We start from the raw sequence: 60948 nt of genomic DNA on the forward strand, positions 1-60948 counted from the left end.
TTGATTGGTCCAGCTCAGCCTAGAACTCCATTTCTTGTCTTAGCCGACCCTCAACCAAGAATATTATTGGTTTTTTTCCGACGAAATTAGATTTTTTTAATATAAGCAATTTTAAAAACACATTTTTCATATATTGGCTCCAGTATTTAAAAAAAAATCTTAAAATATAAATATATGATGTTGAGGAATAAAACATATACCTTTCTAATCTTTATACAAGTGTGACCTGGACTTTTTTTTTTTTTTTAGTTTAACGTGGGTGTCCGGGCCAGTTTACGCGCACCTCGACTAATCTCACGAGCCCTGAAGTTAACGACCATGTAAACCTCCAGTGGCCATCATATGAGCAACCATAGGGCTCGAACCTGAGACCATAGAGAGAGCAAACCTCTTGATCCCAAACTCTTACCACTGGACCACTATCTAAATAGTTAGTGTGACTTGGACTTTAAAAAACGACATTGAAGTCTTTATGAGAATTTTATAATGGTAAAATCTTCTCTTACATGGAAACCATAAATATTACAATGTATAAAGTAATTTTTTTTTATTTTTCATTGATAAGAAATATATCTGAATTAGTTTAAACACTAATTAATACATTTTCGGACAATCCACGACATACATCTCAAATTAATTTTATGTATCTAGAGCTAGTTTATTTTTTTGTTTTAAAAGTTATTTTAAAAAAATTTATATTTTTTAATTTTTGCTATAAATTAGATTTTTTTATGTTTTTTAATTATTTTGATGTTATAATACCAAAAATAATTTTAATATATTTTTAAATAAAGAAATATTTAAAAAAACAATAATTATCGCCCTCTCGTTGATTTAATGTTAACACGGTAGTTGCTGAGAAACAAGAAATGATAACATGGTAAGCAAAGTTAATGAGTATTGTGAAAATTCTAAAGCAGCATCTTCTTGTTCTGTACTTCTTTCCTTCTCGCGTGTGTGTTCTGTCAAGTGATTGAGGCCAGGCTGGCATCTTTGCCATGATTGAGGTGGCTCCCACTCCTTCCCTACCCTGCCAGCCCACATGTTGTCTCGAATTCAATGTCCCCTGCCCCTCCTCTCCTTGCTCGTTTAGTCGTTTTATTCCCTTTACCCCCACTTCACCTATGGATTGTTTATTTTTTAAAAAAAATAGGACAACTGCAAGAAAATTTTGAGAGAATACAATCATTTGAAATATTTTTTTATAGAAAAATAGCATAGTTTAATATAATTAATATTTGAAATCATGATTTCAGAGGTAACAGCTTTTCTAAATCGTCACGGTTTTAATATAAATCAATATTCAGAATAGCAATTATGATAGGTATATAATTTCTTTTTTTTCTTCATAGCCATCACTCCTGCAAAAACAAAAACCCTAAGAACCGAATAATCTAGAACAAAACCAGCCTCCAATCACCCAAAACAGCTCCTATTTTTTTTTTTTGTTGCAAAACACCGGCTCAAGCTTTTGTTGACATTCTCCCCGCCACTACAACCGGTGGAACCGCCACCTAGACATCAAAAAATCAAGGAAAAACAGTTGCATTGTCTCTTAGTTTTATGGGTTTCATTAATGGATTGATAAATTTTGAGTTTTGATTTATGATTATTTGTGTTGTGTTTGATAATTAAGTATTTTGTTGATATTGTGATAATTTTGAGTTTTGAATGTTGCAATTATGTCTTTTTAATACAATTGATGTTATTTATGAAATCAATTAAGTTTGAATTAGAGAAATTAGGGTTTAAATTGATTGTTGGATTACTTGCCATATTTAATAATATTGTTTGAATTAAGATAAATTTTGTTTTAATTGATGCAATTATATAGACTTTTAATTAATTGATGTTATTAATAAAGTTATGGTGAAATCATAGCAACTAGAGTCATTTTGTTCAAGATATATTTTCATTGATGTTATTGAGGTCAAAATAATAGCAATTAGTGTTTGTGTTGAACTGTGAGATAATTTTTTTATTTTTTTATGAAATGGGTATTTTTATTTTGCAGAACATGTTTTCAAACTTCTTTATGTTGTGTCATTATGGTAATACTATTGTTTCTGATACGAATAATAGTATCACTTATATTGATAAAAATATTGTGTTCTTGAATACTACTAGAGGCGTGTCATTGGAAGATACCAAAAAAATTATACGTGGAAGACTTGGGTTGAATTATAATGATGTTGAAATAGTTATCACTTAGAGGTGTCTTGTTGGGGAACATCAGTATTTTCCGATACCGATTGCATGTAATGTGGATTCTAAAATATAATAGAATTGTTCGTTCAAAGTGGAATGAACATGATGAAGTTGTATGTGAGTAGTTGACCTAAATTTAAAAGCTCATAAAATATGGAACATGTAGATACTAATGTATTTATACTCATATTTGCTCAACCATTTAGACAATTATCATATTTAGCTGGTATTGGTACGTCTAGGACATTGAAACATAGGGTTATAGGGATTTGTGATAAAAATAAGGTTAAAACTACATATTGTGATCAACATAGGTATAACTCCTCCAACCTAGTGATAATAAAAATGAGGGTATCATGGGTATAGTTGAAATATCAGATGATGATGATGGTGATAAATGAGGCCTCCTATTCTAAAATTCGATCATGATATTGAAGTTGATGACATGGTTTGTAATGATTGGTTTGTTTATTGTAGAAAATCAACTGGTAGTGGATATTTGGTAGATGAAAAAATTTTCAGAGCTAAAGATCATTTTTTAGGACTAATGCTTATTTTGTTACATGAAAAGGGGATGCATATGACTACATTGCAAGTGGGGAATTATGGCCTCATGTTGTTCAGCTGGAATTGGATACCAACATGCTTAGATCCACAGATCATAGTGCAGTACTTTTCAATGTTAATGATGATACTTTTTAGGTTCACACCCTTTATAAACTAGGTGTCAAAAAAAAGTTAGAAGAATAGTTAAGTTGGCAGATGAAATAGGCATATGTGATAAATGACAGAGTTATCATTGACTTTATTCACATGTTCTTGCATATTATGCAGAAAGACATCTTGATATTACCTAAAATGTTGACCAACATTATAGTGTTTAGATGTATAGGAACACATATAAGACTCCATTCCATCCTTTACACGATGAATGAGAGTGGAATGAATATAATGGTCCTCGGGTATACCCAAACCCTTCAAGATGGAAAACTGGTTGGAGTCGACAAAAATCAACTCAATTGCATAATGAGATACTTAATTACAGTCAAACAGAGCATAACAAAAAAAACTTGTGAATACAGAAAATCTATGTTAGAAGATACTTAATTACATGTCTATTTATTATTGTTTGTAATGTAATTTTTTATAATATTTATTTTTTAATTTTGAAATATATTTTGTATTTTATAGGTACACTTGGTTAGGATACCACATATGCGAGGTATTTCGTCTTTATCTACATGTAGAGTTTCTCAGTACATTGATCCTGGTCTGGTTAATCATTCTGTTTTACAGTTGCAAGAGTTACATATGTTGACCTTTGGGTCACATATTAATACTTATATATTTTGATGATAATAATTGACTTAGGGTTGTGGTATTTGAAAAAAAAATTGAATTCAGTTTGATTAACTATTTGGATGTTGATTTTGTCGAGTGTAAGGTTTATAGAAAATGTACTAGTGAAATATGTTATTTTCTAGGATCATCACTAGTCTGAGTAAGTAAGAAACAAACTCAGTTTCCCTATCTATAACCAAAGTAGAATATATAGCAATTGGTAGTTGATGTGCATAAAACTTATAGATGAAACAAACCTTATAAGACTTTAGACTTAATTTTGATCATATACCTATTAAGTGTGATAACACTAGCACAATAAGTCTATCTAAAAATCCTTTAAAACACTCACATACAAAACATATTGAAGTGATACATCATTTTCTAAGAGGTCATATGATGAAAGGTGATATTGTACTTGAGTTTGTAAGAATAGAACATCAACTAGCCGATATTTTTACAAAGCCTTTAGGTAAGGATTGCTTCTACGAAATGAGGAATTTTTGTTTTATTTATGCTAATGACAATTGAGGTTTTATCTTTGTGTGTATACATTATTGGAAATAAATTGGACATATTTTAGTGATAAAATGTATACCCTTTAGCATGAAAAATATGTTTTGCTGCAAAATTCACTAGTAGTGCAGCTCTGGGATGAACCGATCAACCAGTTCATCATACCAATTTAATCGGCCGACCAGTTGAAATAGAGAAACATAGTATTTGCTACTGTGTAAACAATAATGTTGGGGGTTTCAGTTAGGTTCAGTTTTTAAGTCTATAAGTTGGATTAAAAAAAGGTATATTTGGACTCATAAAACATATTTAAAAGAGAAAATACAGAAAAATTTGAATTATGTGTGAATTGTTTGACCGATTCATATAATTAAATTAATTGGTCGACCGGTTGAGACATAGCACAAATAAATAGATTAGTTACTAGCCAAAAAATTTCAGATTTTGACCCCTCTATCTCTTTGATTTTTAGACTTAATTTTTACATGAAAATGACCATTTTTAAGTGCATAAGAAGGATTAAAAGAGAAAATTAGGAAATTTCAAGATTGAGGTTAAATCGATCGACCAATTTAACTAACTCAATGCCACTGGTCGACCAGTTACTTGACAATATAAATGTAAGCCCCAGATAAAATAAAATTTTATAGGACAGTGAAATAAATGTTAAGATAAGTAGCTATCTTGAATGATTACCTTAATAAAAATAAATGAATAAAAATAAAAATAAATAAAATTTCAAAAATAGCTGAAAAATAGAAAATACAGAAACATGAATAAAGACCAAATGGAAATGGATTATTATGAAATAAATTTATTAGGATGTAAATTAATAAAAATAAAAAATAACTCGGGTAAAAAGGTGGTCTAACCTATATCGATACTCGGGAATTTTACGCCAAAAACATGAAAATTTACTATTGAGGGACATGACTGGAATTAATTAAATTGTTACAATTTATAAGTTATTAACAAGGGAGGTGCTCGGCCATAAGAAAGAAAGAAAGGGAAAAGGGAAAAAACAAGAGAAAAACATTAGAAATCAAGAGAAAAACAAGAAAAAGTGAGAGAGAGCTTTGAAACTTGTAAGATTGAAAGACTTGGAATATTAAATTAAGGAAGAATCAAGTGAAGGAAGATATAAGAAAGGAGAGGAGGGCCGACCATATTAGGAGGAGAAGAGAAGTTAGGAGAACTTAGATTGGTAAGCATGAAAAATTAAGATTCTTACTTGAATGAAGTGTTTTTGAGTTTATTTGAGTAAGTTATCAAACAATGACAATTAAATTTGATTTAATTTATTATATTATTGACTCTTTAAATTAGGGTTCTTATGAGTAGTAAACTATTCGAAAAGAATACTTAGTAATTATAATTATGCATGTTTAAAAGATGGATGCATGTTAAAGTAATAATTAGTTCAATATGAATCCTTTGAGTCTTTATTTGTATGTAGTTAATGTTTTATTTTAAGAGAATATAATTGCTATGTTTTATTTGTTGATGATGTAAGGTTGAGAAAGCACAATGAAGTATTGCTATGTGAAATATTGTATGATGAGATGGGATATGATCCAAGATGGTTGGATCAAAGTGGAAGATTGAGTATTGTGATTGAATGAAGTCTAGTCAATAACTTGGTAACATCAAAAAACAAAGGAAACTCTGCCGAATTTTCTGTAGGAAATTAGATTTATATAATAGTTATTACTTTGATGATATAACTTTGAGAGTGATACATCAAAGGTGAGATATGTTAGACAATAACCGTAAGACAGTAACGGTTCAAGACTTAGACAATAACAATTCAAATTTTGGTAGTCTTCATATGAATACCATATATATATATAAACTTTACTCTGTTTTCCAGTTGCATGAGATTGTTATTTTATCTCGGTTGAGGGGATGTTACAATAATACTCATGTTATTTTCTAGCAGTGATATAATCCTTAAAATTAAATAACCCTAACCCTAAACTGAAACCCCACTCTCAAATCATTTAAATTCCACCAAACCAAGCTCAATTGGAGTTAATTTCTTGAAGATTCAAGCTAGATGACATATAAGAAACATACTAGAGATGCGGAATAAAAGAGAAAACAGGTAAATGATCCTAATTTTCCTCAAATTGATAATGTAGAGAAGTTTATAAATCCGTTTACAAATCGATCTATTATAGTTGAAAGGGGTTTAGAAAGCATGTTAAGTGATTTTAGGATTGATACAATTTTTAACATGATCATATTAATTATCTTATTTTAGTAACACCATACTTTTAAATATTGTCAGGAATTCATGATGTTAACAACAAATCAAGTTCCTTTCATAGCACAGGTGTCGGTTATACCATACAGCAGGCTATGAAAGTGCCAAGTATTTGTTGTACCAAGGGTTTTACAACACAAATCTAGATTAATCATTTAACAAGCAAGGTATTAAGAATTAATAAGATAAAAAGATAAGACATGTTAATAACAAACTTTCTTGGATATAAACATTGAAGTCCATGTTGAGTTTATATTATACATATTCTAACAACATTAGTGAAACCTTTTCACCTTGACATAATAAACTTAGCTAAACATTGTGAATAAGAGAAACATAAATACACTAGATAAGAACATAGTTATGATGAAAAGCATAAACAAGAGATTAATGAAGCAAAACTTAAACATTACAAAAATACAAAGAAAGAAAGCAAGAATATGATCTTGATCTGAAAACCAAGATGTCTAAATGTATGGCAAATGCCTCCTTTTATAGGCTCAAATTCGGAACTATTGATTTGATGACAAATTATTAAGTGGGTGGTCACCTCTTGACTTGGTGACAACTATTATCTTCTTGTCTGAACAAAACATCATTGCTAACATCATAATTTGAACATATAGTCTTCATGAAAGTTTTGGCCATTTGTCTCAACTTTCCAATTTGGACTTTTAGAACTCGAGATATGGGTTGAATACTGAACAGTGTCTGGGCTGCAAGAAAGATTCTGACTTCTTTTTTGTTGCTACAATTTGAACTTGAAAACGACCGTTTTGAATCTTGGACTCTCATGAAAGTTTTAGGCCTATGTCTTAGCTTTCCATCCATATAAACCAGACCTAAATCCATGTTCTACAGCTCCAGTTATGATCCAATAACCGAATGATGTTCCAGTTTGAATTGAACCAACATCTTTTCTTTAAGTTTAGCCCTCTCTTTGTCTTTTCACTTTCAATAGTTAAACACATCAATCAATCCTTTAAATTGTGATATATGCCTGCATTCAAAATGAGCATTTACCATAAATTAAAGATATCTTATGTTATCAAACTTGTTATTATAAAACATGCTTAAGTTATGGAATTTAATGATACTTTAAGTGCAATATGATGATATAAAACCTTAATAAAAATGCACTTTTATGTACTAATCAATAAACTTATTGAATTTGACTGTGAGACTCTCGATAATATTTTGGGTATAAGTAATGAAGGACCTAGAGTATTTGAGGTTAAAATTATACCCACAACAGTTGATTTTATGTATGATGAAGTCATAGCACAACATCCTAGTCAATTGGACTTTGCACTAGGTGTTAAGATTAAGAGCTAGGGTTTGCTCTTACTACCTAGGCTTATTCACCGAATCATTGCACATAATATATTGCTAAAAAAAGGGCATTATGATAAAGTAACATTTATGGATATGTGCTTGACTAAATGTATGATTGAAGGTCATCAAATTAACTTGCCTTACATCATGATGAAAAGTTTGATCATGGCACATGATCAAAAACAAAAATCTTTTCCCTATGGTCAGTATCTCACCATAAGTTTTTAGTACATTGAGATTTTACTCACTAATACAGACAGGAACCTGTAATCAAAGGTAATGGAAATAGACTCTAGAACCCTTAATAAAATGGAATATATATTAACTAACGACAATGTTTGGGTTCCTAAAGACTAGGTTGGTGCTTATGCTGAAGAAGAGTATGATAAGGGGGAATATAGAATGTCAGTGGTGATAATAAGTTTGCTGATAAGTTTAAGATGTCACCTACAACTTTCTCATATGAAAATGCTGGTACTTGTTCAAGAAGATCTAGGATGGAAGATCGCATAACCCATATTAAGACGAATATGAGCTATCTTTGATATTCACACATATATCATAGCTAATTAAGAGTATATGGTCAACAACTTAATAGGATATCAAGATTGTGATGTCAAATATACTCTCTCAATATCCACTACCCTAGGCGATTGTACCAAAAGCATTTTCATATTTTCATGACTTTATCTTTTTTTTCTGTTTTTGTATTTTCTTGCCCTGATTGTAATGGATATTACATTTTGAACATTATGACATGTTTTTATATTTTATTTCTCTATTGCTTATGGTTTATCCTTCCTTCCCTATTACTTTTCGTTGATGACAAAGGGGGAGAGAATTGTAGATTTTGTGATAATAAATATAAACCATGATTATATGATTAAGGGGGATAAATATATATATTGTTAATTGTTAAAGTCTTCAAGGGACTATATTACAAAATATAAGGGGAGATTCATCTTTTTATATCCATATGTGTACATTAATTATCATCATAAAAAAGGAAGAGATTGTTGATCTTTGGGTCACATATTAATATTTATATATTTTGATGATAACAATTAAATGAAAATAAATTAACGATATGCTTGGTTGAAATTAAGTTTAAATAGGTTTATACAAAGATTGTTAATAAGCATAAAGAATTAAATAAAGAAATAAGTCAGATAAGTCTAAGATACAAAGCAAGTGAAGACTTAGTTTTTAAGAATTCATTTTAGTGCTTATTATGCAAATCTTTATATCTTACTTGATAGTACAAATTAAAATGAATTCACACACTTCACATTGCATGCATTATATGACTGATATACATTTAGTCGATTCAATATTCACCGGGCTTAAAATTGAATTTTAAGTTAAACCAGTTGACTGTTTGGCTATACCAAGTGAATTGGTCGCCTGCTTGTTCATTAGGGATGAACAACTGGGAATCTGTAGGAACCGGTCAACCGATTGTCATGATCAATTTGAACCGGTCAATCGTTTTAGCTGTTAGTGAAACATTAACGGCTATAAAACAGCTAGTTTTTGCTTTACACACACACACACACACACACACTCACAGAGGTTATCTTAAGAGCAAAAACAACTTCAAATCATCAATACTAAATCATACTCGTATTTGTGCATTAAAACCTTCATATTCTTGCATAATAGTATAAATTTTCACATTCACTACTCTTAAACACTTTCATACATTCTAAGTGTTATTGAGTGAGCTATAGAGACATAAGCTTCAATTGTATTATCTACTCTTTGAGTGAGTGTTATTACATTTCAAACAAATTTAATCCTTTAAGAGTTTAAATGAAAAACTTATAGTCATTGGTGAGGTACATCACTAAGGTGAAAAGTCTTGAAGATGATATTTCTTTAAATGGTGAAAAAGGCTTGGTGAGGATTCATCAAGGACATTGTAATCTTTGGCTTAAATTAGTAAAGAACACAATACTCAGGACCGGTTTGGTGTTGGAGGTGTGGATGTAGGCTTGCCGAACTATGTTAAAAACTAAGTATGCAATTTCTATCCCTATACTCTTTACTTTAAGCACTTTAATTATATTGTTGGTTAATTATGTTAATTATGTTTAACTGAGTTAGTTGTTATATTTGTTATTATTATTGAAACACCTATTTCACTCCCTTAGGTGTTATTGTTGTCTTAATCCTAGAACATCAACATAGAGCAGAGGCTATATGGAATGGGAATGTATGTTAATTTTCATATAATAAAAATGATTAATTATTATGCTAATTATCCTAAAATTCATGTTAATAAATTAAAAAAATTATTTTATTATGCAAGATTTGGGTAGATGTACTCTAAATTCCATAAGTTGATGTCGCTTTCAGATCCTATGATCTCATACATCATACAAATGAGTTTTTTATTACATTACATGTCTTTAGCACATAAATATAGATCATAAATTGCTCGCAGCACTTATTGATTGATGGAGACGGAAGACTCACACATTCAATTTTCGTGCAGGGGAGATGACACCTACTTTACACAACGTTGTTATTTTAATTGGCTTGCCTATAGACGAGCACCCACTTACTACTGTGAGTATCCCAAATACGGTCACTTTATGCAAGCTTGCATTCAAATGAGTACCCCCTCCTGAAATGTTCAAGGGGAGCTATATACATGAGATGGCTTTGAAAAACCTTTTTCTGAATTACCTGATGATTATGATGACAAGATAATATGATGGTTTTTTAATGCATACTAATAGTTTAATTAACATATTTATTTGTCTATGTTTAATTTGAATTTGATGTTTTATTATGCAGATACACTAAAGCGTACATACTTCATATGTTTGACAATATATTTTTAACGGATCTTAGTGGGATGTATGTACTCTTGTTCTACCTACCACTGCTGGAGGATTTGGAACGCATTCCATTATATAGTTGAGGTTCAAACATCCTTGTATGTTTGTATATGCATTTTTGTCAAGCTAGCTTGGAAAAAACAAAGCAAGTTGGAGGATATTTATTGCTTTTGCAGGTAAAATAAATGTAATAAGTTTTTTTTTTAATTTTCGTATAATGTTTTGTATGTTTAAGTTGGTTATTAATTGTTGTATGTTTTTTGTACATAAAGTTATGGTCATGAGAGCATTTATATTTGGGGTGGCCACGAATTGAGTCTAAACCTATTATGTTTGTTTAGGTTTTGGAGGTTGAGCTACAATTTTCATTATAATACATGTAATATGTTATTAATAATGCAAATTATATTATTTAGATTAAAAATATTTTTCATAGAAACCTTATTTAATAAGTTTCATTGTTTATTTATTAACAGATGATATGGGAATAAATATTTATAAAATAATTCAACCAATGCTTTGTCATTTTATCATAGCGAGTTAGAAAGACAACAAGCAAATTAGGTATTTTATAATAAATTACAATGTTGATGTTAAAATTGAAGTTAAAAAATGATGAGATAAATTTTTTTATGTTGAAAAATATTGAGAAGTAATATTGAAAAATAATTACTTTCTTGAGTCGAATTGAGATTTTTTTTATATTGAATAAATATTGGGAAATAACTGCATAAGTTGATATTGGTAAATGATAAGAAACAATTGTTTGCGTTGATATTGGTAAATGATGAGAAATAATTTCTTGCATTGATGTTGAGATTTTTTAATATTGGAAAATGTTGAGAAATAATTGCATAGGTTGATGTTGGTAAATGATGAGAAATATTGTTTACATTAATGTTGGTAAATGATGAGAAATAATTGTTTGCGTTGATGTTTAAATTTTTTTATATTGAAAAATATTGAGAAATAATTGCATTGGTTGATGTTGGTAAATGAAGTGAAATAATTGTTTGCGTTGATGTTGGTAAATGATGATAAATAATTGTTTATGTTGATGTTATTTTTTTTTACTTTAAATAAATGTTGGGAAATAATTGCATAGGCTAATGTTGGTAGATGATGAGAAATAATTGTTTGTATTGATGGTAGTAAATAATTACATTGTTGATGTTTCAATAAGTTGTGTGGAATTCTTATTTAGAAAATGATATATCAGTTGCTCTGGTTATATGCACATTGGCCATGAACTTATGGATATCAGTTGTCCCCCTTATATTTCTTGAGCTTGTTGATATGCATTGTCCGGACTATGTAATGCGACAATTTAGCTTTAAGTAACACATCCTTTCTAACATAAATACAAGCGATCAATTCTGTTACATTAGTTATCCAGGTAGGCACGCTGATTATAATTGAATGATCCATCATCTCCAATATATATCGATGTGGGATGCATGAAGAAATTTTATTTTTAGAGAGGTGCATCCTGTAATTTACAAAAGAGAAATACATGGGCTAATACCCAAGTATAAAACATTGAATCATTACATCAAACCCAGTGCAGGTTCCTCTATGGCAGGAGATGGAGTATGAGCCACATGCATATTGAATTCAAAATGCTATAAGTATTTGTTACTATTTATATGCTTTGACAAAACCGTTGCATTTTATTCATGCAGTAATAATGTCTATTTGCTTCATATTAGGTTGGATAATTATTACATAATAGTCGACATGCTACGATTAATCTTCATGATCTCGATGATGATGATGATGATAGACTTGCTTATTATTATGCATTTTATTGGTTCAAGACATGTCATACTACACTTGACCTATTAGGAGAAACAATGAGCCTAGATAATGTTGTCTCAAAAGATGATACCACACAGACAGGTGGAAGTCGTGTTATTGATGAAGTTGACCTATCCGCTCGTCATTGCAGAAGACATAGATAAACTTGGATGTATTATTATATCGAGTATATTTATGTTGTGTAATTTTTTTAGTTATGAGTTATTTTTACTTTTATTACTTTTGTAATATTGTTTTAGCTAATTATCATGTTGATTTTAATGTTATCATACATATTATGCATTTTCATACTTATTTTAGATAAGCATGATTTAAAATAATTAATTAATAGGTGAACACGTGAACAAGTTGTTTAAAATCTCAAATCATCCCTTTACAAGTTAAAAAATGCAAATTATTATGTGTCGTTATTGTCATTATCAATTATTTTTATAATTAATAAATAAAAATAATTTTTAAAAATATTACACATTAATTTGAGATTATAGCTAACAAAAAAAAATGATGTTAAAATATCTCACTCTTAATTACGGGTTTGAGGTTTGGTAATTTATGATTTTATTTGGGTTTCGGTTGTGGTGGATTAAGTTTTGTTTTATATAAAATTTGGGGTTGTATTTAAGCTAAAATTATATTGTGATAACACAACCGCTATTCACATTAGCGCATTTTTATTGAAGAACCACTATTGTCATTAGTGGTTGTTTAATACATACATTAATAACAGTAACGGTTGTTTAAGACAACTGTTATTTCTATTAGTGATTTATTAATAAAACAACAATTCTTATTAGTGGTTGAGTAAAGTATATTATTTCCACGATACTTTTATATCTTGTGCTATATCTTGAAATCTTTTACCAAACTCTGTTAGTTTGGTAAAAGACCCCTTCACCTATAGTTTCACTCACTTCCCATACCCAATGTATCAATCAAAATATGTTTGCTCTCGAAATCCCAAACTTTATATGGCCTGATAGGTCAGATATAGAGACTCGTTGACTTGAATCATGGATTGATTTTTTTTAATTGGTTATGTAGTTTGTTGCGATGTCATGATCACACAAATTAATTACCATTGCTTAAATAAACAAGATAGTATAGAGCAAGTAAGGGGTCAATCCCACAAGAAAGGTTTAGTTAGGTTTTTTATACTAAATGATATGAAATTAAGGAGGTAGGGTTTGAAGTTATCTAGGCTATGCTATAGTAAACAGAATAAAACAATCAAGCTAAATTAAATAAATCAGAAAATTATCAAGAGAAAAAACCTTGGTCTCAAGTAAACGTCCACCTACGGAAATCAGAACTAATTATTAAAACGATATATCAACTTATACTCTGAATATTAATCTTTTCTTAACATTAGTTATTAGTTAGTTAATCAATCTGCAGTGTAACTAACTATAACCGTTAAAAAACCACAATGTCTGCACTAGTAATGTAATTCAACGGCGGCCTTAAGAACTAAATAAGTTGATTAATCTAGGCAACACAACTAACTGCAATACATGTTTGATTTGATCAAATATTTTTCCTAAGATTAATAATATAAATCCGCCACAATTATTAAACTCAGTTGTTTCACAAGTTTATATATCACAACTCCAGTTTTGATAACAAACTTAGCAATAGATTGATTAGAATAACAACTTTGAGTCCACTATAGCAATCAAACTAAACAATCATAGGAAATAAACATAGAAAAACAAACATACTCATCATATAAACTGAAAAGAAAAGGTAAAATAGATCTCACAGTTATTGAAATCCGAAAGTTTATGTGTCCTTGGAACCAAGAAAAAGAACTTAACCTTGCATGTCTGTTGAAAAACTAATCAAGAGAAAAGATGAATACATGATTTCAGGTATAGGAGAAAATGGTGAAGTTTTTCTTCTCTTTCTGGCTGCCCTCTCCTTCCTCTCTCTCTTTCTTTTTATTTAATAGTCAACCATAATCCCTACTTCCTTAAAAATATAGTCCTTTCCTAAGTAGACAATTTATATTTAAGTAATGCAATAACTATTTTTCTAAAAAGAAGAAGAAATAGTCTTGCATAAAATCTTCAAACTTTGACTTTAGACTTATAGGAGTTAGATTTCCCAAATAGAGACTTGGATGTCGATTTGGATGCTTGGGAAGTAACTTAGACTTGTTTCTTCACAAAACCTGTATGCTGGCAGAATCTATAAGTTGTCTAAGAAAAATCATATCTCTCACATATGAGCTGTTTTTCTACTGAAATTTGGTAGTCTGATAGGTCTTCAAGTCAAGAATCCAAAAACATTGAGTTTGCATCAAATGAACTTCTCTAACTCAAGATATTCAAGTCGGAATGGTCAAAGGTCAGCATTGGTAAAATACGAGATTTGTCTTTGAAGGCTGCGATTTTCATTCTCTTTCTCTTTTTATTTTTCTTGCCATATATGTATAGAAAGTTATGTATGTTATCTTTCTAATGCCACTATAATCACTTCATTTCAACCTCTAGAGCTCAAGCTCTGCACAAAATATCGATCAGAGGTTAAATCTGCCAAAGTTCGACATGGGTTGGAACATGGTCTGAATTATCTCCAATTTACTTCTTTTAAAATCTTACATCCAAAAGTGCCTTCAAAACATAAAACAAACGAATATCAAGATATTTTATATATATAACATAAACAAATATTAGGCAAATATGGATAAAACTATCAAATAATATGGTTGCATCATAGTTTAACTTGGGAAAACCCATTCGATGTGACAATGACTTAGTTATTCGGTCAAGACCTAGATAAGATCCAGTCAAAATGTTTTTCAAACAAAATTGTTTTGGACAAAAATTAAAACTAAAATCATTGACTTAGGTCAACATGGATCAAACTAGGTTTCAAAACTTTACTCTAAATAGATTGATTACCCAACATTACCAAAATAGTTGTTCATGAAATTTAAAAACAAAAAGGAAAACCAATGTTAGGATTAGTGATGGCGTGACCATTTTAGATAATAATTTCACGCCCTTAAATTTTGTGTGGTATTTTCTTCGGAAGGGGGCAAATTAAGGGATGAGATGGGTGGGGTATAAAATGGAGAAGGGGAATTGTTTTTGAAATTTACACTCATTTTGTTTTTGTTTTTAACTAATCATTCATTTTTCATCTTTTTTCCAAAACAAAGCATTGAATCCATCTATTTATATTGTTTATTATTTTTATTATGAGTTTTATTTTAAAACTTATTGATTTTTAACACTATATATTAAACATTTTAAAAAATTCATCATATAATCAGTTTTTTCACTCTTAATATTTCACCGCTTAACATTTAACCTCCAGTTTTTAACTCCAAACTAAACATAATCTTAGGAAGATAATAAGAGATCGTGAGAATATTGCAAAAAAAATACATTTGGTTCAAGATATTTAAATAATTTACCACTTCTTGTAAGGAAAAAAAAATTAACGGATGCTTTTGTATAAAGAAATATCATATATTTCATATCCAGAGGGATTCTTATTGTCTTTGTTCATGAATTGAACTAATTGAATATTTATGTGTTATGTTTTAATATTAAAGTGTGTATTTGACATTGTGGTGCATGGTGCGTTTCAAAATAACTTTTCGCTTGAAAATATATCAAAATAGTTTTTTTAGATTTTTTTATTTTTGACATCAGCATATCAAAACCATTATAAATTATTAAAAAATCATCACTTTGATTTTTTTTAGCCAACTTTTTTTTTCAAAAACATCTAAAAGCAAAAGCAGATATAGCACCAAACACCCTTTATACCTTCTATGATCTAGCCTTAAACAAGTGTTATCCACTCTAAATGTGTGTTCATAAGAAGTTATTTTACTATGGTTTTTCAAAATATTTAAATCCTAAATGATAATATAAGAAATATACTCATTTATTAATCAAATCACGAGTTTTTTAATATTATTATTTTATTAACGAAACACTAAACATGTGGCTAAATCATTTTAGTCGCACCCACAAAACACTATGTATTTAATAGTGTTTTGTTTTTGTGTTTTATTTAGTTTTTCTTTTCAATCTTACTTTTAACCAATCCAATTTTCTTTTCTTTTTTTAGTTTTTTTTTCAATCTTATTTTTCAAATATTAGGTTGTCTTGGGCATTGCGCATTGTATTTTGTTTTTTTTTTTTGTTATATATCAATCTCATGGATTTAGTTTTTTTTTTCTCGATTTCAATCTTCAACATTAGATCTATTGGAAATAAGGTTTTGTGTTTTTTTTTATTGCTTTATGTTAATTTATCTCAATATCATGGCCTTGGTCGTAAGTTTAACAGAATAACTCATGTTGACTAATGTAATCTTTTTTTTGGGCTGCTTTTTCTAATTGATTTTTTTTTCGATTTCATTCTTCAACATTAGGTTGGTTGGAAATTAGACTTTGTAATTTTTAAGAATTTTCTTTCTATGAAGTTATCCTGATCTCATGACTTTGGTCGTTGGATTGGCATATTGACCCAGGTTGACTTTGTTCCCTTTTTTTTGTCATTTTTAATTGAATATTTTTTAATTGGCTTCATGATTTTTCTCAATTTTCTTTCTATATGGTTATCCTGTCTCATTACTCAGTCGTGGGTTTGACAGGTTAACCCGATTTATTTTCTGGATTTTTTTTAATTGAATATATTTTAAATTTAACCCTTCAACAACTCAATCTTTTTTTTATTTAGTTTTTTCTTCAATTTTATCATTTAACATTATGTTGTTTGGAAACTAAGCTTTATATTTTTTTTTCAATTTGCTTTTTGTGAAGTTATTTCAGTCTCATATATTTAATTGTTTTCTCGATTTCAAACTTCAACACTAGATCTATTAGAAATGGAACTTTGTAATTTTATTTTTTTTGGTTTTTATGACGTTATCATAGTTTTATGACTTAGCCCGGGTTGACTTAGTTTTTTTTATCTTTTTTTTAATTATTTTTTTATTTCATTCTTCAACAATGCATTGGTTGGAAATTGAGTTTCATAATTGTTTTGTCAATTTGCTTTCATCGGGGTTATCCATGATCCAAGTTATTATTTTGGCATTTTAACCCGAGTGTTTTGTTTTCTTTTTATTTTTTAATTTTTATTTTATTTTGTCCTTCAACATTAGGTTGATTAGGAAGCAGCCTTCATAGTTTATTTTTATTTGTTTTCTATAAGGTTATCATGGTCTCATGACCAGGGTCAAAGATTGAACATGTTAACTTGAGTCGATCCAATATATGGTCGTCTCAATATTTAAAAACAAATGGCATCCAATATATTGTCTTATCAATATTTGTTTTTAAATATATTGTCCAATATGCATTATATTTTGAGCTCATGATTATTATTTTTATTAGAAAACACGTTAGCAATACTGTTATATATTTTTTTACATTAAAAAAAATAATTTGACCAGCAACACAACATGGAACAATAATCTAGTGTTTTACTGTGCTATGTGTCCACTATAATATGAAAGTATCAGCACTAAAATAATGGACTCCACGATAAAGCAATTTTTTTATTGAAAGTAGGAGATACCTTGATTTATGATAAAAGAAAAGCATTTTTTTAATATTGTATATAGTATGAATAGAAAGAAAATTAGCTAGTTGTCTCGTGTTTTGCTGCAAGATAGAGTAATATTTTTTCCAGTAACAGGAAAAAATGTGCAAGCATCTTTAGTGAATCAGTTGTAGACTCATAACATATAAAAGTGAATCATTCAAAACCCGAAATGACTAAAAACAAAATCATAAGGTGATGCTTATGAAGATTTTTAAAAAAAATAAGCAATGTTATTTTTTTTAACTAAAGAACCGGGCAATTCATGGGAAATCTCTTTGACATTGTTGTTAAACTCAGTCAAACAAGTCAATGTTGAAACCTCCAGCTTCAATTCCTCACCTAAACTGAGCATCAAAGTAAACTGTATGGGAGTTGCCACAACTTGACTCAATCAATTTGGCGAGTACAAAGGTAACCTAAATGATTGATGAAAATGGAGTTTGGCTTTAATAAAATTCCAAGATGATATTTTTTTTCTCAATGTTGCGATGTCGACATATTAGATAAGCACTAGTCAAATCGGGTTAACCACAAAATTCAAAACTTGGGTCATGGAGATAATTACAATGTGCTGAACTAGTTGACGAGATGTCACTTTCTTTTTTTCTTCTCTTTCTTCTCTCCTCGTTTGGGACTTATGGAGGATCAAATGGGTTGACATCAGGGACTAAATTGAAGAGTCAATAGAGAATCAAAGACTAAATTAAAAAAAAAAAGAGCTTGAATCATGTGGAATAAAATTCAAAGCTCAATAGAAGAATTATTTTAGAATCAAAGACTAAATTAAACAAATGAGACAAAAAAAAAAGGTTTGGCATGTATAGGACATGCACCAGTGTGTGAGAGGTGTCACCGAGGTTTAGGCATAATGTGTGACATCATACAACCTTCTTTGATGTCGTTGAAATCATCATGTCATTGTTGTTTTTCAAGGTGGTGCTTGTCGGATATAGATATACAGTATGTCTCTGACTAAGTTAAGCATATTGGATTGATTCGGGTCAATTAGGGATAACATATCAATCCGCATACTAAGACATGAGATCATGATAACCTCAAAGAAAACAAATCAAAATAAATTATGAAACTCAATTTTCAATAAATTCAATGTTGAAAGATGAAACTAAAAAAAATCAATTAAAAAAAGATCCAAAAAAATAACTCATGTTAACCCGGATTAACTTACCAAACCCACGACCTGAGTCATGGAAAAAAGATAACCTAATAGAAAGCAAAATTAAAAAAAATATGAAGCTCATTTTTTAATCAACAAAGTATTGAAAGACAAAATAGAGAAAAAAAAATTGATTAAAAAAGGATACAAAAAGCTGCTCGGGTCAACCAGGGTTAGCCCGCCAAACCTATGACTCGAGTCATGCGATGGGAATAACCTCATAGAAAGCATACCAAAACAAATCACAAAGCCTAATTCTCAATCAACTCAATGTTGAAGAATGAAATTGAGAAAAAAAAAATCAATTAGAAAAGAAGGGAAAAAACATGAGTCAACCTTTTAAACATGTGGTCTGGATCATGAATCTAAGATAATCTCATAAAAAGTAATTTGAGAAAAAATATAAAGTCTAATCCGCAATAAATTTAATATTGAATGATGAAATTGAAATAAATATATATAAATTAGAAAAACAAACACTATTCTAATGAATAGTGTTATGTAAAAATGAGTACAGTAAAAACCTCTCCTTATTTAGTTTTATTTTAATTGTAATAATTTACCACTTATGAAGCCGGTTCACAGAAATTATATGAAACTTTTGGTTAAATTATGAGACCGAACTAATTTGTTTGTTTCATTCGACTAATAAAAAAATGTATCCAAAACAAAACATTATCTAAAACACTAATTCTCCTAGGGGTTTTACTATGTCATAAGATATAAAACACTATTCATTACAATAGTATCATGACTTTTTTGTCCTTTGGTTATTTTATCTCTTGCCTTGGCTTCGAGGGTAGGATAGTTTTTTTACCATGACATAAATGTCTTTTGAGGATTGTGCGAGGTTATTTTGGTAATTAGATTTTTAAATGCATAGTAAAATTACTAATGTAACCCTTTAATAAAATAATCCAATGTTTTTTACACAAGGGTGTTTTTGTGTTTTCAAATTTTATAGAATAGTTGAATTACTACATTACCCTTACAAGTTGATTTTTTAGCCCTGGCTTCAGGGGCTTAGGTGTAATTTCACAATGATTTGTTTGTTAATATTGTTTAGTCTTAAGAGAATTTTTGGTTTTTTCACCCAAAAAAATGAAAAAGCTACTGACGTATGCCTCGCACGCGTCAACTGTTATGTCATCTTCTAGCAGTGTGTGCGACTGGCTCTGGCAATTGTAACAATGATTCTGTCGCATCATTTGATTCATCTTGATGTCCTTTTTTTTATGGGTGGCACGTGTATGGTGGTTCATCGTGGTTTGGCCCCAAAATTACTTTTATTTTCTTTCTTTCTTTTCCTTCTCTTTCTTCCTTGAATTGTGGGTTGACTATGCAAAAATCCATATCAGCCATTCAATTTATTTTTTCTTTTGATTTAGTCTCTCTTCTCTTATTTTTCAATTGTTTTATTTGCATTGATTGTTTCTAATTGGATTTTATTTTTTATTCCATCCTTGATCATTTGATTTTTTTTAATTTGTTTTCAAACTTGATCCTCATTTTTTTAATTTTTATTTGTTTTGTTTTGAATCATTTTCTTGATTGATTTGTTTATTTTCAGTTCCATCCCTACGCATTTATTTTCATTTAATTTTTGTTTCCTTGGGTTTTTCCTATCAAATTTTATCATTATTTTTTTTGTTGCTTTTGTAGGTTTTCTCATTAATATTTTTCTATCGATCTCATCTTTCAAAATCAAATTGATTAATTTCTTGATTGAATTTGCGTAAAAAACATTCACGAGATGCGACTTTTAGAGATTAGACCAGGTTTATGAGGTTTGCCTTATTTTTTCTCTTTTTCTAAATTGTTGTCTTAATTTTTTTATTTTTTTAACTTTTTTTTTGTTATTTTTCTCTGTTTAATTCTATTGGGTTAGCCCTCAACAATTGTTTTCTATTTCACCCTCGTCATTTTTAATTTATAAATAATATATCATATTAAAAATGATTTTGAATTCCCCCCTGATTTTTTAATCTTTCAAGTTTGGTCCTAATTTTTTTAATTGAAATTTGTTTTTGTTTGCGATATTTTTTTTTGGATTTCATTCTCATTGGGTTTTTCCTGTCAAATTTTAGCCCCACATTTTTTTTTTGTTGTTTTTTTTCTTTTTAAAGCTTTTTTATTAATAGGTTTTTTAACAATCTCATCCTTCAAGATTAAATTGGATGACATTTAAACTTCTTAATTGAATTGGGTTCATAACTTAACAAGTTGTAATATGATTGAACTAGGTTTAAGAGGTTCTCGTAGATTTGCTTGGTTTTTTTTTTTTTTAAGCTGATGTTTTCTGTATTTTTTTTTGTTGAAGGTTGACTCTCCTTTTCTTGTCCAGGTTTTCCTTCTATTAGATTAGTATTAGGTTGTTTAATAATTCAAATAAATTTGAGTGTAGTTTTTTATTTATTTTTTGATTTATTTACCATTGTTGATTTTTTATATATATTTAAATTGTCAATTTAACTAATAAGCTCGAATTTTTTTTAATCTATTATTTTATTATATTAAAAAAATCTAGAACTCGCTATTACTGCAAACACAGCTGCTAAAAATTGGCACGCAATCAATCACACTCTCTCTAAATAAAGAAAACCCGTTTCAAACATAATTGTCGGCGAGAGACGTTATTAATCATATTCACATCACAGGTTAATTACGCTATTAATTATTAATTACCACTATATTTCCTTTTATTACTTCTTCTTCTTTTTGCATGGTAATTAAGCTGTCATTTCCTAACTTACCAAGAACAGTTAAACTTGTACATAATTTTTAGCATATATTTATTCATTGAATAAAATATTATTTAAATTTCAAATTTAAATCGATATCAAACAAAAATATCATTTAGTTAAGATTATTAATTTATTAAATATTACTGGGTTTTAATTTATTTATTTTGTAATGTAATGCTGTAACCGATAATAAATAAAGAAAATGTTCTCGTTGTCATTTATATATAATTAATGCTTATAATACACAAGCTTACACCAAGCTGCCCCTGTTTTTGTGGTGCTTCTTCTCCCACTACCTCCCCTTTCTTTCTTTCTTCTACATTAGCTAAGCCATACTTTGTTTTGTTGCCTCTCCTTTTGGTCAATACTGTTGAAGAAGAAGAAGAAGAAGAGGAAGAAGAAGAAAAGTTGTGAGCTCTCCATGAAGATGCCAGTAAGTACGTTTCTTTTATATTTCTGTTTTTATTCCTTTTCTCCTCCTTCAAATCTGGAAAGTTTGGAGTTTTGATTGGTTTTGGTGTTATATCTATGATCTGTTGAAGTATATCTTTGATTGCCTTTGTGGGATTTTCATGTTTTGCTGTATAATATGTACTAGTCCATCACGGCAATGGTTATGGCAGTCAATTCAGTTCATTTTTACTATATTTTGATATATTGACATGCTGTGCTTCTCTCTTTTCTAAAACTATGATGATGAAGTTCCATTTTTGCTTGAACTGACGCTTTTGATTTTGAATATTATTAGCGCGATGGACTTTCTTTTTTCTTTTTTCCATTTCTCCTCTTTCAGTTTGTGAATCATGGCTGCAAAATTTTTGTCTTGAATTGCTGTTTTTTTTGTGTTATAGTTCTTTTGAACAGTGTTGTTTTCATTGGATTCTTGACTCTCTCTCTTTTTTTTTTTTTTTTTTGCTTTCTTCTTTTGATTGGTTGATTTGTTTACTGCATTGCTTTCCTTTCTCTTGGAATAGCCAAACCATACTTCAACTTCCACATTATAAGGAGGCTAATTTGTTTTACTAGCAAACACACTATCCTTAATTTTATTTTATTCTGCTTGAAAATTGCTTTCTGTTTTGATCAATTATGATCTCATATGTTTCATTGATTCAGTTGTCAAATAAAATCTAATAATTCCTTGCTATACTTCATCATAATATAATTTTCCAATATTTTTTGGGGTGTAAAGCATGTTCTTAGTTTTTGAGAAGTTTTTACATTATATAGGAATTCTCTTGATCTCTATGAGGCATCTTTTGTGATAAAATGGACAGCTTGGTTTTTGCCTTTCTGTGTTCTTATTCTTTTGTTGGAGTTTTGAGCGTTGTACAACTCACTGGATTCTAAGAATCCAAGAATAGAGGTTGGAGTCTGTTTGTTCTCGTCTTAATGTATTTTCTATGGAATTTATGATTGTTTTGAATTTCATTTATCTCTTGCTTAATGTTGACTGTTGCAAAAAATGAATCTTTGTTTTAGGAATCTGTTTTGAGAATTGCATTTTCGCATTTTCAGGTGGCAGTACTCTTGCTACTGGCACTGAGCATTGCCATTAGAATTGATGCAGAAGAGAGCAGCGAAGTGTGTGGTTTCAAACCAAGTTTAAAACCAAGACCACATAGTGTCTCCATCTTGGAGTTTGGTGCGGTTGGAGATGGGAAAACATTGAATACTCTTGCTTTTCAGAATGCCATTTTCTATCTCAAGTCATTTACAGACAAGGGTGGCGCTCAGCTTTATGTCCCACCTGGAAAATGGCTTACTGGAAGTTTCAGTCTTACCAGCCATCTCACACTATTCGTGGAAAAAGGTGCTGTCATTCTTGGATCTCAGGTACTTTTTCACGGCTTGCTTGCTCTTATTCCTTTCCCCTTTTTGCTTTGTTTGTTCTATGTCCAGAGAAGATAGATGCAGAAGAAACTTCTAAGAAAGCAAAATTAGTGTGGTTCATTATTATTTTCAACCCTTGGATTTCTGACAGATGCTTTCCTTGCTTATTAGGATCCATCCCATTGGGATCTTGTTGATCCCTTACCCTCATATGGTCGTGGGATTGAACTTCCTGGAAAAAGATATCAAAGTTTAATAAATGGAGATATGCTACACGATGTGGTAGTAACTGGTAAATGCACTGGCGTTTTCATTTCTCTCTTTCAATTACTGACCGCTTGGTCTCAATTGTTGCTCACCTGACATTTATTTACTGGTCTAGGTGACAATGGAACCATTGATGGTCAGGGTTCAGTTTGGTGGGATTGGTTCGAGTCCCATTCCTTGAACTACAGCCGCCCTCATCTTGTGGAATTTACATCGTCTGATTACGTAGTAGTTTCAAATCTTACCTTCTTGAATGCTCCTGCATATAGCATTCATCCAGTGTATTGCAGGTAATTTCTCTTAAGACCATGGTGATTGCTAATTGAATAAAGAACTTATGAATTGATGGAGTTGACTTGATTCTTGTGTGGAATTGTCTCTGATGCAGTAATGTGGTTGTTCAAAATATTTCAGTCTCTGCTCCTGGAGAATCCCCTAACACCATCGGCATAGTTCCAGGTTTATTGAGCATTCTGTGTTTGTTTAGTTAACATGTTTTCCATAATTGTCCTCAGCACAAAAACATATATATCCCTTCATCTTCCTTATCCCTTCAAAATTTACGTTGCATAATTTTCTCCTGCCGAGAATGCTTTGTTAATATAATGTGTGAAAATGCTGGATACGGTTGAACTGCCTTAATGGCTTTCGGTAAAATCATTGTCGAGAAAGAATTTAGCTGACTCAATTTTTACATCATTTTCAGATTCTTCCAATAATGTGTGCATAGAGGACAGCCGCATCGAGGTTGGTTATGACGCGATTTCCCTCAAGAGTGGTTGGGATGAATACGGTATCGCGTACGATAGGCCTACAACAGATGTATACATAAGAAGGGTGTACCTTCAATCATCCTCAGGCTCGTCCGTAGCCTTTGGTAGTGAGATGTCTGGTGGCATTTCTAATGTGCATGTGGAGCAGGTCCACATATACAACTCATTTAGTGGCATTGAGTTTAGAACAACTAAGGGCAGAGGGGGTTATATTAAACGGATCATCATATCAGATGTTGAATTGAAAAATACCAACACGGCATTTGGTGCCATTGGTGATTGTGGGTCACATCCGGATGACAATTTTGATCCTAATGCCATCCCAGTTCTCGACCAAATCACTTTGCAAGGTGTGATTGGTTCAAACATCACTATGGCTGGCAACTTCACGGGACTTGCAGAATCTCCTTTCACCTCTCTTTGTCTGTTTAATGTCTCCTTGGCAATTCGCAACACCTTATCTCCTTGGACATGCTCAAACGTTGTTGGCTTTTCAGAGTCTGTATCCCCAGAACCGTGTCCTGAACTCGAGAGCTCCTCAGTTTGCTATTCCCTCTTGAATTCTTACGGTAAATCCACAGACATATGAATACAGTTCCTTCAAAAGTACAGTCATATGGAGTAAAAAGGGATTCTTCTACAGTTTACGGTCTCTAAACTAGGTCAGATTCTTTTCAATAAGATACATTTGTTCCTTCATTCCGTTGGTCTTGCATTTCCTCCTGTTCAATCTGCAGATTATTTGTACAGCCTCATATCTTCATTCATGTGTAAGAAAATTTTTGGTAGTGATTGCACCAAACAGCAAAAGGGAGTTAAATTCAATATTCCAAGTATTGCTTTCTGTATTTAATTAAATTCCTTACGTTGTTGACAGAATCAGATGCAATGCAGTTTCCTTGTGAAATCTGTAGTGGATATGAATCAATAATAGATGGCTTGAATTGGAACTCAATCATGAGTCACGTGATTCGGTTCTAAGTGCTTTGTAATCAAACAAAAGAATATTTGATTCCCAGTTTTAACAGAATGAACTAGAGATTAGTAAAAGATGGCATGGGGAAAAATTGAATCTTTATCATGATCCAGTTCAATACAAAAATATGAGGAGCTTCTGCTTCAAGGTCGAGGAGTCGATTTTGAGAAAGCAGATAAGATTTCCACTCCTGAATTTATGGAAAATAAAAACTTCTTGCCTTGTTTTTTAATCCTTAGTTTCCTTCCCCAAACAGCATTGTACAAGTTTGTTTGTTTGTCCAAACTGTTCCTGCCCAAGAAAGCAAAAACAGCAAGAAATAAATGCATATGAACAGAAAAAACGAGTTTTGTTTTGTTTCTTTAATGCTTTGCAAGCAGCTAAGCTAAACCTGGCACCTTCTTTCTTTTTTCTTTTTTTTTTTAATGTATACCCTGTTATTTATTGTTGAAAAGTAATTTTTTTTTCAAAATGGTTTTACAGAAATGAATTTTTGAAAAATAAATTATTTTTTTATATTTGATAGTGTCATAAAAAATAAGTTAGAAAATATTTTTTAATATTTTACTATATTATAGAAAATAAGTTGGAAAATAACTTATTAATGTTTTATTTTTTTCAAGTTCAATAAAAGAATGGAGACCAAGTCTAACAGATAAAAAAGTTGAAGGATGAAATTGAAAAAATAATCTAATTTCATAAATTACTTCAAATAAAACAAATAGCACTTAAAAGAATGGAGGCTAAATCTGACAGATAAAAAAAATTAAAAAATAATGAAATTTAAAAAATAAATTTTATTTCATAAATTATTTCAAATAAAATAAATAGCAATAAAAAAAATAAGGATCGAATTTGATAGATAAAAAAAATTAAATTAAGAGAAGGATAAGAAAACAATAAATAACAATCAAAAGAATCAAGATTAAAAATCTAATTAAATCAAATTTTAAAGGATGAAATTGAAAAAAAAAAATATAGCAATCAAAAAATTGAGGAGCGAATTTGGTATAATTAAATAATAACAAGATATTTTTTTATTTTTCGCAACTCTCTAAAAAGTGTTTTCTATCCAAAATAAAAAGAAAATATTTTTATAGAAATCAAGCCAAAAAAAATTTTGATTAAAAAATATTTTTAATTGATCAACTTTTCTAATTATAAATAAATTTAAAAAAATTTAAAAAAAACTATTTTTCATAAATCAAACGGGCGTAATCTCTAAACTTATTGCTTGAAGTCTCATATAGAATTATAACAATTATTATAAATATAACTAAAAGATGTGGGGTCAATTTAATTGGTCATATGAACAATGAACCGAGTTAAAATATTATTTTAATTATTTATTAACTATTTGTTTTGCTGCTTACTTGCCTAACGCATGGTGCTGACATGTTGAAGGTCGCGGCTTTGAACGGTTTTTTTCCTCTCTTATTTTTTTTGATTTTTTGTTTTTTTTTTAATTTCATTTTTTAATATTAATTTTTATTGAATTTTATCATTTTGTATTGAGTTGATTATGAATCGGTATTTGTATTTTGTATCTTATAATAAAATAAAATAAAAATTAATTTAACCCAGTTCATTCCATAACCCGGCCGCGGGTTTGGCGGGTTGACTAGAACTTGGCATGTTTCTTTTTTTCTTTCTCCTTTGATTTTTTTTTTTTAATCTACCTAGTCAACAAAGTCATGTCGGGGCAATTCTCACATGATTTAATTTAAAACCCGGGATAAGTAAAGAGGCAGGTCGAGATTTTCTTTTTTTCTTTTGGTTTTTTTTCCAATTCCATCATTTAATATTAAATTTTATCATTTAATATTAAATTAACTGTGAATTGGTATTCTTATTATTTTATTATATAGTAAAAAAAAAATAACTCAACCCAGTGGATTCCATAACCTAAGTTGCGAGAATTTCAAGTTAATCAGGGTGAACCTCACTTGTGTTTTTTCTTTAGACCTATCTAGTCGATAAAGTTATGTTAGAACAACTCTCATATAATTTAATTTAAAACTAGAACTAAGCAAAAAAATCAAGTCAAGATTTTTTAAAATTAAACCGTTCTATTAAATTTAATAACAATGCTAAATATTTTTTTTAACTATGAAGATACTATTTTCTTACATTTTAAAAAAAATCTAATCCAATCCACAACTATATCGCAGGGACGGATAACCTAGTAATAGTTGAAGCCTAGAGTTTATTTAAACATATAACATAAATTCAATCCCAAGGATTGTTTCATTTATCAATGATGAAAACAATATAACAGTAATTTTGACTACTTAAGCTAAGATAATATTTTATCGAGTACTTCAATATTAACCAATAGTGATGGTGGTTTTTTTTTTTTTTTTTTATGTGTGAAGAGTTAATTATCTTATAACAATTTTTTTGTTTTATTTTTTCTTTCTGACATATATGTAATCGAGATTAAAAAAATTTATCATTGATAAATGATCGACTCTGGTTAACCTGAATTACTTTTCAATACTCGAGAGAAGTTTCATTGAAACAGTTGCTTAATGTAAATCCATTGAAAATATATATTTTTTATTTTTTAGTGGTGAAAAAAATTAATTAAAAATATAATAGTTTTTATTTTTAAAATATTAAGATAATAATATATTAAATTGACTCTAGTCAACCTGAGTTTATCCATCAAATACGCTCTTTGGATCATGGATCTAACTTGATTCAATTATTTTGTTTTTTTAAAATTATTTTTTTATTTAATTACACAATAATAAAGATATGCGTGCAGAAAAAAATCATTGAATAATTTTTTTAAAAAATAATGATGAGCTATAAAAAAGCACACTTGCTAAAAAAAAAAAAAAACTATAATATTATTTGAGAACAAATTAAAATTTTAATGGTATTTCAAAAAAATAATAAGTCAAATGTATTTTCAATTAATTTGAGAAAATTAATAAAGCAATACATATAATATATATTTAGTTATTTAATTTCTAAATAAGTAAATTTAAAATGAAAAGGAAGAAAAAAGCTCGCGCTACCGAAAATCACGCCCTCTGCGTGGACCTAATCTTTTTAATTATTTAAAAATAGACAGACAAGTGTTGTTATCCCATTTGTTAAAACAAAAGGAAGAAAAGAAGTAGACGATGCGTTCTTTCCTACCTCAAATTCAAATTCAGACAGTACAAAGGTGGCTAAAACATTTAAAGGGTGCTTTTTTACCTAAAAAATTTATTCTCAACAGATAAAAACACGTAATAAATACTGTTAGAAACTCCTAAAGCCAATTAATCAAACCCAAAAACAATCTAAAAAAATACAAAATCAAACCATAAAAAAATACAAAATCAACACCGATTTATTTTTTCAAATAAGGTAAAATTTTAAAAAACTTATTGGGACTCCTGTTATCGAATTAAACTTGTTAACACCAACATCATTACTTTTTGTTGATGAAATACGGCCAACCGACAACTTTATCTCTCCTTCATTGTAATCCAGTGACTTTCTTTACTCTCCCAAATACAAGGAATGAAATGTGAATAAAATAAAATCTTAGACTAAATCGTATAATTTTAAAACTAAAGGAACCAAAAATAATTTTTCATAAAATTTTAAAACTAAAAGGTGTTGCCACAAGATTTTTTTTAAGGGTTGTCATTTCACCAAGGTTTTAATTTTGGTCCTTTTATTTTTTAATTTTTCACATAGAACAAAGTTGAATAATTTTTTGTAAAATCAAGAACCAACTCAATGTTAAGACACTTTTTGAGATTGCAATAACCTAAAAGAAAGCGACACAAACCCAAACTATCAAGTCAAATCACCAAACAATGCTGTGAAAGATGAAATTAAAAACAAAAACTTAATTTTTGAACTAAAAAAAAAGAAATAAAAGACCAATATATATATATTTTATTTTTTATATCATTTCACTTACTCTGAGTTTTGGTCCCATCATTTTTAATTCTCGGCAAACAATCAACTTATTTCTTCTTTAAAATCAACAACCAACTCAATGATGAGATTTATTTAGACTACAAAAACCAAAAAAGAGGAGCTCAAAACAAATCATTAAATCCAATCAACGCAATATAAAATAAAAAATTGATAACCAAGGTAAAATAAATTAAGGATAAAAAAAATAAAAATATTATGCGAATCTATCGTGTTTGCACTCATTATCTATAGTAAAACACTTGGCACATTTAGTGTTTCATTTATTATAAAGTGATTTTTCTTTGTAATGTATCCTTGGGTTTTAAACATCCAAATTTAATTTAAATGATTATTTTTATTATTTCTATATGACCAAACAATTCGATTGGATCCAACCTTTTCATCTAATTTTATTGTTCGAGCCGAAACGCCCAACAACTTCGTATACTGCTTTCCTCTTATGTCTAAAACCTTGATGAAATGCCCTATAAATTGTAGGTTTAATTCAAATGTTTACCAATGAGGCATGAAATCCATTTCAGTTTCAGCCTTACTAAATCATTGGTTTGAGAGAGAGAGAGAGAAAATTATCTCACTCTATCCATTTTTTTTATTGCACATATTTACACATGCATTTATACGATTCTTTGAAATTCAATATATCTAGAAAATAAAGTTATTTGATGGTTGTATCGTGAGTTAATTAAAGGTTGTTGTTCAAAAATTTCTGTTCTTCAAGATATAAAAAAATTATCCCACGATGAGTGCTTTCTAATACCTACAAAAAGTTTTATTTTTGAAAGATTTGAAGATCCTTTAATGATAAAATCAGTAATTATTAATAGAAAAAAAGTAATAAATACAGTAAAAAGCATTAAATTTCAAGAACGAAAGTATTTGTTATCATTTTAATATAATAAATATTTTAGTACTAAAAAATATTTATCTTTTAAGAATAGAAATTCTGAACCCCTACCTGGATGTTAGAGATGTATATTTTCACTCTAACATTATTAATGAGGTAAAAATATATATGTTATTATTATTAATAAAAAATAAATATAATATTATTCGATATTAATATTAATAAAAAATAAATATTTCTCATATTATTTTATCTATCAGGAGAAAAAATATCATAATTTATTCTCTTTCTTTAAAGATCTTCGGAGATAAAAATAAATCCTTATTAGCTGGCGTTTGTCAATGACCTCCCTTGACATTTAAGTTGGGACGGTCTTGAGAGCACTTGAATTCGGGTCTCGGCCGAATCCATGTCAAGTTGAATTCGCTCCTGCAGTCTTCTTCCAGGAAGGGGTTTAACCCTAGCCCTCTTTGCAAGCAACGAAATCCATGGTGCACTGAGGTGCTTTACATGCCCACTGAGTTTGCAGGGTGTTCAATAGGCCGTGAGATTAGTCGTGGTATACGCAAGCTGGCCCGGACACCCACGTAAATAAATAAAAAAAAAATCCATGGTCCGTCACATTTATAACAGAAGCAGATAAAGAAATTTTGTAAGAAAGATTATAATAAAAAATACAAATTTTATTTTTAAGAGGAACCCAATGACATTAAAACTTACCGTTTTGTTAACAAAATTTGACTATCCGATCACTTTTTTTCTCCTTCTCAATTTTCATGCAACTTTCTCTCTTCTCTCTCAAAACTTAGAGATTAAAATGTGTAAAAATAAAGTTTAGTGTCTAAATATAAAATCTTAAAACTAAAGATATCAAAATTCTCAAATGGTGATTTTTTTGGATGATTTTTTTTGCCTAAATTTAAAAAAAAAACACTCATTATTTGTTTTATTTTTTATTTTGGTCCATCTACTTTTAATTATTTTCTGCACTATAAAGTCAAATTGGCTTCTAATTCACTTATGAAATTTTATCAAACAATTTGAATTTTCAAAAAATGGGAAGAGAAGAAAATATTCATAAAATACCACAACATCATAAAATTAAAAAAAATAATAATCAAAATGAACAAAAAATACAATTAATCATTAAAAAATGCTTTCTATATTAATATTAATAAAAAAAAAATATCTCTGATATTTATTATCATTTTATTTCAACGAAATCCATGGTGCACTGAGGGTCTTGGCCTGGCGGTGGGAGGAGCTTGTCTCCTTCCACTGCTCTGGGTTCGAGTTCTCGTGTGCATGTCTGTCACTCCCGTGGTACTTTATATGTTCACTGGGTTTGCAGGGTGTTCAGTGGGCTGTAGGATTAGTCGTGGTGCGCGCAAGTTGGCCCAGATACTCACGTAAATCAAAAAAAAAATTCCATGGTTCGTCACATTTATAACAGAAGCAGATAAAGAATTTTACCTCTGCAGCTAGACAGGAGCGGGAATGTGGTATTGCTACGTTGTTACGTTTTATTCTTGCATTATGTAATTAACATTTTTTAGTTACTATTTCCCAATAAAAAATAGATATTTATATGGAAGAGTGTGATTTAAATTCTTTTATACACACACATGCTATTCTTTTCTTATTCTTGTTTTTTTTTTACCAAAATATTTTTTTACTAGCGGCATTTTTTTAAATTAAAAGTAAAGGCAATTAAAATATTTTTTTTTCTAAAATTTTCAATAATTTAAAATAAGTAGGAGATCTATCTCTTCAATCTAAACTATGTTTTCATATCAGTGCATTTCTTTTATTTTTAACATGATGTTTTTTTTTAATTAAAAGCACTTTTTTAAATTAAAAACAATTATCATGGTGTGAAAAGCAAGTTTCGATAAAAAAATATAGAAATCATATCTTAATATTTTGTATGCAATTGAAGGAAAATAGTGATTAATCTGAGAAATTTTGTAAGAAAGATTATAATAAAAAATACAAATTTTATTTTTAAGAGGAACCCAATAACATTAAAACTTACCGTTTTGTTAACAAAATTTGACTATCCGATCACTTTTTCTCTCCTTCTCAATTTTCATGCAACTTTCTCTCTTCTCTCTCAAAACTTAGAGATTGAAATGTGTAAAAATAAAGTTTAGTATCTTAATATAAAATCTTAAAACTAAAGATATCAAAATTCTCAAATGGTGATTTTTTTGAATGATTTTTTTTGCCTAAATTTAAAAAAAACACTTATTATTTGTTTTTTTTTTAATTTTGGTCCATCTACTTTTAATTATTTTCTGCACTATAAAGTCAAATTGGCTTCTAATTCACTTATGAAATTTTATCAAACAATTTGAATTTTCAAAAAATGGGAAGAGAAGAAAATATTCATAAAATACCAGAACATCACGTAGAAAATCATGTAGAAAGATAAAATTAAAAAAAATAATAATCAAAATGAAAAACAATACAATTAATCATTAAAAAATGCTAAAAAAATGAAACCAGGCAAGTGAAAACACCATTAACAAAATCATATAAGTGAATAGTAATACACTAGGTTACTGCCTCACACTACGCTGTGGAACAACTCAATTTTTTTTAAAGTGAAAAAACCTAGATGACCAAAAAAATCCAACAACGTTGATTCAAAAAACAATTTGACATGGTGATGTATTAAATCGATGTGGGTCAACCATGATTAACTTACCAAACTCGCGATCCAAGTTTTATAAACCGTGATAACCTTTTAAAAAACAAATTGAAACCAAATAATTATACAAAAATCAAAACAAAACATATAACGAAGACTAATTCAAAATATTTTATTAAAAAAAAGATATATTGAAACAACAATATATTTGATCAGATTTCATTTCGTGGCTTAACCCTTCAAACTCCATTGAATTAAATATTTTTTTTACCTAAATATATGATAAAGAAAATAGTAAAATTTATAAATGATGAAATTGAAAGAAAAAAAATTAAATGAAAAAAAAAGACGACAACATATTGCATTGACTTGAGTTTGTCGACTTAATTCGTTGAACTCCTGACCCAGACTATGTACTTTGTTGAGTTTAATAATTTTGCTTTTTTTTTTAATTTATTTTTTTAGCTAAATATATGATAACATAAATATAGGATTTTTTTTTCAAAAAAGTTAAAAGATGTAAATGGAATGAAAAAAAAATAAAGAGCCAAAAAAATAAAAAAATGAGGCTAGGAGAACGAGCTTGGTCTGGGTGGCTCAACACGCCTGGACCTTTAAACAATGAGCCCAATCCCGCACACCTTTGAAAAGAAAATAAGATAGACGACTCATTATTTGATATGGTAGACAATGCGTTGTATTCTCTTACCTAGACTCTAGTCATAGTGGTAGCTAGAAAATCATTGTTTGTTTGTTTGTTTTTTTTTGTCAAAAACTCATTTTTTGACCTATTCTTTTCCCTTAAATAACACCTTTATAACATAAAAAATTAATATATCAAAAAAATGGTTCTAAAACACAAAATCAAAGCAAGTATAAAATTTCTTTTATGGTTCAATTTGTTTCTTTAAGCAATATTGAGATTCAAAACAACAACTATCAAATTTGTTTTTGTTAAATGGAACTTGTTGACACCAAAATCGAATTTTTTAGTGCCCAGAATCAATGGAAATTGATGGCTTTCTATCACCTCGTTGAAATCCTGCAACTTTCTCTTTCTTCTGCAAAATCGAGGACTGAAAAATAAGAGAAATCAACTTTTTGATCAAAAATGATATTTTGAAAATTATTGGGGCTTTTAAGACTGCAAAGAGAAAGTGGAAGGGTACAAATGAATTCTGGATTGAAAATTTGGATTGGTAATGAGATTTTTCTATGTTTCACATTTTAATTCCCTATGTTTTAATTTGTCCCGAACTTAAACAAATTATAACTTAATTTGGGCATAGAAGGACGGGAAAAAAAAAACATTTGAGGAAGAAAAAAAATTGTTACAATAAATGTCTTAAGCGTTTTAGTACATGTAACTAGCTTGGATGCCATGAGTTGCAGTAACAAAAAGAATGTTCAAGCCGCATTTATTTGGTGGCGAATGGGTCAATATTGAAATCACCTCCCATGTCTTCTTATATTTAATCAAACCAAACAAAATATTATAAATTCAATATATCATACTTATATTTAATTAATTAATTTAATTAATTTAAAAATAAAATATCTTTTTAAAAAAGCTAAATTTAATAGAGAATGACAAATAAAAAACCCTAAGATAACCCAAGTTATTTTTAAAATCAGTGAAGAATCCTATAGAAAACAAATAAAAAAAAATTAATGGAGTTCAATCTCCAATTAAATAAATAGTGAATGATGAAACTGAAAAACATGAGTTTAAAAAAGAAAAAAAGAAAAAACAAACCTAAACGAATCTTCTAAACCTGAGTTAATTTTCCAAACTCGCAGCATGTGAAATCCTAGATCTAAGCTCAATTCCCAATAAATTCAATGTTGAATGATGAAAAAAAATTAATTTAAAAAATTTCATCAAAGTAAACAAATAATAATATAACGAATGAGGATAAAATCTGATATGAAAAAACTAAAGGTGGATGAAATTATAAAAAAACTTAATTATAAAAATTAATTCAAATAAAATAAATAACAATTAAAAGAATGGAAAGCAAATTTAAGAAACAAAAAAAATTAAGGAGGATGAAATTGAAAAAAAATCAGTTTTATACACCATTTCAAATAAAATAAATACTAAAAAAAAAGGACCAAATTTGAAGGTCTAATTTAAAAATTTATAGAGGCAAAAGCGAAAATCAAGAAGAAGAGAGAGAGAAAAAAGAAAAGCTGTTAAAGCCAAACTAGTGGTTTGTTGACCACACACACCGCCTAAGAATGGAGTGGCCGTTGAGATAATTTGAATATCGCCCTTGAAGTTGGTGTTTGGCAGTCGTGCGACGCTGCACACGCCGCCTGAATAGCGCAACTGCCACCCAGGCGCTGACGCGTGCACGTGTCAACCATTTTCTCTTTTAATAATATTTGTATTTTTAAATTATAAAATTAACCCTTATCAACCTCGTACGAACAAAAAAACCCGAATACAAATACAAAAAATATCCCCGAAGAAAATTCTACTTTGAAGAGTATTTACTATGATTGGAAAACTGAAAATACAAAAAGCCCATGTACAATAGTTTTAAAGAATTCTGATTCTAAGGGTAGAATAGCAAAAAATCATATTTTTTAGTCCATTACTGTGATGTAATTTACCTAAATCAACAATTTTAGTCCTCGTGAGTTTTATAATATTGGAAAAACAGCATACATAATAACAAAGATAATGAGTAAAGCCCAACACCCTCGAAAGACAATCGGCCCACAATAGGAATTCATCGATTATCATCTCTCAGAAACAAAGACCAAAACCCTAAAAAAACCCCTCCAAGTAAACCACCGAAAAACACAAGAGAGACGAGAAGATCTAAGGTAGAACTTCAATGGCGGCGAAGAAGCAAGATAGCAACAGCAAACCAAAGAAGAGAAATCGAAACCCAGATGCCAATACTAATCCAGATAGCTCATCTTTTAAAAAACCGAAGCTTGTTAGCTCAAAACCTGAAAACAAGCCAGTGGAGAAGGTTTTCAAGCCATTTAAGAAGACGTTTGGGAAAGTGAAATCGCAATCTGGTGAAGAGAAGAAGACCCCTTTATCAAAAAGAGAGCGTAGGATACATGCAAAGGTTAGTTCTTTTGTAGCTTTTATTGGTTTTATATATATGTTGTTTCTTTGTGTACTGAGTGCTCTTGTTTGGTTTATTGTAGGAATTGACAGAGGCAAGGAAAAAGAGAAGGAAGCAATATTACACTCTTGAACAAGTATGCGTATTCTTTTAATTTGTATTCTGTACTCATTTTTATTCATTGAAGTGATTTTTTTTTTAATGGGAAGAAACCTTTTGAATTGGTTCTGGGTCGTATTTTAAAGAGTTATTTGGGACTAACGTGTTCTTTTAGGAATCAAATTATCATTTCAAGGTAAGGTAAGTAGATCTTCAACGCTTTGTCCTCCATTGATAAGGGAATTTGCAGTTTGCATTGGCTATAATTGATGCTGTAAGTTTTGTTTATGATGGTTTGTTGGTTTGAGCAAATATCTTGTATTTTCGTACAGGAGCTTGCACGTCTTTGGGAAAAGATGAGGCAGCGTAATATTGCCAAAGAAGAGAGATCAAAGTACGTATTTTTGGGTCTAACCTGATTCCATGATTACATGTCCATGACATTCTTCTTTCTCTGTCTCAATCATTCCCCCCCGCTATATCATCTTAAAGGATAATTACTGAAGCTATACAAAAGATGAAGGGTAAGATTCCTGAAATTGCAAGCTCCCATGTTTCGTCCCGTGTTTTGCAGGTGATTTTCCACTTTGTTTGTTTTCCCATAATATGGATTTTCCTAAGTTACTAGTTTGTAAATGTTTGCTGTATCTTTCATTTATTCTGTTTTTATTTCATTTTAGACTTGCGTGAAGTATTGTTCACAAACTGAAAGGGATGCTGTATTTGACGAGCTTAAGCCACATTTTCTTACCTTTGCGAGCAACAAGTATGCAATTCATCTTGTGACGAAAATGTTAGATAATGGTACGTTTTGTGTTCAAAGAATGAAGAGAAACTAGAGGGACAATCAGAACACCATTTCCTATATGCTAGTTTCAGTCTTGTAAGTAAACCCTTTTACTTGCATCATCTTAACTTCTGTATCTTGTTTGCAGCTTCTAAAAAACAGTTAGCAGAGTTCATCAGCCCCCTCCGTGGGCATGTTGCTTCCCTTCTTCGACACGCAGTTGGATCTGTTGGTGAGCTATACCCATTAGTTTCTGTTTGTTCTGGTTAAGGAGTGGTAAATGCCTTCGATGCTTTTATTAAAGCTATAGTAATTCAGCTCAGTTGTCTGTTAGTCACTCTAAATCTCCTGATTTTTGTTTAACTGAATTCTGGTGGTTTCTCAGTTCTGAAGTCTCAATAGTTGATTGAAACCTGATTCGTCCTAATACTTGATGCAAAACGTTACCTCTTTAATGGGCTATTCCCCTGAATATTTGTTTAGATTATTGTTGTTTTTGATGTTTTGCTATCCTTTTTGGGAGAATATGGTTAATATCCTATGACTTCTCAAGTTTTTGATTAATTGGATTGGGGCTTCCATTGAGGTAGAATGCAACTGCTTACTATTTTTTTAATTCCTTGCCAGTTATTGAGCATGCATACCAGCTGGGAAATGCAACTCAAAAACAAGAGCTTCTGATGGAGTTATATTCCACTGAGCTTCAATTGTTCAAGGACCTTGCATCAATGAAAGAGAGCAGGTAACTCCTTGGCTGTTTCTAGTGCTTTGCCATTCAAGAGTGTTCGCTGTTGTAGCACTTTGTATTTTGTAAAATTCTATGTTCATGCAGCTCTCTTGATTGTGTCATCTATTTTTCCATGCCTTGGTTATTTTTCAGGTTAGTGGATGTCATCTCGAAGCTGAACCTACAGAAAGGTTCAGTCTCACGACACATGGCTTCTGTCATTCAACCAATTTTGGAGAAAGGAATTGTTGATCACACCATTATACACAAGGTGCTGATAGAGTACCTCAGCATAGCTGACAAGGTGAATGTAACATTTAATGCCCTAAAATTAGAAGCATATTATTTTCTGCAGCAGCAGCTTCTCTTTGCAACTTTATTATCTTTCTAAATTAAGTTTGTTTTTAGACCTCTGCAGCAGAAATAATTCAACAATTGTCGGGTCCACTTCTTGTTCGAATGATCCATACAAGGGATGGATCTCGGATTGGGATTCTGTGTGTCAAACATGGGAGCGCCAAGGTTTATTGCATTTGATCTGATCTTTAATATCCACAAAGATTTTAGAAAGTAGTTATTTATTTATTTATTTATCCAGTCATGTGAAGAGGGTTATTCATATTTCCATTGGTTGTCAATTCCCCTTTAATCCTTTTATGTTTAATATTCAGGAGCGAAAGAAGATTGTCAAAGGACTGAAAGGCACAGTAGGCAAAACAGCTCATTTTCAATATGGAAGTTTGGTAAATATCTCATCTTTCACTTCTACCTGTGGGGATGGGGGTGGTTATTGTTCAAATTGTAAAGATTAGTGACCGAAGATTATATGCTTTAAAGAATACAAGTGTTTTTAAATTTTCAGCCCCTCTGCGCTATAATCAGGATCATCTGTTTCCTTGATTTTGCATCATCATATTTTAGTTTTCTGTGTTACTCTGACTATTAACTTTTTGTGCATCGGATATTTTTCAGGTGCTCGCCTGCATTGTTTCAACTGTTGATGACACAAAGCTTGTAGCAAAGGTTTTTTCTTGATGTGATGCTTATTATCATTATTCTTTGGCATTTTCATTTTAATGTCTCTCTGATTGAGTTTCTATTAAACTCTTCTGGTTACAGACTGTCATTCGCGAGCTGCAGACAATTTTAAAGGAGCTTGTTTTGGATAAGGTTTACTCTTCTTGCTCCTTGGAAGTCATTTTGGTAACAGATATAATGGAAAAAAGTAATGTGCAGGTTTAATGTAAAATATGGAGGGTCACCAAGCATTTATTAGAACCTGGAATGCCTCAAATGGAACTGGTTATTAATTCAACATATCAACAGACCCTTTGGACACCTCAGAATTGTTTTTGGAAAGTGTTGTGGCTAGTTCGTACAATATACTTAATTATCGATTAATTTCATGGGATTTTTTAATCTGTGCTGTTTTATATTTTCAGATTAGCTGTCTGGTTTTACCCTAACAAATTTTGTTCCTGAGGAGTTCTTTTCATTGCTTTTTAGAATGGAAGACGCCCTTTGTTGCAGCTGCTTAATCCAAATTGTACGCGGTATTTTAGTCCTGATGAAATGGCTTCTCTTAGCTTATCTATTTCCTCTCTCAATGCCATGGTAATGTGATAATCATTTATCATTTATCTGCAACCCAAGCCATCTTAGATCGCTGACACAACTATGCTGGAATACATTATATTATATGTCTTTTCCATTAGCAGGGTGACTTAGAAGTGAATCGTGAAACAAAGTCTTTAAAGGATGAGGAATCTAGTGACAAGGACAATAGTGGGAGAGACGTTACAATGGTTGAGGCTGATGGAAGTGCAAGTTCTGAAACTCTTCAACTTGTTGAGGGTGGCAAAAAAGATCCTTCTATTAGAAGGCAGGAGTTGTTGGTGGGCAGTGGCCTTGCCAAGGTTTGTCACAGACAGATCCCTCAAATTCCTTATCTTCTTTTCAATGGTGTGTCTGTATCAGAAAAGATGTCTGACTTTGATACTGCTGTACTTTGCAGAACCTCATTGACATGTGTACCGAGAATGCAGAAGAGTTGCTTAGATCAAATTTTGGCAAAGAAGTCTTATATGAGGTCAGCTTTTGCTTCTGATATTTTGTTATTGTAATTGTCCACTTCTAACCTCTGAAAGTTCAGTTTTTTAAATTTGTTATGATATGTTCTCCTGCTCTTCTGAAATCCATGTCAGTGAACTTGTCATTTTGCTTGATTATAGGGTTTAGCAAGCACATACATACTTATTGAGTTTCTTTGTCAATTATCTGCCTAAACCCATTGGATCATTCAATTTGATTCATCTTGGTGGTAAATGCAGGCTGCAACTGGGGGTTCTGGTGGCATTCTCCAACAAACTTTGGGTGATGAGTTGAATGCCTTGCATGAAGCTATAGCATCTGTTGCTGCAGAGTCTAAATCTGAAGGATCAGAAAAGGAGCATGTCCTTGAAAATTTCCACTCGAGTCGTACAATTAGGAAATTAGTTTTGGACAACCCCGCCTTTGCCGCCACTCTATGGAAGAAAGCTTTGAGTGGAAAATGTGAGCAGTGGGCACAAGGTCACAGGTTAGGCTAACATTTAAATCTCTCTTGAAAGTAGAATGCATTTAGGCGAAGCATAATTTTGATATCTGATGTTAATGTCTTTGCTGACGTTCTGCAGTTCCAAGGTAATATGTGCATTCTTGGAATCATCAGATGCCATGGTCAGCAAACTGGCCAAGGAAGAGTTGCAGCCCTTGATAAACCGGGGTATTCTTAAATTACCTGAAAAGAAGCAACCAGCCAATGAAGGTTAAGTTTGCAGTTGGTGGTGGATAGAATGACTCTCATCTCAAAGTACAAGCACAGTAGATCCGGGACCACTGACTGGGCTGAATTCAACCACAACAAGATAAGCATCGAGTGAAGCCAGATCTGACAAGGTGTTATACTATCTAGTGTAACCTTTCTTTCACTTTGATAACTCGTATTATAGTGCGCACGCCTTCTGTACATTATAGTTTCTCTTTGCTGCGGATCTTCGGCACACTGCAGAATTATATTTTTGTAACCCCTTTAAAGCTTGAAAATTTTGTTATGTTACGACTTACAAAGTTATGTAGGCATTTGATCAATATGTGACTTTTGAGACAGGCAACAATCTATAGCCAGCCCCCGCGATAAGAGTATATTATGCAAGTGTACTGGGATGCTTTGTTACTGATTAGAAGCCCTTTTAAGTGGCCCAAGGTCACAATTTATTTATGATAAACAAGTTAGCTAAAAAAGTTTTTCAACCTCTAATCTCTACTATTAAACCTGGCTTAAACCTGGCTTAGCCTGGTAGGTCGATCCAGGATTTATAGATTTGTTATGGTTGATCTTGTTGCTGCCTGGCTGACTTAGATTAATACTTGACTTTTTATATCAAGATGATCCCAGGTATGCTTCCTAGAAGAAATTATTCCGCTTATCTCTTGACGTAAATCATGACAGTCACCTCAGCTTCTTCTCTTCTTTTCCTTTGTTTTTTTGTTTTTCTTGAAAACTAGCCATAGGATAGGATCCGCAATTGTGCTGGAGATCTTATTTGTATAATACTCGTAGAAATATTCAATATTATTTTTCTCTTCTTCATCTTGATGCTAACTGACAAGTTGCTAACTTGCAACTTGACAGATTCTTAGCTGGTTTTTGTCCTGCGTTTTCATGCATTGAGATTACCCTAGCATATGCTTTTCTATATGCAATGAATCTTTTTGACATTTGAGTAGTCAATTTTATAAAGTTTTTATTTATTTATATTTTGTGTGGTTCTTTAAAACATACGGGTTTGACGCACACGCCAAATTCAAGGTGCTTGGATTTGGCAATGTGAAAGTCCAAGATAATATAGGTCTGGCACACATGTAAGACACAATACGCTTGAACTTGACAGTTAACCAAGTCCAAGGCGATTGGGCTTGGTAGTGTACTAAGCCCAAGATAGCGTGGGTCTGGCACGTATGCTAGACCCAAGATGCTTGAACTTAGCAATCAATCAAGTTCAAAATAATGACCGTTCACCCTTGACATGTCTAAGGGAGTGATCAACCTCTCTTGGGTCTAGCCTCAGGGAAGAACTCAGTCTTTATAAGCTTAGCTACATATGATGTTTTAAACTCTAATCTCCTTACATCTTTTTAGGTGTATAAAAGTCCTTCAAGGATGCACTATATTTTTATCAGGTAATGAATATTTATCTCTCATTCAATGCTATCAAGGTAATTACCTTATAGACCCTTCTTTTATGGGATATAATACACCATGAGAGCTTTGCGACAAAATGTTTACAATCTTCATTCTCCATTACATATATATATTTTTAGCATCTCTCTAAAATATTCTTGTATATTTTCTCTCTAAAAAGATACTTATTTAAGCATCGGAGAGTCCTCACCTCAACTAAAAAGAACCTTTTGCAGGTACTAGTCACGAACAATTTTGGCTTATCAAAGACCAAGTATAAGCTATCAACTACTTTGGCTAAGGAAAATGGAGGAGATTGTTAGAACTAATTGATTAACCGATTGTCTAACTCGGGAACCCTATTCCCTAGCTAGTTGGATTTTTGGGACATCATCAGTGACGCTGTCTATAGGAACTGATAAAAAAACTATCGGTTTCTACTTAAAATGTGTTTTTAGCATTTCTAGGCATTTCATGGCTCACAACCAATGTCCATTAGGGCTAGGAAGCGAGACAAATCAACTTGTTGCCGCGGATGCTTCTACCCAGCATGAGCTTCAGAAACTCACTAGTCAGGTGTAACTCCTCGCCTAGGCCGTGTTGACAACCCGAGGGCAAAATTCAACTCCATAAGGACTACTTTTCCATGAATATGAGTTTGGACAACTATGATGGCTTAGCCGACCCAAGGAAACATGTGCAAAATATGCGTTGTAGCTTGAAATTGATCATCCAAGACCATGACTCAATGTGCAAGATATTCCCTTCAACCTTCGGAGGATTTGCCCGTGCTTGGTATAACAACCTGGAACCAAATTCTATTGAAGGTGTAACATCCCATATCGAAAAAAGAGTGTACAAAGTTAGGGCATATTAAGGGAGTTGGTACCTAACCTTGTAGGACGCGTTTTGGGGCCTATGGGCTGCCAGGAACAAAACCGTGAGGCGTGGAAGCCGGGTTGGGTTGAGCCATAGTGGATAATATTATGCAAAGGGGAGTGGGTCGAGCCTTACAGTTGGTATTAGAGCGCGGTTGTGATTCAGTAGACTATTATAAGCATTGAAAGTATAATGAATCGCGTATCTTGAGATAGAATGAACTAGACTATATATATATATATATATATATATATATATATATATATATATATATATATATATATATATACCTGGTTACCGCAAGTGTGGTAATTAAGGAAGTGATACTGGGTTGTCAAGAAGGCGGTAACTAAGGAAATGAGCTACTACCTCGTGATTGTGGGATCGGTAGCAAATAATAAATATGGAACCATTGTTTGATAATATGTTAAATGATTGTAAAGGATTCATGACAAAATAAATTTGAAATATTAATAAAATGATAATGTAACAACGATGTTTGATGTCCTGACGAAATATGAATGGATGAGATGAAACCATATATGAATTAATATTAGAGTGAATATATGATTGTTTAGGCATAATCAAGTGTTGATGTAAGTGCTATCGATTCAAACTTCTGACATAGCGTATGGATAAAGGCAGGACTGTTTTGTGATTAATGTCTTAATAAATAATTATGTCAAGACGGTAACTTGACCCTGCATATTAGGCCCTTGCCCTAATTGATAACACTTTATCTTGACATGTAAAGGAATACTAGTTTGGTACATAACAAAATGGATAATATAAGTTTATTTTTGGCATCGTAGATATGAGGTAAAGACTTGGAAATTGGTTATGAAAAGCATTATTAAGTTACCTTATGAGAATCCACCTAAAAATAAAGAATGAATTAAGGATCATAAGCGTGGTTATCTTTGTAGACATAAAGGAGTAAATGGTTAAAACATGAACATGGGTGTAATACCTGTTGTTAAATGTTATGGGCTAACTGTAAGACACAAAATTACCATCATACAAGATAATAAATAAATAAATAATTTGGCAAGCTACCTATAAGAGTAGTTGAGGAGGTCACGAGTGTGCAATGTGCGTGCATGTGATTGTAGAAATACATAGTTAATAAGGAAACTAGAAAAGAGACGAATTTAGGGAATGAAGGGAACTAATACGCACTAACGATGAGACGTAAATGAACGTTGATTCAAGAGTTAATACTTAATATTACAAGTGTCCGTGCACAAAAGTTGAGTAATTATAGATACAGAGTGTTACTTGGTGGGATCTAAATAGGATTAGGATGTGAAAATATGATGGTATGAACAAGTAGTTAAGTATGAATTTATAGGAACCATGAGGATTCCTATATTGAAATACTAAACAGCTAAGATAAATCATAGTTGTTAAACTGTAAGGAGCGCAACATGAAATTGGAAAACAAAGACAATGACAAGAATTACATGTTAATTGTAATGGACTTGAATGATGGATCCTGAAAGTATTCAATACATTAGTTAGCCACAATACCAAATACTAACAAGTAAATAGATATTTAGTTGACAATATGACAAGCTAAAGTTACGAAATTGAGACTAGGTCATCTGAATGGTGGATGACTTGGGTGGTTGGCACAATACTTCACTAGTTGGGTAGACGATATTTAAGATAATTGACATGTTACTTATACTTTTGTTTGAGAAGGAGATGTCATTAACAGTGTTACTAACAAGAACAATCATTGGATAAGATAAATGTGACGTTTGAGGTGTAGTTATGTTATAAATTTGGGAAGTAATTATAGAAATACTACGTAACCATGAGAAATAAAGTGATGTGTAAAAGAAAAGGTGTGTTTAGTAGGAGCATAACATGCTTCAACAGTGGAAAAATAAGATGAAATGGTTTCCTCGAGATAAACACAAAAGTTGGGCTAATAGCTTATTGAATTTAATTGCCTATACTTTTATATAGAATACAAGACGCGTTTCTTCTATCCATGTTACAGAAAGGAGAAATGAAAAATAGAAATAAGTACCCAATGATATTCGCAAATATAAGTAGAAATCCTAAATTTCGAGGATGAAATTTCTTGAAGGAGGGAAGAATGTGAAACCCTAGAAAATTTATAATTTAAATATGCGAATGTATAACCTGCCATGTAAACGTAAGACTAAAAGTGATATATAATAGAGGGGATGACCTCCATAAAATGAATTTTTGTTTTAGAATTCATAAAGACAGAGGAACTGGTAACGTGTTTTGATGGATAAAATAATGAGTGAAATGACAAAATATTTCTAAGAAATAAGTGAGGTAATAAAGAATATATTATAATAAAGGATAATTCAATGAAAATGGCAGGACTGAAGGTGCAAGCATCAATTAAAAATCAATGACGTTACTTTGAAACGATAATAATACCCGATAAATAAATAAAGGTAGAAATTTTAAAATGAATATATTCCAAAATAATAAAATGACCTTAAATGTTTAGAAGGATAATTGATATTATTTTATGTGAAGATTGAACAAGAAAATTTGGATCGTTGATAAAAAGTTATGAACTGACCAATTTTACATTAGAAAGCAGAGCTCTCAATCCAATCGTCGGATCGGGATGAAATTTTGCATGAAGTCTATTAATATGTTTTCCTACCATGGTGAAAGATCTCATCCCAATGGGAGGTTGGTAAAGACTAGCGATTTAAGCAGAAACAAACCGAATAGTTTACATGAAAAATAAAATAAAATACATAAATACATAAATGAGGGACATAAATGTAATTGGGGGAAAATGTGCTTTTAAAACAGCAAAAGGCCACCAGTTCAAAAAAAGAAGGGTGAGATACAATAGAGAATTCGGCTAGAGAGGTGCAGAATTTGGAGGAACCAATAATGCTCCGGTGGCCATATCTCTGGAATCCACCGTTGGATCATGTTGATTTTTGGATATATTGTTCTTCTCACACTCCTCTACTAACTGACCGACGGAATTTGAAGGCACATAATCCGTTTGATGGAAATCATCATCGAAATTTTCCTGGAAAACAAAAGGAAATACACCTGCAAGGCAGTTTTGGTCGCCGACCGATTTCTCTCTATTCCATCGTTGGATCATGCCTATTTTTGGATATGTGGTGCACCTAGATGTTTCCCTCATTATGGACGGTGGAGACCGGAAACGCACTCTCTGGCAGGGTGTCGTTCATGTTGAACAGTAGCTCGTCCATTTTTAGGTTAGTTCGGTTTTATTCAGATCTATGGAGATCCAACCGTTGGATCATTCTGATTTTGAGATATATTGTACACAACGTAATGATATATATTCTGAACATTGGGTTGAAGCAAATAATCAGAGGTGGATGACATATTGCTTTTTTAATCTATTATTAGTCTTAGTAAAAATTATGAAGCTTGATTTAATTACATGTTTTGATGAAATTAGAATTGTGTGGGTGTAGGGTTTATGTAAGATGTAATGGTAAAATATGTTCTTATGATTAGTGTTGTTATAGATTAATTGTGTTGTAAAATGTGTTAGGGAAGTTTTGAAATTTGGATGAAGGGACATTGAGTTTGTTGATTTAATGGATATATGTTTTTAGGCATTAAAAAAAGGATTGGGTCTAGTGGTAATTGAAAGAAAACTTGAAGAAAATTGTATCCTCCATTTAATGCAAAGATTCGGCCTAGACATATAAATGAGAGGATGAGCTTAATTGTTTTAATTGCTATGAAATTTGAGTTGAATGAGGTTAGAATAGATATGAAATGAATGGGTAAAGGTTTATCTGGAATAATTAAAAAGGGAATCATCCCTCACCATGAATGAAAGCATTCGGCCAAATGAAGAAGAAATAAGGAGATAAGACTTTGATTCATTTTCTATGTAAATTAGGTATGTATGCATTTATGTGTATAAAGAAAATTAGGTAGAGTGTCAATTAGAAGAATTTTAAAAGGATCCAAATTCTCATCATAATATGGAATTCAATCAAAAATAGAAATCTTGAACTTGAGATTATTCGACCTAATGTTATGGGGATTGTTTATGGGATTGTGGTTTGCTGAATGCCAAATGAATTGTGTTATGTTTGAAATAATATATTAATGTGAGGAAAATTTTATTTTTTGTGGAATTTTAAGGTTGTTCAAATGGATAATAAAAGGGGAGAAAAAGGTTAAATTAAGGCGTATGGAATTATGATGAAAAATATGTTGTTAAATTTACTTAAGATGAAGTAAAGTGGACTTATGAAAAAGATTTGAAAAACTCATCATGAAAATAAATAAATAAAAAATAAGGTTATTCGGCCAAGAATTGGTTTGATAAGGAAAATGAATTAGTTTCAATGGTATGAATAAATGTAAGGATGTGAAGTTACTAAGTCTGTACATGATGGGTTGAGTAGACAAAAAAAATAAAAATTGTTAGGCCATGTTTAAAGATATTCAGCCTGGAAAAACAAGTCATGAAAGGAAAGGAAATAAATGAATAAATATACAAATGCACGTGTCATGCGATTTTAAATTTAAATGAATTTTAGAATGGAATTTCCAATTATGGTGGAGCCACATTTGATATGTATCTTTAATGATACATGAGAGATTACAGGATCTGTTCAGTAGCATGAGACTTTTGTGCGAGTTCAAGCATTAGGTAGATGTCTTACACCTCAAACTTTTGTTTTTTTTACAGTACTTTTTAGAGTTAAATAAATGGCATTTTCTATAAATGTACTTGTGCTTGTGTAATTGTAAATGTTTATGTCGAAAAAAATATAGTAGACTAGTTGGTTTGAATAGAGTTAGTGGCACTACTGTACTGACTGCCGAGTTAGATATGTAATAACAAAAATGAAGTGTACTGATTTTAGGGTGATAAATTAATGGTATATTATGATTAAATTATTGATGCTCGATTTATATATGTATACTGATGATGTGTATGTGTTTAAATAATTTATATGAAGGAAGTAGGTGTTCGACACCTTGTAGTAATTAATTAGTTTATATTTTTTTTATTGTAGAAGAAATTTTATAGATTGTAAATTCTAGTGCTGATTACTAGAAATAATGCCCTGGTGAATGGGCAAGCCTTGAAGATTATTTCCTAGTTACTGGAAATAATGCCCTGTTGAAGAAAATTAATTTACGAATTAATGGGATAATCACTTGATGTAAAATAGATTAATTGTAAAACTTTGAAGTTAAATATGCTGGTTTGCGGGAGACACTCTTGATATTTTTATTTTAGTAGATTTATCTCTATGCCTAGAAGAGAATTTATGAAATTAAAATTTTTAAAAGAAAATAAGACAATTTATTCGATGATATGAAAGTCAGTTTAATGTATATGAATAGTTAATCCTTAATCAATTACTTATTGAAATGTGTAATTTTTTTTTTAATCATGTTTAATGTGATTATGTTTTTAGGTACATCGCACCCTCGATCTGGAAAGTAGATGCTTGGATAAATAATTTTTTATGTGATTAATATATTGGAAGAACTAATATTTTGTTGTAATATACTTTCATATCTACAAATTGTAATGTTTAACTTATTATCTTGTGTATGATGTAATTTATAATGTTATTATTATTAAATTGAATTATGGTTGGTTGTATATATATTTTGAACACAAATACTAAAAAAAAAAAAAAAAGACGATGCATGTTATGAATTTTTTTAGCTTTTATCATAGTTTCTTTAGAAAATAGAATTAAGATATTGAAATATGCTTGAGTTTTGGAAGTCCAAATGATGAGATGAATATTGTGATTGATGTAACAGGTTGAGAAATGATTGAGTTGATAACTTGGTATCTAAAGAATACAAAGGAAACTCTGCTGAAATTTCAGGAAAATAATATATATATATATATATATATATATATATATATTTTTTTTTTTTTGAGCTTACAAGTTTAGATTATTACACTGCCGAAATTTTGGTAGAAATTTGGTGGAACCGGTATATAAAAAAAAATTACCTGAAAATTTCTAATGTATCGTGAAAAAGGAAGTTGGAAATCGGGGTTGTTACAGTTAGTATCAAAGTCGAGGACAACTCGTTCTTAAGGTAGGGGGATTGTAACATCTCACATTGAAAAAAGAGTGTCCAGAGCCAGGACATATTAAGGCAGTTAGTACCTAACCTTGTAGGACGCGTTTTGGAGCCTATGGGCTGTCAGGAACAAAACCGTGAGGCATGGAAGCCGGGTTGGACTGAGCCATAACGGACAATATATTGCAAGGGGAAGTGGGTCGGGCCTTACAGAAGGTTTCAATGATCTTTGTGAAAAGTTTGTGGCATGCTTTAGCACAAGTATACAACCAAGAGAACCTCTACAGAGCTTTTTGGTGTAGCCCAACAAGAGGGCGAGTCTACGCGAACATACTTGAGGAGATTCAATGTGGAGATGCTCAAGGTGGAAGAATTGATTGAGTCAGTAGCCTTAATAAGAGGAGTAAGGGAAATGCCATATGTAGAAAGCTTTATGTTTTCAACAAATAGAAGCTTGTCCAAAGTAAACCAATTCATGAAAAATCATATACGAGTTGAAGAGGTCAGTTTACTTTAACATGGACCTCGTTATTTGTACAAGGACAACCAACGCCAATGATTTTCTAAGAGAAGTAATCAGGGTACCCAGAGAGTCTCTCCCATACTTATCACTCAGATCATCTCAAGATGTATAATCCTTGATAAGAATGTAAGTTCTTAAATATGAATGACTTATTCAAAATGACTTTTTATTTTCTTCAGGTGGTTCCTTAAGACGATAGCCTCACCAATCTCCAGGGGATGGATGTGATCTTCCAAGTGCTATGCACCACTCTCCAAGGGATATGTGTGATCTCCCCATTGCTATACGTACCAATCTCTAGAGGATGAATGTGATCTCCCTAGTGTTATACGCACCAATATCTAGGGGATATGAATGTGATCTCCTCAATGCTAGATGCACCACTCTCCAAGGGATAGATGTGATCTCCCCAGTGCTATAGGCACCAATCTCTAAGGAATAAATGTGATCTCTCTAGTGCTATACACACCATTCTTCAAGGGATTAATGTGATCTCTCCAGTACTATACGCACCAATATCCAAGGGATAGTTGTTATCTCCCTACTACTATATGCTCCAATCTCCAAAGGATAAATATGATCTCTCCAGTGCTATATACACTACTTGCCAAGAGAGAAATAATCTTCCTAAGGGAAGCAACCCCAACATGGTGTTGTACCATGAAACAATCAAGAATTATCCCTGAAAGAAAGAGAACATTAAGGAGAGCCAACAACTATGGAGTGCGGAAATATATGGTATTATTATCCAATGTCTGCCAGGTAAGTAAACACCTCCCGCCTTTTTATCTCAAAAGGATGACTACATGTTTTTTAGCCAAGTTGTCATCTTAACCTCTCTTAAGTCCTTACATGCAAAATCACATGTTAAAAGCTTGGGGGCAACTAATGAGTCAATTTTATGAAGTTTTTTTTGTGGTTCTTTAAATCGCATAGGTTTGGCGTACATGTCAAACCCAAGACACTTGGACTTGGTAGTGCGCCAAGTCCAAGATAGCGTGGATTTGGCACGCATGTCAGACCTAATATGCTTGGACTTGATAGTCAACCAAGTCCAAGGCGTTTGGGCTTGACAATGTGTCAAGATCAAGATAACATGGGTCTGGCATACATGTCAAATCTAAGACGCTTGGACTTGGCAACCAACCAAGTCCAAGATAATGACCATTCTCCATTGGCATGTGCAGGGGAATGATTGTCCTCCCTTGACATGTCCAGCGAAGTGACCAACCTTCTTTGGGTCTAACATTAGGGAATAACTTAGTCTCTATAAGCTTAGCTACACTTGACGTCTTAAACTCTAATATCCTTACACCTTTTTAAGTGTATAAAAGTCCTTTAAGGACCTACTATATTTTTATCAAGTAAGTGATATTTATCCCTCATTCAATGCTATCAGGGTAATTACCCTGCAAGCCCTTTTTTATTGACTATAAATACACCATGAGAGCTTCATGACAAAAAGTTCATAATCTTCATTCTCTATTTCACACACACACACACACACACACATATATTTAGAGCATCTATCTCTGGAATATTCTTGTATATTCTCTCTCTAAAAAGATACTTATTTAAGCATAAGAGAGTCCATACCTCCTCCAAAAGGGACCTTTTGCAGGTACTAGCCATGAGCAGTTTTGGTCTATCAAGAATCAAGTATAAGCTATTAACTACTTTGGCTAAGGAGAATAGAGGAGATTGTTAGGACCAGAGGCGGAGTGAAGGGGGGGCAAGCAGGGGCCCGGGCCCCTGCAAGATTTTTTTTGCCCCTGCAAGATTTTTTTTTAATTTTGTAATTAAATGTAAAGTGTTGCAATAGGCTACAAAGTGATCAAAAAAGTGCCTACGTGGATTGAGGAATGAAAGCTTGAAGACATAGAGAATCCGGCTTTTCCAAAGAATTACAAGTAATAGGCTACAAAGTGCCTACGTGGAAAGAAAAAAAAAATAAAGTGATCAATGTCTTTCTTGGTCTTTTCTCTGCCTATAGGCTTTAAAGTGCAACCCTAATATAAATACTTGTAAGTTGCAACGCAGCCGGTCAAAACAAAAACAGGAATAAAGATGCAGATCACAAATATAATTTTTGTGCGAAAAGATTGAAGCAGAGTTGTTTAATTTATCTTCCCGTAAACAAAACAAGGTAATTTAATATCAATAACTCAAATTTAAAATATATTTTTATTTTTTTGAGATATTTATTAAGAATTTGATGAGATTATTTTATAATTTTATAATTTTTGCTTTTTTTTTCAAATTTGCTAGTTCTAACAATTGTTTTTTGAATTCTTGTTATAGTGATTTTTTTTCTAATTGATTAGATATATTTTATTGGTTTGTTTTGATTATGCATGTATTTTTTTTATGTTTTGTTTTTAGCAGAGCCACCAAAATTATCAATTTTTTTCTCACGATACATATTTTGATTTTAGGTTGAACCATGATCAAAATAAGAAGAATTGATTCTCTTTTTGAAAAAGAAAAGAAAAAATATTGATAACTCACAGCCTAGTGAACCAACTCCAAGTAATGTTGAAGTTATGGTTGAGCAGCCTCAATGTGCTTCAGTTTACAAAGAACCTGCACTGATTAGTGAGCAGCCTCTTACTAGAATCGACATTGCTCATTTAATTAGAGATCCAAGCAATCGTCATCAAATTTAGGAATATCCGGTTAATCAACAAGATGAAATTCGAAGGGCATACATTAATTTGGGGCCATATCAACCTTTGATGTCTGAATATTCGCTGACTGGTAAAAAACATCCTCGTCGATTTCAGTCTCATTGGTTCAAAAGTTATCGGCTTGAATATTCAGAGAAAAATACTGCATTTGGTTTCCCTTGCTATTTATTTCCAAGTAAACCATCTGGAAAGCCAGGATCAGACATATTTACTGTTAAAGGATTTAATTGCTGGAAGAAAGTTAATGATGGAGAACGGTGTGCTTTTTTGACTCATATGGGAAAAGGTCTAAATTCAGCTCATAGATTTGCTACCAGGTGCTTGGAAAATTTGAAAAACCAGTCATGTCATATTGAGAAGGTAGTTAAGAGGCAAACTACTCAAGAAATTCAGAATAATCGATTACATATTAAAGCTTCAATAGATATTGTTCGTTGGCTCACATTTCAAGCATGTGCTTTTAGAGGGCATGATGAACGTCCAGAATTAAAAAACCGAGGTAATTTTCTTGAAATGATGGAACTTTTAGCATCATACAATGAATAAGTAGGTGCTCTTGTTTTGGGTAATGCTCCACAAAATGCTAAATACACCTCACATCAAATTCAAAAAGAAATTTTGCATGTCTTTGCTAGAAATGTTCAGTCTTCAATTCGTCATGAGATTGGTGATGCAAGATTTTGTTTAATTGTTGATGAAGCTTGAGATGAATCTAGAAGAGAGCAAATGGCCCTTGTTATTGGGTTTGTTGATAGAAGTGGATTTATACGAGAACGATTTTTGGATATAGTTCATGTCAAAGATACAACTGCTGCAACTCTTAAGGAAGAGATTTCCTGTGTTTTATCTCATCACAATCTTGATGTTCAAAATATTAGGGGTCAAGGGTATGATGGTGCCAGTAATATGCGTGGAGAGTGGAATGGTTTGCAAGCTTTATTCATTAATGATTGTCCTTATGCATATTATGTACATTGTTTAGCTCATCAATTACAATTGGCTCTTATTGCTGCAGCTAGAGAAATATCTGATGTTCACACTTTCTTTTAGAATTTGATTTTTATTATTAACATTATTAGTGCTTCTTGTAAGCGTAATGATGAATTACAGGCTTTCCAAGCAGCTACAATTGAACATTTAGTTGATATTGGTGAGATTGAAACGGGTAAAGGAGTTAATCAAGTAGGTGGTTTGCAACGACCTGGAGATAGTAGATGGAGTTCGCACTTCAAATCAATTTGCAGTTTGATAAAAATGTATGGGGCAACTTGCTTGGTTCTTGAAAACATTGCTTTAGATGGATCTACTTATTCTCAACGTGGTGATGCGGCTTTTTCATTTAAGTTGCTAATGTCATTTGATTTTGCATTCATCTTACATATAATGAAGGATGTTATGGGAATTACTGATATGCTTTGCCAAGCCCTGCAACAAAAATCTCAAGACATTTTAAATGCTATGCATTTGGTGACTACCACTAAGACTTTAATTCAGAAGTTAAGAGATGATGGTTGGAAAACTCTTTTAGAAGAAGTGACATCATTTTGTAAGCATCAAGACATTGAAGTTCCTGATATGGATGCTTGTTTTTCTAGTGTAGGAAGATCTCGCCGTAAACAAAAATCAGTAACAGTTGAACATCACTACCGAGTTGATATATTTACAGCTATCATTGATCAACAATTGCAAGAGCTAAATAATAGATTCAATGAGCAGGCGATCGAGCTTCTTAAGTTGAGCACAACTTTAGATCCTAGAAATAGCTATAAATTATTCAATGTTAAAGATATATGCTTACTTGTTGACAAGTTCTATCCTCAAGATTTTTCTAACCAAGAAAAAATTCATTTGAGACTTCAGTTGCAGCATTATGAGCTTGATGTACCCAATCATCCAAAGTTAAAGAGCATGTCATCGATTGCTGATTTATGTCAAGGATTGGTTGAAACAGAAAAATCAACAATTTATCCACTAATTGACAGGTTGATTCGGCTTATTTTGACTCTTCCTGTTTCGACAGCAACTACTGAACGAACTTTCTCAGCGATGAAGATTGTTAAAACAAGACTTCGTAATCGGATGGAGGATGATTTTCTTGCAAATTATTTGATTGTCTATATAGAAAAAGAAATTGCTGGAAGATTCACAATTGATATGATAATAGATGATTTATATTCTATGAAAGAACGACGAGCACAATTAAAATAAAGATGTAAGAATCATTCTTTCTTATTTTTTACTTTATTTCAAAGTTTATCAAACATAAATAATGTTTCGCTTTAACTAATGTTTCTTATATACTTTGTATGTTTATATTTGATAGGTATAAAGACCAACATCATTAAAGTGATGGATACATCATGAAGATGAAATTAACTTCATTGCTTTGACTCAATTTGGTATTACTCCAAACCTTTTTACCTTATACAAAGGTTATTATATGTTTGTAATAAGTTATTTGAATAAAACTAAATCATGCAGGTTTTTTTTACGACTCATGTACAATAAATTAAAACAAATATTATATTTTATTATATTATTTTTGGTCACTCCTAACAAATAATCCTAACTCCACCCCTGGTTAGGACCAATTAATTAACTGATTATCCAACCTGGAAACTCTATTCCCTGACTAGTTGGATTTTTACGACATCATCAACACTTTCACAGTTTGATATCATAATTATGGAGTTTTTTTTTTAAATGCATTAGGATGTGATAATTCTTTTTAGGTTTTGTGATGTTTTTCATATCAAGATGTAACAAGTCATAAAAAATAGAAAACAAAATATCGGTCTAATAATTTTTCAAATAAAAATTATTTTTATTTGCACTGCGGCTCAAAAATTAGCTTAAGTTGTGTTTTAAACTAGTTTTGTCATGGGTTAATCAACATTAATTTTTTTTTAAAACCACTGGAATAATATTAATTTGGATAAAAAATAATAAATCTAAATTACCTAGGCAAGTGAGAACTTTGGTTGTTTCTAATAACCATGCTTTTATACATGCATTATCAAGCACACATTTGAAATTTATCTACAGGGCATCAGCTGCATTTTTCTTTCAGAAAATCAACTGCTTAAATTGCTGGAACCACTCAAAGCTTAAGGTCCAAAAGATGAAAAATAGAAGACAGTAGGGGGGCCTATCGACCTGCTTTCACCTACTCTAGGTTAACTTTATATGCCGAGGTCTCAACAAAGGCACATGGTAATTTCTCCTATAAAAAAAAAAAAGCATTTTTAATTTATTTAACATTGAATAATGCCTCAACTCGATGCCTATTAAAAACAACTAAATGAGATTAGTTTTCACCGTGGAGGTACTCAGGGGCGGAGCCAGGAAGGGACTGACAGGAGCCTCGGCTCCTACAAGGAATTTTTTTTCTAATCCCTTCTTTAATGATATTTATAATTTTAGTTTAAGTAGTAAAATAATTAAAATCTTGGCTCCTTTTAATTTTATTTTTTACTTCTGTCACTCACTGGAGGTACTTACATTTTATATTTTACCATATGAATTCATAAAATGGAACAATCTTGTTCTCCACAATGTAATGAATAAAATATTTTTAAAAATATAATTTGATTAACTTTTAACAAGGTAATTTTTGAATTTCTCTATTTACAACTACAATAAAATAGCTAAATTATTTTTAAAAGTTAAAAAATTATAACGTGTGTCAATGGATTTTTAGGTTTTTTTTTTTTTTTTTTTTTGCTATTATCAAGTGAGGGTAAAAATTATAAAGAGTATAAGATTTTGAGAATCCAAATTATTTTTGTTTCTTGATAAGGAGAATACCATATTATTATTTTTAGATAACTCCAAGCATTTACTATGTGAATCTGTATTCTCTTTATAAATTTATTTTATTTAAAAATTTATTAAATAATATTTATTTTATTTTTTCCCCTTATCTGCCTTGTTCCACTTTTCTTCGAGTATATATAAAGAAGTGTTTTTCAATGCATTTATTTTCAATGCATGCATAGTGCAGGAAAACACTGGGGTTTTCTTGAAGTGAAATAGGAATTGTTTTTTAATTTTTTTTATTTAAAAATTTATTAAAATAATATTTATTTTATTTTTTAAAAAAAAAATTTAATATCAAAAGTTCAAAAAAATATATACTACTATTCTCCGTAAGAATGAGGATTATTTTATATATTATATTAGCATGATGGACCAAATTAATCAATATGGCCGCGAAGCTATGAAAATTGAATCATTAGATTTGAAATTGAAGCATAAATTAACCCTAGCTAGTGATAGTGATTAGGAGGGGATATTGGAGCCAAATTTCTTGACTCCAATTATTAATTAATTAATTAACCTTGTCAAACATTAACAACCAAGTGGCACCATTAACGTTAACCTCTCCATCTCCATCTCCTCTTCCCTTCCCACCAACTGATCTACTTTCAAAAATCTCCCCCGAAAACTTTGCTCTTTTTTCTTAACCGCTCCACCTTTGCAGCCACCCCCTCTCCTTAAACACCAGCAAAACGTACACCAACATTGATACAATACACATTTAGTAACAACACATGTATATGTTCTCCTTCAATTGGTCTTGATTTGTGATCAGTTCCGTTCCTTTTTCTGCTCTCTCTAAAATGGGACTGGAATCGGAAACCAAGAAATCCCAGTTAGTGCTGGAGATTTGCTCTTTATCAACCCTATCGGTTGCCTGTGTTCACAGGCATCGTAGCAGCAGCTATGGTCCTGTAGAATCACATTTTATTGACTGGTATCGGATTCTTGGAGTACGTGTGTTAATCTTTCTTGATCTTGATTAGTTTTTCAAGGTTCCTCCATGTTTTCTTACGGTGTTTTTAACTTATCTGGATTTTTTTAAAAAGAAATTTGTTAAGGTGTTCTTCGGATTGTTCTCAGGTAGAAGAAGATGCAGACATAGAAGTTATAAAGAAGAGGTATCGTAAACTTGGTACGTACCTTTTGTTGACGTTGTTTTTTGGCAATATAGATTTGCTTTCCTTCCTTCTTTTTGTTGTGAGGATTGTTTAATTTCTTGCGGCAGCTTTGCAACTTCACCCAGACAAGAACAAGCATCCAAGAGCTGAGCTTGCCTTCAAGCTTGTCTTCGAGGTTAGATATGCTATTCTCTTTTTATATGTGGATAATTAATAGATGTAGGTAGAGTTTGGATAGTTGCATGGACTCCCTGGACAACATGTCTTGGGTCGACCCACCAAGCCGATAATGGTTTTAAAACAACGTTTTTTTCCATCTTAATATCTTATGATAGTTCTCTCCTTTTGAAAAAGGTCATTTATTTGCGACATTGTACGATGTTGTGTGTGTGAGTTTCTTTAAGCATCCTCAGAAAAAGGATACACAATCTCTCGCAGGCCTACTCGTATCTCACAGACAATATAAAGAGAGGAGCCTTCAACTTGGAGAGAAGCAAGAACTTCTGCATAAAGTGCAACAGAATTCCATATACACTTGGCAACAATTTGAGCAAATCACATGCACCGAAAGTAGCCGAGGAATCGAATGCTGCAAATCGCTCAAAATGGCTTCGGAATCGCGTGAGAGAAATGAAACAAAGATTTAAAGAGGAAATCAAAGTGATGGAGAACTGTTTGAAGGCTAATAGCGCATCAAGGAAAGAAGCACCACTTTTCAAACCGTCAGACAATTGCCATTTCCATAGCAACACTCGTTCTGTGACACCAAAGGAGTCCCCAGTTTTTGATCCATCAGACTATCTACTCAAAGGCTATCCTCACATCAGGACTCGGATTTACAGGAAACCTGAGAACTCTTGGGACTTGCAGAGAGAAGATACATTGAACAATTACGGTGGCCAAGGAACAGTCAAAGGAAGGTCATATCATGACTTCCCAGTCTTTGAGAAAAGATCAGGGAGAGGAACACTCAAGGAATCTGCTGCTTGTGTATATTCATAATAATCCTGATCAATTGCATTCATCCATAGAGTTAGAATTAGAGTAGCATAATCTTACATTGGCGAATTCTTTTTTTCCCCTGTTGCTTCTGCTTCTGCTTCAGCTTTTGCTTGTCAAGTGTCATGGCTAGCTAGCTAGCTAGCCATGATACGATCGTTTTGAGACATTGATTCGACATTTGCATTTCGGTTTAATTTTTCCATCGTGTTGCGAATGGACAAATTTCGTTATTGGAATGAGAAATTTTCGAAGCATACATCGAAAAAAGATAGAACTAGGGACTCTCAACTTTTAAGCATAAATCGAAAAAATAGTTTACTTAACCTAACCTCAAAAACATATTTTCCTCTTTCGCTTCGACAGCAACCGCCCCCTTCCCTCTCCCTCGTTCTCCCATGTTGATTAAACTTCCAGACTCTCTACCATTTCTTCAATACTTTCTCTATAATCCCACAAAGTTTCTCTCTGTTTCTTCTCTCTTGTAATTTTTATTAACACTACTATGCTCCGCTTCACTTCAAGCCCTCGCTTCTAAAGCTCGGTACTTTCCTCTTTCTCCTTCATTATTTACACATGGGTTATCATTATTTTCTTTGCTTTCCATTTGTTTGCTGAGAAAATGCACAAATAAATAAATAAAAATATGGAAGATCGGAACTTGATGGATATTCTTGATCATAACAATAGTGGTTTACCACCTAAGTCGAGCTAAAACTAATCCATCAAGAACTTTGTTTCAAATTGGATTTTATTTTCATTTACATCGTAAACAACCTAATAAAGATTCGATCTTGTGATTTCTCTTGCTTCAAAATGATGGGTTTTGCCTTTTGTGGGTTTTATAGGATTGCTACGAGCAGCAACAATCAGGTGAGTGCTGCTACTTTTATCGGTCTGGTGTGTTGTTTTTACATCATATTCGATCTGATACTGGTTGTGCTGCTGCAATTCTATGACTTTCTCTCTAAAAAGCAATTCTTTTGCATGTTTTTATCAGATTGGAAGTAGGATGAGCTGGAGCAGAAACTATGCTTCCAAAGACATAAGAATCGGTGTGGAGGCTCGTGCTGGGATGCTCAAGAGTGTTAAAGAGCTTCTTGATGGTATCAAAGTCACCATGGACCTGGTTCCCGGTTTAATATAAAAAAACCGTTCGGTTTGGTCCTGGTCATAATCTTAAGAAATATTATCTCTTGGATCGATTGGATTTGGGGCTTTCGGTTTAGTCAGGTCATAATCTTAAGAAATAATGTCTCTCAGTTCAATTGGATTTTTGGATACAAACCGAATTGAATCAGACTGCGAACACCTCCACTAAGAATTTATGTAATAGCAAAACCAATCTACCTGAATTAAAAAAAAAAAAACAAGAACTAATTAGAAAAATAATTAAAATTTAAAAAACACTAAAAATAATAATAAAAATTCAAAAATAATGTTTTCTAAATTTGGTGCTGACTTTATCATGGAAAATTTTTAAATTCCACAAAAAAAAAAACTATTTTATAAGTGTCAGATTTTTTATTACCAACTATCAATTTTGTAAATTCTAGAGAAAAAATATTAAAGTAAATGCATGATAATCTTTTATTTAAACATATTAAATTTTAAAACATCATCACATTTGTGAAAAATCTATTTATATATTACATGAAATGTAATTTAATTAAACACATTACATCATAACAAAAAAGAAGAATAAAATAAGATAAAGCTCCATTCTCTAATTGAGAGAATTTATTAAACCATTTATTAAAATTAAAAAACAAATAAGTTTATTGTAATACATTAAGGCCAAGTAAATAACTTTACTTTTTTTCTTGTCTTTTGTTTTTCATTTTTTTCTTAACAAGCTTCATTTTAAAAAACATAAAAATATTAGAAAGTTAAAATTTTAATTTTTATTAGCTGAAACACTTTTTAAATACTTAAATAGTAACACATTGCTTAAATATATTTTTTAAAATAATAAGAAGATATCGACACAATAGATTGATTTGAATTAACTATGATTGCTCTGCAAAACTCGCAACATGGATATAAGATAAATAAAATCATGAAATCTTCACTGAAACAAAATAAGAAGCTCAATTACAACAAACCAAATATTAAAAGTAGAAGGTGAAAAAAAAACATGAGTAAACTTATATTAGTAGTTGACGCAATATCTTGGGATAGATAAATCTTTTAAACTAAAAGAAAAAAAAGTTAAGACAATGCTAAAATTTTTAAATAAATAAAAAAAATTCAAAATCTTGATTAACCATACTTATTAAACTCAATTCAATGATCAAGATCTTGAATTTCTTGATCCATTGTTTCATACCCAGGATGTGAAGGGTAGAAAAGCTCCTCATTGAAAAGTGCTTGGTCCCATGAGTTTGGCTCTCTAGAGTCTAGACAAACGACCAGCAACATGATAAAGATGATGATCAAATGGGTTCCGCAAGTAAAATATATTATTATTATTATATCAATATCTGACAGAAGAACACTGTATCCCAGCTGCAAAAAATCCCTCAAAATACGGAATCAATATCGCTATCATTTGAGTTGCAGAAATCTACAATATGGTGGTCATCTAATGCTGCGACAAGGTGATTGTGTGCGTATAAATAACCCTAATTTAATAGCATGAAAAACCACGAAAAGTAGAGAATTTTTTTTAAAATAAGGTTAATTTTGAAAAATTACAACCTATAAAATCCCAAACTTGAGCTAAATTGAAAAACTAAATAATGATAAAATTAAAAAAAACTTTCCAATTTGAAATAACTTTTTGAAATAAAATAGAGACTAAATATGAAAG

At 31.1% G+C, this 60948-nt stretch overlaps 4 protein-coding genes across 5 annotated transcripts; all 4 read left to right on the top strand.

Annotated features, from left to right (window-relative positions):
• The first annotated feature begins 22059 nt into the window (after nt 1-22059).
• Nucleotides 22060-25527, top strand: LOC18101890 (probable polygalacturonase). Its single transcript, XM_006380171.3, has 6 exons — nt 22060-22251; nt 23337-23654; nt 23823-23943; nt 24034-24208; nt 24307-24377; nt 24625-25527. The coding sequence occupies exons 1-6, from the start codon at nt 22240-22242 to the stop codon at nt 25278-25280; spliced, it is 1353 nt and encodes a 450-aa protein (XP_006380233.2). The 5' UTR covers nt 22060-22239; the 3' UTR covers nt 25281-25527.
• Nucleotides 25528-35821: 10294 nt separating this feature from the next.
• Nucleotides 35822-41030, top strand: LOC18101891 (pumilio homolog 24). Of its 2 annotated transcripts, none has more exons than XM_052455466.1 (17): nt 35822-36201; nt 36284-36337; nt 36633-36694; nt 36793-36874; nt 36981-37104; nt 37236-37319; nt 37715-37829; nt 37968-38118; nt 38223-38336; nt 38486-38557; nt 38787-38837; nt 38934-38984; nt 39321-39428; nt 39530-39730; nt 39829-39903; nt 40145-40392; nt 40490-41030. In XM_052455466.1, exons 1-17 carry the CDS (start codon nt 35959-35961, stop codon nt 40623-40625), a joined length of 1971 nt encoding a protein of 656 aa, XP_052311426.1. In that variant the 5' UTR covers nt 35822-35958; the 3' UTR covers nt 40626-41030. The 2 variants fall into 2 exon arrangements, with proteins under 2 accessions (XP_052311426.1, XP_006380234.1); XM_006380172.3 differs by having other exon boundaries at nt 35823-36201; nt 39533-39730.
• An 11893-nt stretch (nt 41031-52923) lies between these two features.
• On the top strand, nt 52924-54247 carry LOC127905680 (uncharacterized). Its single transcript, XM_052455433.1, has 5 exons — nt 52924-53122; nt 53213-53229; nt 53308-53407; nt 53495-54078; nt 54218-54247. Exons 1-5 carry the CDS (start codon nt 52924-52926, stop codon nt 54245-54247), a joined length of 930 nt encoding a protein of 309 aa, XP_052311393.1.
• A 2362-nt stretch (nt 54248-56609) lies between these two features.
• LOC18101892 (uncharacterized) lies at nt 56610-58333 on the top strand. The gene is made up of 4 exons (XM_006380173.3): nt 56610-56969; nt 57100-57151; nt 57245-57312; nt 57576-58333. Exons 1-4 carry the CDS (start codon nt 56820-56822, stop codon nt 58137-58139), a joined length of 834 nt encoding a protein of 277 aa, XP_006380235.1. The 5' UTR covers nt 56610-56819; the 3' UTR covers nt 58140-58333.
• Nucleotides 58334-60948: the final 2615 nt, after the last annotated feature.

Source organism: Populus trichocarpa, chromosome 8 (assembly GCF_000002775.5).
Source record: "Populus trichocarpa isolate Nisqually-1 chromosome 8, P.trichocarpa_v4.1, whole genome shotgun sequence".
Taxonomy (NCBI): domain Eukaryota; kingdom Viridiplantae; phylum Streptophyta; class Magnoliopsida; order Malpighiales; family Salicaceae; genus Populus; species Populus trichocarpa.

Excerpts from the sequence above, each read along its gene's own strand:
- LOC127905680 (XM_052455433.1), top strand. The coding sequence starts at position 52,924 with ATGGCCCTTGTTATTGGGTTTGTTGATAGAAGTGGATTTATACGAGAA. Across the intron at positions 53,408-53,494 it reads TTTGCAACGACCTGGAGATA|ATGGATCTACTTATTCTCAA; the intron begins GTAGATGGAGTT and ends ACATTGCTTTAG. Across the intron at positions 54,079-54,217 it reads TGCAGCATTATGAGCTTGAT|CAACTACTGAACGAACTTTC; the intron begins GTACCCAATCAT and ends CTGTTTCGACAG.
- LOC18101892 (XM_006380173.3), top strand. The coding sequence starts at position 56,820 with ATGGGACTGGAATCGGAAACCAAGAAATCCCAGTTAGTGCTGGAGATT. Across the intron at positions 56,970-57,099 it reads ACTGGTATCGGATTCTTGGA|GTAGAAGAAGATGCAGACAT; the intron begins GTACGTGTGTTA and ends GATTGTTCTCAG. Across the intron at positions 57,152-57,244 it reads GAAGAGGTATCGTAAACTTG|CTTTGCAACTTCACCCAGAC; the intron begins GTACGTACCTTT and ends TTCTTGCGGCAG.
- LOC18101891 (XM_052455466.1), top strand. The coding sequence starts at position 35,959 with ATGGCGGCGAAGAAGCAAGATAGCAACAGCAAACCAAAGAAGAGAAAT. Across the intron at positions 38,838-38,933 it reads ACACAAAGCTTGTAGCAAAG|ACTGTCATTCGCGAGCTGCA; the intron begins GTTTTTTCTTGA and ends TTCTGGTTACAG. Across the intron at positions 38,985-39,320 it reads AGGAGCTTGTTTTGGATAAG|AATGGAAGACGCCCTTTGTT; the intron begins GTTTACTCTTCT and ends ATTGCTTTTTAG.
- LOC18101890 (XM_006380171.3), top strand. Across the intron at positions 24,209-24,306 it reads ATTCATCCAGTGTATTGCAG|TAATGTGGTTGTTCAAAATA; the intron begins GTAATTTCTCTT and ends TCTCTGATGCAG. Across the intron at positions 24,378-24,624 it reads CACCATCGGCATAGTTCCAG|ATTCTTCCAATAATGTGTGC; the intron begins GTTTATTGAGCA and ends CATCATTTTCAG.